The following is a 71,663-nucleotide window of genomic DNA, read 5'->3' as shown; positions in this document are numbered from 1 at the left end:
CCCACCTTCCTTCTCTATTTCTCTGCCTACCCTCTCTATCTCTCTATTCCTCTCCGTTCTTCTTGATTTTTTTTAAAATCTCAGCTTTTGCCTATCTCTCTATTCCTCTCCGTTCTTCTTCTTGATTTTTTTTAAAATCTCAGCTTTTGCCTTCATCACAGCCTTCATCAGAGCCTTCATCAGAGCTTACACCGTTCCACTCTCACTGTTGTTCACTCCGGCTCGACATCACTTCAGCTGCTGGGTTAGTTCATCACTTTGGCACTGGGTTAGTTTATCGGAAACTCGGAAACTGTTTCACTTTGGCACTGGGTTAGTTTATCGGCTGCTGGGTTAGTTCATCACTCCGGCTGGGTTAGTTCATCTTGCTTATTGGCAACTGTTTATTTAATAACTCATGTTAATAACTCCTGTTTATTTTGTGTTAATCACTTTGGCTGCTGTTTTTTTTCCTGTTTTTTGTTATCTATTGAAAGGCAGAGTTTAAGGCATCAAAGTGTTAATAACTCATCAAATTCTGTAGTCATCAAAGTGTTGTTCTTATCTGTATGTGAGATTTAGATCAAGCCCAACACTGTCTCCCCCACACCCTGTGTCTATATGGTGTGTGCAGATTAATAAACAGGAGAGGAATAGAGAGATAGAGAAATAAATCTGCTGCTGTTCATCTTGCTTTGTTTTTGTGTTATTATGGTGTGTGCAGATTAAAATCTGCTGTTCATCTGCTGCTGTTTATATGGTGTGTGCAGATTAATCACTTTGGCTGCTTTTCATCTTGCTCTGTTTTTGTGTTTTTGTGTTTAATAAAATCTGCTGTTTTTTTTGTGTTTTTATTATGTGCAGATTTTATTATGTGCAGATTCTATTGTGTGCAGATTTTATTATGTGCAGATTTTATTATTGTGTGTAGATTTTATTATGTGCAGATTTTATTTTATTATGGTGTGTGCAGATTTTAGTGTGTGCAGATTTTATTTTTGAGTTCTTATGGTGTGTGTTGATTTGAGTTATTATGGTGTGTGCAGATTTTATTTTATTATGGTGTCTGCCATCTTGAATGCTTATTGAGTGCACATCTTGAATGCTTAAAATCTTAAAATCTTGAATGCTGCCATCTTGAAGATTTTATACGGTTTAAAATTGTCTTCAATGGTTAAAATAAGATTTTATGCTTATTGAGTTATGCTTATGCTTATTAAGATTTTAGGCTGTGATGCTTATGCTTATTGAGTTATACATTTTCTTTGAAGATTATTGCTTAAAATCTTGAATGCTGCCATCTTGAAGATTTTATGGTGTGATGGCATAAAAACAAAGCATACATTTTCTTTCCTTCAGTTTACATCTTGAATGCTTATTGCTTATTGCAGATTTTATTTTGATTTTATGCTGTGATGGCATGAAATAGCCGTACTAGGTTGGAGTTATTGATTTTATGGTGCATGCTTATTGGCTGTGATGAAATCTGCAAACACCACAATAAACTCCTTTAGCAGTTTGTTCACTCAGCTAATGTGTTTCATACTTGAACTGATAGCCACTTATAGCTTATTTCTTCCTTTCCTTTCCTCTCCTATAGCTTTTGGACTAGAAGCAACATTAAGGAATCCTAATTCTTCCTAACTTCCTTATGTTGTTTTGTGAGCAGTATGTCACTTCAACTACAAAAAAAAAAAAAAAAAAAATGATTAAATTTTAAGTACTTCATTATGATGAAATTCTGGGTTTGATGAATCAAATTAAAAATTAATCAAAACACTTATGGTGGCCAGGTGGTACTTTACAAAAATCACCTGGCAGTGCCAGTTGTGCCCAAAACTCCTTGCATTCTTGGGCCAGGGGGCCAGGTGGTACTTTACATGTGCTGTTGAGCTTTTTTATGAGCTTTTTTATGTTCTTTTGTTGATTGGTAAGAAAACTGTCTTGATGAGCTTGATGAGCTTTTTTAAATACTGCTGGTTCTGTGAGTAAATTTCCAATTGAATAGAATGTAGTTTTGCAGTTCAAGGTCTGGATTAAGACCTTAAAATTTTGCTACCACAATAAACTCCTTTCTAGCAAAAGTATGGTGTACAAATCTATTAAATAGAAGGAATGTGAAGTATGAAATGCATTAGATTTCTTATGGTGTTAACTTGAATTTCTTTATCAAGACTTTAGCAGATTTCCAGCAGATTTCTTATGGTGTTAACTTGAATTTCTTTTGCAGCCTTCATTATTGATATTAACAGATTTCAAATCTATAATATTAATAGGCTGCAAAAATGTATCTCAATATTATTTCTTTCCAGCAGTTATTCTTTCCAGCAGAATTTCTTTTCTTTTCTTTTCTTTTACTTGAATTCAAACATAAAATAAGCTAAACTTCTTCTTGAATTTTTTAACTTCTGCACAGACCAATCTATAGATATATGGAAAAGTATTATTAACTTCTTCTTGAATTTTTTTTTTCCTCTCTCAGGTTTTGCCTTCATCAGAGCTCCTGTGGATCACTCTGACCACTCTTATCGTTGTTCACTCCGGCTGCTCGACATCCTACTCGGTTAGTTTAGAAAATATTCAACAGACCACTATACTTCTATAATTAGTTCTCTATACTGGTATAAGACAGTATATAATCCTTGAAGCTAAGCTTCTATATAATTCTTGAAGCATATTGATATTAACTACCCCTGTTTGGCTCCCATTTTTATCTTCGGTTTTTAATTTTAGTAAATTTTATATGCAAACATATATATAGGTTGCTAATATAACAGGTATGGATCCAAATTCATTAAATCTACATTTCAAGCTCCTACTTTATCATCCCACTTTGAACAAACTTCATTTCCTTCCACCATCAATCTACTTAGTGACAAGTAACAAAGGGTGTAATAGAGATTACATTTTCCCCTCCCCTTATCAGACTACATTTTCATGTCCTAAATACACTAGAAAATTGGCGTAGAAAATTGGCGTGGAAAAGCATTGAATTCAGTTTATAGACAAACTATAGAATAAGAATTTTTGATTCTCATTTTCTTCAAAAAGCACTGTAAGTAATAATAATAATAATAATAATAATAATAATAATAATAATTTGAATCATCAACTAAGAAAATATTAGGTGTATTATATAAAAAGATTCTGTATACAAATTGTGCATAAATTCAGTTTTAAAAAATTTGATTTGTTTGTTTACTTAATTTGATTTGTTTGTTTACTCCATAATGTTTTCCCTTTCTATGATCACACTCCACCTCCATATGGTATTTTTATATTTTGGACCCAAAACTACCAGTTCTTTAATATAAATTTAGCTCATGATAGTATCCAATGCTAAAATGGAGGGGGAAAAAAAACATCCACTCAAAACCATCCTAGGTCTCATAGCTAGCTATATTTAAGGAGATGCTTGAAATACAAGTAGCCAAAATTGGAAAGAATAAGCCTTCTTGATCAGCTTTATATGTTCAGTGCACGTAGAATTGGAACAGCAAAGGGCTTCAAATAAGAAATTAGAACCTGTTGTGTGCTCATTGTAATAGTGTTGACTGAAATCTTTCTCTCACATAGCAATTTTACACATAGATCTTACACAAAGATCTATTTGATTTTTTTTTTTTTAATCAGCTGTTGTTCATAGAAAATTGGCTAAACCTTTAAAGGTATCCTACTTCTTTAATATGTTGTTTGGCTTCCATTGGGAATTAAATTATTCAATTTGCTTTTAGTTTACGATTTATTTTAAAAAAAATTAATATTATCATTTGTAAATGTTTTACAATAATAGATAGATTAATCTGCAATAATAGATTTATCCAGTTTAATGTAATTTATAATCTAGATTAAAATGTAATTTATCCAATTTAATCTTAACATTATGTTTCTTAAATGGATTTAATTTTTTAAAAGGTTTTGAATTTGAATTAATACTTGATGGGTTTTATTTTTTAAATGGGTTGTGTGCTTTTGGATGATTTTCATTTCAAATAGCTTCGGGGAGTTGGTCTAACCAATTTGTTATGTTTACACTTGAAATTTGAATTACTCTACAAAATTTTCTGCATTTCAGGCCCTTAATACACTTGACAGTATCAAATGGAGAGTAAATAAAAGGGTTCTTGGTATCATAGACATAATATGTGCTAGCATTTTGATAGCAATTTGGTAGAATATCACATATTTCTACTTCTTTTCTTTTTTTCATTACCAAGATGAGTTGAATGCCTACATTATACTGATGTGCTTTAGTATATAGATTTAGTATACAATAACTTTAGTTTCTGTCAGTGTTTATAATTTTTTTTTACTTGCTCTTATATTTTGATTTGCAATATTGGTGAACATTATAAATCTTATATATTTATTTCTTAATTTGCATTAACATTAGGGAGAGTTGTTATTTTATTTGAGTTTTGTACAGCATGTAATACAAGCAAAAATGTTACAAGTTTTTTAAGAAAAATTAAATCTATATAATAAGGCAAGAGGGATTTTGAAAATGTCTTCAAATGTATGTGAGATACATTTTGATCCCATGGTTGAGATGAATCTTAGATATATATCAATGATTCAGATCAATCCTCTCAAATATTAGTTCCCGCCCAAAAACTCTTCTCTCTCCCATGTCTCTGAATGGTCGCCGACCTACCCCCCTCTGTCTCTCTCTCTCCCTCTCTCCTCATCCTTGATTTTAAACTCTGTTCATCATACTGTCACACAAACCTTCTCCATCTCTCTGTCCAGCTCTCTGGTTTCGGTTATGGACTGGAAAGTTTTGGTTGTGTAACCTCCAGCAAATGGGTTTCTAACTCTGTTTCTATCCCCAGCAAAGTTTTGATTTCTCTTGAATATATTATTTCTTTTGAATATGAAATGGGTTTTGATTTCTAATATATTATTTCTTTTGATTTCTATCTCCAGCAAATGAGTTTTGATCTCTTGAATATTATTTCTCTTTGTGTAACCTCCAGCAAAGGTTTTTGTGGATTGCCCATTGGGTTTAACCTCCAGCATTTGAAATGTTTTTGTGGATTCAAACATTGGGTTTAATTTGAAATGTTTAATCATATATAATTAATTTCAAACATTGGGTTTTTATGGAGGTTTTTGTGTAACAAAGCACTATGTGTTGCAACAAATTAATTAGTTTTGGTTTAACCCAATGTTTAATTATATATGCTTTTGTTTAATTATATATGATTCCAATGTTTGAAATGTTTAACCTCCAGCAAATTATATATAAATCAAAACCATGTCGTCTTTTGTTGCTTTGTAATTGATTTTTGTAAATTGAGTCGTCTTTTGTTGCTTTGTAATTAATTTTTGTGGATTTGATGGGTAGTTTGATCCTGTTTTCAATTTTTTGTACTCTTTCATGTGTGAATCTTGAGCAGCATTAAATTTTGCTTATTTCTTGAAGGTTGCCCAATTGCTTGGTTTGCATGAAGCATCTATTCTGCCTAAAAAAAGCAATTCAGGTGTGTATTTTTATTTATTTTTTATTTTGCTAATTATGATATATATAATTTGCTTATTTGTATATGTGTATATATGATTCCAATATGTATGTTTAATTTGAAATGGTTAATCTGAAATGTTTGCAGACACCCTCTGTAATCTGATGTTTGAAACATTGGGAAAACATTTCAAACATTTCAAACATTACCAGAACTTCAGATCTTGAGTCTAAGATCCAACGGGATATCAGGTCCTTTCCCTTCTGATTTTTCCAAACTTGGAAACTTGACTGGCCTCTATCTTCAATTCAGTAATTTCTTTGGCCCTTTGCCTTCGGATTTCTCGGCTTGGAAAAGTCTCTCAATCATCAATTTATCCAACAATGGTTTCACTGGTAGTATCCCTTCTTCAATTGCAAATTTAACTCACCTCAGACCAACTCGCTTTCTGGTGAACTCCCCGACTCGAATCTCCCTAGCCTGCAAGTGGTCGATCTATCCAACAATAATCTCACCGTTACTGTACCTCGATCTCTTCAAAGATTTCCAAGTTGGGCATTCTTAGGTAACAATCTTTCTGCTGGAAATTCATCCCCTCCTACACTTCCACCCAATGCTCAACCATCAAAGAAATCAACAAAACTTAGTGAACCTGCAATACTGGGAATCATAATTGGCGGTTGCGCTCTGAGATTTGTGGTACTTGCTTTCCTGATGATTGTCTGCCGCTCAAAGAAAGATGGTGAAAAAGGGGTCTCAGCCAAATCACAGAAGAAAGAAGTGTCTGCAAAGAAAGCAATTTTCAGGAGTCGAGATGGGAATGGAAAGCTTGATTATTATATCGAACATTGATTAGAAACATTGATTAGGACATTGATTAGTAATATATAGAACATTGATTAGAAATGAAATCCATATTCAAATTCTCAAATCAAAAGCAACCTAATGTAAACTTGAGTATATAAATCTGAGTGTTAGAAAGCCAACATCCCATTCTACAAAAACACTTTAAAGTTCAAATAGCGACATCACAAACTCAAACATGCTACCAGGCAAAAGAATAATCCAAACAGTAGAATACAATATAAATTTAATATACAGCTTCAGTGTTGCAGGTTAAGGCAACCTCGGAAAAATCACGATATAGACATATATCTGTATACAGCTAAAGAGATAGTAAGCCTCAGCTCCCAAAATAACAAACACTCACTTGCCCAGAAAAGCCAAACCCACAAACAATCACATCAAATTAATCACATCAGATTCATATACAGACAAAAAAAAAATAAAAAACACATATTCAAATTTGAAAGAGAACAAAAAAGAGTACCAATTTGGCTTATTGGATCACAAATAGGGGAAATTTTACAAACCACTGTAATGTAAACATAAAAAGGTAGCCCCAAATCAAAGCCATAATTTTCAATTTAAAACATAACTTTTCAATCCGCAAAAAAATGTTATATAAGCTAATTTTTTTTAGGTGTTTTAGAAAAAATAAGCTACACATTCCTAATTTTACACATCAAGTAATGCTCAATTTTGATCTCTTAAACCTATGCTCAACTGATGTTACACAGGTTTCTAATGTATAGAACATTGATTTGAAATGTTTGAAATGTTTGCCCAATGTTTCTAATCAATGTTCTATACATTTCAAATCACATTCCTAATCAATGTTTGCCCAATGTTTCTAATCAATGTTTGCCCAATGTTCACGGGCATACGCTATGTTTCTAATACATTTCACGGGCATACGCTATGTTTCTAATCAATGTTTGCCCAATGTTTCTAATCACATTCCTGTTTCTAATCAATGTTCTATACAGTTCAAATTGGAATCATATATAATTTGAAATGTTTGAAATGTTTGCCCAATGTTTGATTTTTCACTTGGTTTTGATTTATGAAATGAGTTTGATTATTATATATATAGTTTTGAACACACACCCTTTGTAATCTGATGGCTCTGTTAATTTAGTCCCCTGTGGCTCTTTATTGAAACACCCATTATTCATCTTCTTTATGTAAAAAATTGTGCATATCTGTTAACCTTAAGTTGTGTTCGTATTAATTTTGGTAAAGTTTCTTTTGAATCTGTTAAACCCATGTTCTATTTTATTTTTTTGGTGCAAACCCATGTTCTAATTTTGGTTTGATGAGAATGTTTCTGTTTTCTGTTATTGCTCACTTTTTCAAATTTTGTGAAAGTTAAACCCATGTTTTCAAATTGCTCACTTTTGTGAAAGTTAAACCCATGTTTTAAATTTTGTGAAAGTTAAACCCATTTTGTGAAGTTGTGTTCGTATTGCTCACTTTTTCAAATTTTGTTCTAATTCTTGATGCTATCAATAGGATATTTTTGGTTTAAAATTATATTTAAGATTGCCAATCTCAAATCGATTAACAGAAAGAGCTGTACAATCATGATATTTCTATGTCTATCTCTGTATTTATTTATTTTTATGTCATATGAACTTATGAAGGTTAAGTTGCATTTGTTGCATGCTAATTCTTATTTGGGCATAATCTGATCTCCACCGTCGCAACGCGTCGCCTCCGATCTCAACCCACTACGGCACCTCCGTCCTCCATCGCAGAGAAACTGTAAATCATCTATACCCATCTCTGATTTTTATATTTTTTGAATAAGGGAGAACAGTTTTTTTTTTCTCTTCTTCTTCCATTAATTTATTATTAGGTTGGATGCTCTGTATTGCTTTGGACAAATATTTGAACAAAATTCAAATATTGGATGCTCTGTATTACTTTGGACAAATATTGGGTTTGCTCACTCTGTATTATTCACTAAAAATGTCTTCTATTATTATTTTAATAATATTGGGTTCTTTTTTTATTTTTAATTTTACATTTTGTTTGAATGGCTGAGATTTTTTTATTTTTTATTTTTTGAATACGGGAGAACGGTTTTTTTTTTTTTTAATTTATTTGCATTGGCTTTACATGGATTATTCTTAGCTATATCACTTGGTTGCATCATGACTTTCAAAGTTGATAAAAAAAATATTTTTTCTTTGGTTTCCATGTCAAAGAATTTCCTGTTCGATTGGAGAATCCTCATGTTATATCAGCAAATCAGATATGGGCTAGAGTTGTACCAGCTGGTCCATCTGGTTACTCTTTCAACTCTTTATATCGGAGTCGTGATTCCATAGAATACAAGCTGGAGCTTGGTAATGCTATTGGTACGTAATTAGGTACTAATAATGATGGTTTTAGGTGTTGGGTATCACAAGTACTATCAGTGGGTCAATGATTTGCATACCATGCACAATGATAGTTACAGGGGGTGATAAATTCTTTGACCCCCCTTGGTTTAGCCAGAATGTGAGCTTTTTTAGATCTGATCCTGTTGAGCTTTTTTAGATCTGATCCTGTTTTCCTGACAGAGAGAAATTTGGGCTTTTCAGTGCACTTGATGAAGATGTCATTAACATTCTTAGCTAGGAAACTTGCAAATGAACCTTTGATTAAATTAGTCTTCTATTTGATATCAGAAGCCTCATTGCCATAATAACTACTTCATAAATTATTTGTTCCTTAAATTTGATGCTGCAATCAATTTTGCATTATTTAATAAATTATTTTGTATAAGCATTATTTGACAATTTTCCATTTTCCATTATTTTGCAGTCAATTTTCCATTTTTATAAGCATTATTTGAATTTTCCTATTTAAGTCATTTTATATTTGAATTTTACATTTTATATTTTCCCTTATTATATAAATTCAAAAACCCTCTTCACTTACTTGACAATATGTTAAACACGTTTTTTTATTTTATTTTACTGTTTTTGCTGAATTTTCTTTCTTTTGGGTCAAAAAATAAGTTTTTGTTAAAGTTTTCATTGCCTAAGTTGCAATACATTTGCATAAGTTTTTTCTTGAATGACCTTATCTTTTTTTTTTTCTTTGTTTTTGGGCCCATGATTTTATTATTGGTATTTATTGCAGAGGTGCAATTTTTTAATGGACCTATTTTGAATGAAGTAGCTTTCCATACATTTTGGTGATTTTTTTATTATAGAGCCAATGCAAATAATGCTTATATTGAATTTTGTCTGGGAACATTTTGTTTTGCTCTGATGTCTATTGTGTAGTGTTCTGCTTTGCTTAATTTGATGGAAGGGCTGTGATGGTGAGATAGTGGCAAATGGTTGTGTTCAAGAAATACTGTATGAAGTTCTGACACAGTTGATTCTTATGCTATGAATGAGAAGAATATACAAATGAAGCATATTTTTGTATGCATATTTTTGTACATGGTGCAGCTCATTTTTTGAATAGGAATGCAAAAAAAATATGTGAAAGACAGACCCCGCAAAGGACTGATGGCTACTTCTTCCTACCGACAAATTGTCTTTCAACACAATTTTTTTCTTCCTAAAGACAGACCCCACATGAATATATTAAATTTTAAGTTTTTTTTTTTGGTTAATTTTTCCTAAATTTTAATGATACCTACAATTATTCAAACAAAACTGGCTTATGTGTGGTGGCAGCATACATTGTTTCTAATATATTCATGTTTCCCATGATTAATTAAATGGAAATGAGCCGTAACTTGAATCCAATGGCTCGAATTGGCTCGAAAGAGGGGAGAGAAGAGAGGAGGAAGAAGTAGAGGAGAAAGAGGGAGAGAAGAGAGGAAGAAGAGAGGAGGAAGAACAGAGGAGAAAGAGGGAGAGAGGATCGTCGTTGCTCGCCTTGCCACCGCCACCGCCACCGCCACCGCCACCGCCGTTGCCTCGCTGCCACCGATAGTCGCAGCACCAGCGATCGCCGACTCTGCCTCGCCTCCGCCCCCCGGCCCCCGCTTCCAGCCCCAAATGTTGGGCCCCCTCCAGTCCCTCCTCCTCCTCCTCCCCCTCCAGTCCCTCCTCCTTCCTCCTTCCTCCTCCTCCCCTCCTCCTCCTCCTCCCTCCCCTGCTTCTGGTTTTGCTTCATCTCCATCTCAAAAACGAGGCCGTTTTTGAATTCGAGCCATTTCGAGCCGCTCGGTTTCGAGCTACCTATCACTGCCGTTAATTAAATGTTGAGGTTGCATTAAATTAATTAATTAATTGATATTATTTACACTGAACATTATAATTATATTTTAATCCCAACATTATTTACGTCGTGCCTACAGGCACGGGCATACGCTAGTATATATATATTTTGAGAAGCTTTAAAAAGAATGCACCGAACCGGTCTAAGGTGAAAGGGTCTTGCTAATAAGTGTTCTCGGGATGGGACGAAAAAACTAAGAAAAATAAAAAATAAAAAACATGAGGCACTCCTCACTTAATTTAATGTATTTTTAATAAAATCAATCAATGTGTTTGGTTTGAATTTTTTAAATTAAGTTTTTTGAAAACTAAATTTTTTAATTTTCGCATTTTTTTATTTTTAGTGAATACTTTTAAAATTTTGAACAATTTTTTTTTTATTTTTTAGATGCACCTTACTTAGATGTATCTAAAAAGTAAAAAATGTGTGAAAAAATATTTTAAAAAATTAATAAATACATAAAAATACAAAAAATGAACTGAATTCTTGCATTTTTTTGGTAGTTTTGGTATTTAGTGAATTTTTAAAAGATTTTTTTAATAATTTTTTTACTTTTAGGGTGTATTTTTATTAGGTGTGTCTAAAAAGTAAAAAAATTGCTTAAAATATTAGAAAAATTCAGTAAAAATAAAAAAACACGAAAAATAAGAAAGTAAAATTTTTTGAAAAGTATTTTTGAAAAAATAGAACCAAGCAAGCTGTTTCTTAACATTTTTAGTTATTTTCAAGGGTTTTTTTTTAACATAGTTGCAATGGTGAACAATGTCTTAGGAGCAACATTTAACATTTACCAACGTAAAATATTGTATGCAAGAATAATATTGAGAATTTTTTTGACCAGAGGTTGTTTGAAAATTAATTTTTTAAATTTATTATAAAAGATTAATTTTTTAAAATTTATTATAAAAAATGTATTAAAAAAAATTAATTTTTTTGTAATAACTTTTTAACTTTTGACTAAAAAAGTATGTAGTCAAAATAGGCTTGAATACTACTTAGCCTCCGTTTGGGAAGTGGGTTGGCTTTTTGATTTTTTGACTTTTTTGCCTATTTTAGCCTGGGCTAAAAAGTTTGGTTTGGGAAGGACTTTTTGATTTTTTGGCTTTTTTGACTTTTTTTGTGAGAGAAGAATGTAATAATTATGGGTTGGATGTGATATTTTGTTTTTTGTATTTTGTCTTTTGTGTCTAAAATAACCAAAAAAGTCCCGTTTAGCTCTTGCCAAACGGAGCCTTATAAAGAAACATAGAAATATAAAAAAAAATGACAATGATGAATAAATAAATAAAACAACACAAAAAGGTAGATAAAAAACTGATAACCATTGAGCCATGATTAAGATCTAACACAGGTTTATTTTAATAAGTGGATTAAACGCTAACTTTTATATCCTTTTTTATTTTCTTGTAAATTTTTTTAAAAAAATAATTAAAAAATCAAAAAAGTAATTTTTGATCTCCTTTCCAAAATATATTATTGTAGCTTTTCATGAATTTGAAGGGCAAATGAAGAAATTTAGGCAAATTAGAGGGAATTTGAGAAGGAAAAATGTTATAGGTCCCAAATTTTTTACCAAATAAATGACAAATGTCTCACATGGGTATGGGGTCTACAAATTTGCGGACCCCACATCCATGTAAGACATTTGATCATTTGTTTGGTAGAAAATTTAATATCCCTAACATTACTGTTGGCACTATAAAATATTATTATTATTATTAGTATTATTATTATTATTACTAGCGTATGCCCGTGCCTGAAGGCACGACGTAAATAATGTTGGGATTAAAATATAATTATAATGTTCAGTGTAAATAATATCAATTAATTAATTAATTTAATGCAACCTCAACATTTAATTAACGGCAGTGATAGGTAGCTCGAAACCGAGCGACTCGAAATGGCTCGAATTCAAAAACGGCCTCGTTTTTGAGATGGAGATGAAGCAAAACCAGAAGCAGGGGAGGGAGGAGGAGGAGGAGGGGAGGAGGAGGAAGGAGGAAGGAGGAGGGACTGGAGGGGGAGGAGGAGGAGGGACTGGAGGGGGCCCAACATTTGGGGCTGGAAGCGGGGGCCGGGGGGCGGAGGCGAGGCAGAGTCGGCGATCGCTGGTGCTGCGACTATCGGTGGCAGCGAGGCAACGGCGGTGGCGGTGGCGGTGGGGGTGGCAAGGCGAGCAACGACGATCCTCTCTCCCTCTTTCTCCTCTGTTCTTCCTCCTCTCTTCTTCCTCTCTTCTCTCCCTCTTTCTCCTCTACTTCTTCCTCCTCTCTTCTCTCCCCTCTTTCGAGCCAATTCGAGCCATTGGATTCAAGTTACGGCTCATTTCCATTTAATTAATCATGGGAAACATGAATATATTAGAAACAATGTATGCTGCCACCACACATAAGCCAGTTTTGTTTGAATAATTGTAGGTATCATTAAAATTTAGGAAAAATTAACCAAAAAAAAAACTTAAAATTTAATATATTCATGTGGGGTCTGTCTTTAGGAAGAAAAAAATTGTGTTGAAAGACAATTTGTCGGTAGGAAGAAGTAGCCATCAGTCCTTTGCGGGGTCTGTCTTTCACATATTTTTTTTGCATTCCTATTCAAAAAATGAGCTGCACCATGTACAAAAATATGCATACAAAAATATGCTTCATTTGTATATTCTTCTCATTCATAGCATAAGAATCAACTGTGTCAGAACTTCATACAGTATTTCTTGAACACAACCATTTGCCACTATCTCACCATCACAGCCCTTCCATCAAATTAAGCAAAGCAGAACACTACACAATAGACTTCAGAGCAAAACAAAATGTTCCCAGACAAAATTCAATATAAGCATTATTTGCATTGGCTCTATAATAAAAAAATCACCAAAATGTATGGAAAGCTACTTCATTCAAAATAGGTCCATTAAAAAATTGCACCTCTGCAATAAATACCAATAATAAAATCATGGGCCCAAAAACAAAGAAAAAAAAAAAGATAAGGTCATTCAAGAAAAAACTTATGCAAATGTATTGCAACTTAGGCAATGAAAACTTTAACAAAAACTTATTTTTTGACCCAAAAGAAAGAAAATTCAGCAAAAACAGTAAAATAAAATAAAAAAACGTGTTTAACATATTGTCAAGTAAGTGAAGAGGGTTTTTGAATTTATATAATAAGGGAAAATATAAAATGTAAAATTCAAATATAAAATGACTTAAATAGGAAAATTCAAATAATGCTTATAAAAATGGAAAATTGACTGCAAAATAATGGAAAATGGAAAATTGTCAAATAATGCTTATACAAAATAATTTATTAAATAATGCAAAATTGATTGCAGCATCAAATTTAAGGAACAAATAATTTATGAAGTAGTTATTATGGCAATGAGGCTTCTGATATCAAATAGAAGACTAATTTAATCAAAGGTTCATTTGCAAGTTTCCTAGCTAAGAATGTTAATGACATCTTCATCAAGTGCACTGAAAAGCCCAAATTTCTCTCTGTCAGGAAAACAGGATCAGATCTAAAAAAGCTCAACAGGATCAGATCTAAAAAAGCTCACATTCTGGCTAAACCAAGGGGGGTCAAAGAATTTATCACCCCCTGTAACTATCATTGTGCATGGTATGCAAATCATTGACCCACTGATAGTACTTGTGATACCCAACACCTAAAACCATCATTATTAGTACCTAATTACGTACCAATAGCATTACCAAGCTCCAGCTTGTATTCTATGGAATCACGACTCCGATATAAAGAGTTGAAAGAGTAACCAGATGGACCAGCTGGTACAACTCTAGCCCATATCTGATTTGCTGATATAACATGAGGATTCTCCAATCGAACAGGAAATTCTTTGACATGGAAACCAAAGAAAAAATATTTTTTTTATCAACTTTGAAAGTCATGATGCAACCAAGTGATATAGCTAAGAATAATCCATGTAAAGCCAATGCAAATAAATTAAAAAAAAAAAAACCGTTCTCCCGTATTCAAAAAATAAAAAATAAAAAAATCTCAGCCATTCAAACAAAATGTAAAATTAAAAATAAAAAAAGAACCCAATATTATTAAAATAATAATAGAAGACATTTTTAGTGAATAATACAGAGTGAGCAAACCCAATATTTGTCCAAAGTAATACAGAGCATCCAATATTTGAATTTTGTTCAAATATTTGTCCAAAGTAATACAGAGCATCCAACCTAATAATAAATTAATGGAAGAAGAAGAGAAAAAAAAAACTGTTCTCCCTTATTCAAAAAATATAAAAATCAGAGATGGGTATAGATGATTTACAGTTTCTCTGCGATGGAGGACGGAGGTGCCGTAGTGGGTTGAGATCGGAGGCGACGCGTTGCGACGGTGGAGATCAGATTATGCCCAAATAAGAATTAGCATGCAACAAATGCAACTTAACCTTCATAAGTTCATATGACATAAAAATAAATAAATACAGAGATAGACATAGAAATATCATGATTGTACAGCTCTTTCTGTTAATCGATTTGAGATTGGCAATCTTAAATATAATTTTAAACCAAAAATATCCTATTGATAGCATCAAGAATTAGAACAAAATTTGAAAAAGTGAGCAATACGAACACAACTTCACAAAATGGGTTTAACTTTCACAAAATTTAAAACATGGGTTTAACTTTCACAAAAGTGAGCAATTTGAAAACATGGGTTTAACTTTCACAAAATTTGAAAAAGTGAGCAATAACAGAAAACAGAAACATTCTCATCAAACCAAAATTAGAACATGGGTTTGCACCAAAAAAATAAAATAGAACATGGGTTTAACAGATTCAAAAGAAACTTTACCAAAATTAATACGAACACAACTTAAGGTTAACAGATATGCACAATTTTTTACATAAAGAAGATGAATAATGGGTGTTTCAATAAAGAGCCACAGGGGACTAAATTAACAGAGCCATCAGATTACAAAGGGTGTGTGTTCAAAACTATATATATAATAATCAAACTCATTTCATAAATCAAAACCAAGTGAAAAATCAAACATTGGGCAAACATTTCAAACATTTCAAATTATATATGATTCCAATTTGAAATGTATAGAACATTGATTAGAAACAGGAATGTGATTAGAAACATTGGGCAAACATTGATTAGAAACATAGCGTATGCCCGTGAAATGTATTAGAAACATAGCGTATGCCCGTGAACATTGGGCAAACATTGATTAGAAACATTGGGCAAACATTGATTAGGAATGTGATTTGAAATGTATAGAACATTGATTAGAAACATTGGGCAAACATTTCAAACATTTCAAATCAATGTTCTATACATTAGAAACCTGTGTAACATCAGTTGAGCATAGGTTTAAGAGATCAAAATTGAGCATTACTTGATGTGTAAAATTAGGAATGTGTAGCTTATTTTTTCTAAAACACCTAAAAAAAATTAGCTTATATAACATTTTTTTGCGGATTGAAAAGTTATGTTTTAAATTGAAAATTACGGCTTTGATTTGGGGCTACCTTTTTATGTTTACATTACAGTGGTTTGTAAAATTTCCCCTGTTTGTGATCCAATAAGCCAAATTGGTACTCTTTTTTGTTCTCTTTCAAATTTGAATATGTGTTTTTTATTTTTTTTTTGTCTGTATATGAATCTGATGTGATTAATTTGATGTGATTGTTTGTGGGTTTGGCTTTTCTGGGCAAGTGAGTGTTTGTTATTTTGGGAGCTGAGGCTTACTATCTCTTTAGCTGTGTACAGATATATGTCTATATCTTGATTTTTCCGAGGTTGCCTTAACCTGCAACACTGAAGCTGTATATTAAATTTATATTGTATTCTACTGTTTGGATTATTCTTTTGCCTGGTAGCATGTTTGAGTTTGTGATGTCACTATTTGAACTTTAAAGTGTTTTTGTAGAATGGGATGTTGGCTTTCTAACACTCAGATTTATATACTCAAGTTTACATTAGGCTGCTTTTGATTTGAGAATTTGAATATGGATTTCATTTCTCATCAATGTTCTATATATTACTAATCAATGTCCTAATCAATGTTTCTAATCAATGTTCGATATAATAATCAAGCTTTCCATTCCCATCTCGACTCCTGAAAATTGCTTTCTTTGCAGACACTTCTTTCTTCTGTGATTTGGCTGAGACCCCTTTTTCACCATCTTTCTTTGAGCGGCAGACAATCATCAGGAAAGCAAGTACCACAAATCTCAGAGCGCAACCGCCAATTATGATTCCCAGTATTGCAGGTTCACTAAGTTTTGTTGATTTCTTTGATGGTTGAGCATTGGGTGGAAGTGTAGGAGGGGATGAATTTCCAGCAGAAAGATTGTTACCTAAGAATGCCCAACTTGGAAATCTTTGAAGAGATCGAGGTACAGTAACGGTGAGATTATTGTTGGATAGATCGACCACTTGCAGGCTAGGGAGATTCAAGTCGGGGAGTTCACCAGAAAGCAAGTTGGTCTGAGGTGAGTTAAATTTGCAATTGAAGAAGGGATACTACCAGTGAAACCATTGTTGGATAAATTGATGATTGAGAGACTTTTCCAAGCCGAGAAATCTGAAGGCAAAGGGCCAAAGAAATTACTGAATTGAAGATAGAGGCCAGTCAAGTTTCCAAGTTTGGAAAAATCAGAAGGGAAAGGACCTGATATCCCGTTGGATCTTAGACTCAAGATCTAAAGTTCTGGTAATGTTTGAAATGTTTGAAATGTTTTCCCAATGTTTCAAACATCAGATTACATAGGGTGTCTGCAAACATTTCAGATTAACCATTTCAAATTAAACATACATATTGGAATCATATATACACATATACAAATAAGCAAATTATATATATCATAATTAGCAAAATAAAAAATAAATAAAAATACACACCTGAATTGCTTTTTTTAGGCAGAATAGATGCTTCATGCAAACCAAGCAATTGGGCAACCTTCAAGAAATAAGCAAAATTTAATGCTGCTCAAGATTCACACATGAAAGAGTACAAAAAATTGAAAACAGGATCAAACTACCCATCAAATCCACAAAAATTAATTACAAAGCAACAAAAGACGACTCAATTTACAAAAATCAATTACAAAGCAACAAAAGACGACATGGTTTTGATTTATATATAATTTGCTGGAGGTTAAACATTTCAAACATTGGAATCATATATAATTAAACAAAAGCATATATAATTAAACATTGGGTTAAACCAAAACTAATTAATTTGTTGCAACACACAGTGCTTTGTTACACAAAAACCTCCATAAAAACCCAATGTTTGAAATTAATTATATATGATTAAACATTTCAAATTAAACCCAATGTTTGAATCCACAAAAACATTTCAAATGCTGGAGGTTAAACCCAATGGGCAATCCACAAAAACCTTTGCTGGAGGTTACACAAAGAGAAATAATATTCAAGAGATCAAAACTCATTTGCTGGAGATAGAAATCAAAAGAAATAATATATTAGAAATCAAAACCCATTTCATATTCAAAAGAAATAATATATTCAAGAGAAATCAAAACTTTGCTGGAGATAGAAACAGAGTTAGAAACCCATTTGCTGGAGGTTACACAACCAAAACTTTCCAGTCCATAACCGAAACCAGAGAGCTGGACAGAGAGATGGAGAAGGTTTGTGTGACAGTATGATGAACAGAGTTTAAAATCAAGGATGAGGAGAGAGGGAGAGAGAGAGACAGAGGGGGGTAGGTCGGCGACCATTCAGAGACATGGGAGAGAGAAGAGTTTTTGGGCGGGAACTAATATTTGAGAGGATTGATCTGAATCATTGATATATATCTGAGATTCATCTCAACCATGGGATCAAAATGTATCTCACATACATTTTTATACATTTTCAAAAAGCTTTCTCCCTTATTATATAGATTTAATTTTTCTTAAAAAACTTGTAACATTTTTGCTTGTATTACATGTTGTACAAAACTCAAATAAAATAACAACTCTCCCTAATGTTAATGCAAATTAAGAAATAAATATATAAGATTTATAATGTTCACCAATATTGCAAATCAAAATATAAGAGCAAGTAAAAAAAAAATTATAAACACTGACAGAAACTAAAGTTATTGTATACTAAATCTATATACTAAAGCACATCAGTATAATGTAGGCATTCAACTCATCTTGGTAATGAAAAAAAGAAAAGAAGCATAAATATGTGATATTCTACCAAATTGCTATCAAAATGCTAGCACATATTATGTCTATGATACCAAGAACCCTTTTATTTACTCTCCATTTGATACTGTCAAGTGTATTAAGGGCCTGAAATGCAGAAAATTTTGTAGAGTAATTCCAATTTCAAGTGTAAACATAACAAATTGGTTAGACCAACTCCCCGAAGCTATTTGAAATGAAAATCATCCAAAAGCACACAACCCATTTAAAAAATAAAACCCATCAAGTATTAATTCAAATTCAAAACCTTTTAAAAAATTAAATCCATTTAAGAAACATAATGTTAAGATTAAATTGGATAAATTACATTTTAATCTAGATTATAAATTACATTAAACTGGATAAATCTATTATTGCAGATTAATCTATCTATTATTGTAAAACATTTACAAATGATAATATTAATTTTTTTTTAAATAAATCGTAAACTAAAAGCAAATTGAATAATTTAATTCCCAATGGAAGCCAAACAACATATTAAAGAAGTAGGATACCTTTAAAGGTTTAGCCAATTTTCTATGAACAACAGCTGATTAAAAAAAAATAAATCAAATAGATCTTTGTGTAAGATCTATGTGTAAAATTGCTATGTGAGAGAAAGATTTCAGTCAACACTATTACAATGAGCACACAACAGGTTCTAATTTCTTATTTGAAGCCCTTTGCTGTTCCAATTCTACGTGCACTGAACATATAAAGCTGATCAAGAAGGCTTATTCTTTCCAATTTTGGCTACTTGTATTTCAAGCATCTCCTTAAATATAGCTAGCTATGAGACCTAGGATGGTTTTGAGTGGATGTTTTTTTCCCCCCTCCATTTTAGCATTGGATACTATCATGAGCTAAATTTATATTAAAGAACTGGTAGTTTTGGGTCCAAAATATAAAAATACCATATGGAGGTGGAGTGTGATCATAGAAAGGGAAAACATTATGGAGTAAACAAATAAATCAAATTAAGTAAACAAACAAATCAAATTTTTTAAAACTGAATTTATGCACAATTTGTATACAGAATCTTTTTATATAATACACCTAATATTTTCTTAGTTGATGATTCAAATTATTATTATTATTATTATTATTATTATTATTATTATTATTATTATTATTATTATTATTATTATTACTTACAGTGCTTTTTGAAGAAAATGAGAATCAAAAATTCTTATTCTATAGTTTGTCTATAAACTGAATTCAATGCTTTTCCACGCCAATTTTCTACGCCAATTTTCTAGTGTATTTAGGACATGAAAATGTAGTCTGATAAGGGGAGGGGAAAATGTAATCTCTATTACACCCTTTGTTACTTGTCACTAAGTAGATTGATGGTGGAAGGAAACGAAGTTTGTTCAAAGTGGGATGATAAAGTAGGAGCTTGAAATGTAGATTTAATGAATTTGGATCCATACCTGTTATATTAGCAACCTATATATATGTTTGCATATAAAATTTACTAAAATTAAAAACCGAAGATAAAAATGGGAGCCAAACAGGGGTAGTTAATATCAATATGCTTCAAGAATTATATAGAAGCTTAGCTTCAAGGATTATATACTGTCTTATACCAGTATAGAGAACTAATTATAGAAGTATAGTGGTCTGTTGAATATTTTCTAAACTAACCGAGTAGGATGTCGAGCAGCCGGAGTGAACAACGATAAGAGTGGTCAGAGTGATCCACAGGAGCTCTGATGAAGGCAAAACCTGAGAGAGGAAAAAAAAAATTCAAGAAGAAGTTAATAATACTTTTCCATATATCTATAGATTGGTCTGTGCAGAAGTTAAAAAATTCAAGAAGAAGTTTAGCTTATTTTATGTTTGAATTCAAGTAAAAGAAAAGAAAAGAAAAGAAAAGAAAAGAAATTCTGCTGGAAAGAATAACTGCTGGAAAGAAATAATATTGAGATACATTTTTGCAGCCTATTAATATTATAGATTTGAAATCTGTTAATATCAATAATGAAGGCTGCAAAAGAAATTCAAGTTAACACCATAAGAAATCTGCTGGAAATCTGCTAAAGTCTTGATAAAGAAATTCAAGTTAACACCATAAGAAATCTAATGCATTTCATACTTCACATTCCTTCTATTTAATAGATTTGTACACCATACTTTTGCTAGAAAGGAGTTTATTGTGGTAGCAAAATTTTAAGGTCTTAATCCAGACCTTGAACTGCAAAACTACATTCTATTCAATTGGAAATTTACTCACAGAACCAGCAGTATTCAAAAAAGCTCATCAAGCTCATCAAGACAGTTTTCTTACCAATCAACAAAAGAACATAAAAAAGCTCATAAAAAAGCTCAACAGCACATGTAAAGTACCACCTGGCCCCCTGGCCCAAGAATGCAATGAGTTTTGGGCACAACTGGCACTGCCAGGTGATTTTTGTAAAGTACCACCTGGCCACCATAAGTGTTTTGATTAATTTTTAATTTGATTCATTAAACCCAGAATTTCATCATAATGAAGTACTTAAAATTTAATCATTTTTTTTTTTTTTTTTTTTTTTGTAGTTGAAGTGACATACTGCTCACAAAACAACATAAGGAAGTTAGGAAGAATTAGGATTCCTTAATGTTGCTTCTAGTCCAAAAGCTATAGAAGAGGAAAGGAAAGGAAGAAATAAGCTATAAGTGGCTATCAGTTCAAGTATGAAACACATTAGCTGAGTGAACAAACTGCTAAAGGAGTTTATTGTGGTGTTTGCAGATTTCATCACAGCCAATAAGCATGCACCATAAAATCAATAACTCCAACCTAGTACGGCTATTTCATGCCATCACAGCATAAAATCAAAATAAAATCTGCAATAAGCAATAAGCATTCAAGATGTAAACTGAAGGAAAGAAAATGTATGCTTTGTTTTTATGCCATCACACCATAAAATCTTCAAGATGGCAGCATTCAAGATTTTAAGCAATAATCTTCAAAGAAAATGTATAACTCAATAAGCATAAGCATCACAGCCTAAAATCTTAATAAGCATAAGCATAACTCAATAAGCATAAAATCTTATTTTAACCATTGAAGACAATTTTAAACCGTATAAAATCTTCAAGATGGCAGCATTCAAGATTTTAAGATTTTAAGCATTCAAGATGTGCACTCAATAAGCATTCAAGATGGCAGACACCATAATAAAATAAAATCTGCACACACCATAATAACTCAAATCAACACACACCATAAGAACTCAAAAATAAAATCTGCACACACTAAAATCTGCACACACCATAATAAAATAAAATCTGCACATAATAAAATCTACACACAATAATAAAATCTGCACATAATAAAATCTGCACACAATAGAATCTGCACATAATAAAATCTGCACATAATAAAAACACAAAAAAAACAGCAGATTTTATTAAACACAAAAACACAAAAACAGAGCAAGATGAAAAGCAGCCAAAGTGATTAATCTGCACACACCATATAAACAGCAGCAGATGAACAGCAGATTTTAATCTGCACACACCATAATAACACAAAAACAGAGCAAGATGAACAGCAGCAGATTTATTTCTCTATCTCTCTATTCCTCTCCTGTTTATTAATCTGCACACACCATACAGACACAGGGTGTGGGGGAGACAGTGTTGGGCTTGATCTAAATCTCACATACAGATAAGAACAACACTTTGATGACTACAGAATTTGATGAGTTATTAACACTTTGATGCCTTAAACTCTGCCTTTCAATAGATAACAAAAAACAGGAAAAAAAACAGCAGCCAAAGTGATTAACACAAAATAAACAGGAGTTATTAACATGAGTTATTAAATAAACAGTTGCCAATAAGCAAGATGAACTAACCCAGCCGGAGTGATGAACTAACCCAGCAGCCGATAAACTAACCCAGTGCCAAAGTGAAACAGTTTCCGAGTTTCCGATAAACTAACCCAGTGCCAAAGTGATGAACTAACCCAGCAGCTGAAGTGATGTCGAGCCGGAGTGAACAACAGTGAGAGTGGAACGGTGTAAGCTCTGATGAAGGCTCTGATGAAGGCTGTGATGAAGGCAAAAGCTGAGATTTTAAAAAAAATCAAGAAGAAGAACGGAGAGGAATAGAGAGATAGGCAAAAGCTGAGATTTTAAAAAAAATCAAGAAGAACGGAGAGGAATAGAGAGATAGAGAGGACAGGCAGAGAAATAGAGAAGGAAGGTGAGTAGACAGAGGGTAGATAGGGAGGCAAATCAGGAAGACAGAGGTTAGATACAGAGGTTAGATACTGAGAGAGAAGAGTGGAGAAACAGGCATGTTGGGCGGGAAACAGAAATGTGGAGAAACAGAAATGTGTAGAATTGATCTCAGCCATTGGATAGATATTACAATTGATCTCAGCCATGGGATCAAAATGTATCTCACATACATTTGAAGACATTTTCAAAATCCCTCTTGCCATATTATATAGATACTTCCAAGCTTATAGATAATCTATAAGCAAAAATTATATATTCTAACATAAAATTTTAAAATTTTAAAAAAAAATGCTGAAAAGTCCACTCTAGCAATTGTCTAAGGCATTACGTCCAATGAATATTTTTTGTTGGTGAGAGATCTATCATTTGTAAAATAGTTTGGTAAGAAATCTTTTTATTTATTTTGAAAGACATTTTGTTTTCAATTTTACCCCTTAATTTATATGTTGGTTTTTTTTGACTATCTGTTCAAATTTTTTTGACTATCTATTTAAATTTATATCTGTTTGTTCAAATTTTTTGACAGCCTGTTGAATTTTTTTCCCTATTTGTTGAAATATTTTTTTATCTGTTAAATTTTTTTAATTTATCTGTTGAAATTATCTACTTAAAAATCTATCTATTAAAATTTACCAAACTTTTTTTTTCTTATCCGCTGAAATTTACATAGCACATTTCGATGATCTGTTGAAATTATTTGTTCAAAAAATTTATTTGTTAAAATTTACTAAACTTATTTTTTCTTTTATTTGTTCAAATTTACAGATCTATTAGAATTTTTTCCCAAACCTGCTTTCTCTCGTACCTCTTGAACTAAGACTCCCCTTATGCACAAATACATGATCTGTTGAAAATGTTAACTAAAATGTTGTATTTGTTCAGTTTCAATCAAACAAATGGCATTCCATCTAGATCTTACCATCATAACATTAATAAAACAACTAAAATAAAATAAAAACTAATGAATAACACCACCACCAGCAGCAGATACATTCAAATCACAAACACATGTTTTCATAGCATATTTACACACATTACAGATCTAGATGGAAATTCACGCAATACTCCAAGATCCATCAAAACAACCAAAGATCCATCACCAAGAAAATAGCGAGAAATTAATCGACGAACATCTCGCAAAGAGACAATACATATGTATGTATAGGTGTATATCATGAAGAAGCTTACAAGAATCCATGTGTAGTATTGTATTCAAAGAGACTTTGTAATCATATAGAGAGATAGAGAATGGGGGATTAGAACTTAAGATTTGGAAATCGATCTCCATGGAAATCGTTATCGAGATTTTCTGTCCAAAATTGCAGAGTTCGAAAATGAGAATGGTGTTTAAAAGAGAAAGAGGCGGCGGCGGAAGAGGAGGGAGATCGGCGTTGTTCTCGGGTCCAGAGCCCCTCAAATCCGTAATCTATTTGAGAGACCTTAGATCTCAGAGGATGAAGAAGATCCTCTGCATTACCGATTAAATTCTTCTATATTTTCGTTAAAATTCAAGAGAAATGAGTTTTAATAATACCTAACAAGTCCTATGGAGATTACACTGGCTGTGAGAATGATGGAGGACGCGTTGGCGCCAAAGAGGCTAGTGGCGATGGCGAAAAGGATAGTTAGGCCATTAGAGATGCAGCTGATAATGTCACGGATGATCTCAGCAATAGTGAAGTGCTTACACCATAGTGGCGAAGAGGTTCTCTCTCTCGAGGTCTTCCACCGTGGCGGCATTGAGGCTTATTTTGGGAAGTGGGTTAAAAGTCATTTTTTAGCTTTTAACTCACTTTCATCTCTTACAAAAAAATCAAAAAAAATTATGAAATTAACTTTTAATCATTTTTTCAAAACACCCCTAAGCGGCGAAGGCCAAGTCTAAGAGTTTAGAGAGAGAAAGAATTAGGATTTAAATAGAAAGAGAGAAAAAAAGAATTGAGGGATTTTAATCATATATATATGGATAATTTGGACATTTTGTACCATAATGTCATGGGTAAAGCTTCACAGCGCATGTACATTTCATCAAACAAATTTTAATTTTAGATTTACGGACCGACCAAAAAAAAAATTATAAACAAATATTTTTTGTTAAAGGCAAGGAAAAGGCCAAGGGAGTGGCATATTGGTAATTATATATAAAAGGCAAGGCTAAATAAAGGAAAAAGTCGTCAAAATTTGAAACAAGTGGCCGTTTGAACGTCAGAAAGACATCGAAGTTTAAACCACCACCCAACATCCAACATCATCATCTTCAATTACTCTCTAACTCCACCACCCCCACTCATTCAAATCACTTCATTCACTCCTCAGCTCTCCCTCCATAGACAGACACAGAAAACTCAAAAAATTCAGTAGAGAGAGAGAGAGAGAGAGAGAGATGACAGCCATGGTGATGGTGACAAAGGGTGGTGGTGAAAGTGTTGGATGTGGTGGTGGGAAGGGAACCAAAGAAGCTGAAGATCAGCAAAACAATAATCTCTCTCTCGTTGCATTCCTCTTAGCAGCTCTCAGAAAATCCATGGTCTCTTGCCGAATCGATCGCAATGATGAATCCATCTCCACCGTCCACCACATGGAAATCGGATGGCCAACAGATGTCCAGCACGTAACCCACGTCACTTTCGATCGATTCGATGGGTTTCGTGGTCTTCCTGTTGAGTTCGAAGTCGAGATACCCGGCAGAGTACCCAGTGCTAGGTTTTTTTTTTTCCTTCTTCTTCTTTTATTTTCCCTAAATTTTCTCTTTTAATAAGTCTCTTAAATTTCAAAAATCTTGATTCGAATCTAAACAAATTTAATTTTTTTTAAAAGAAAAAAAAAAATCGTTCTTGCGATTTGATTACGATTTTCATAGCAAAAGATTAAACATTAAGCTTCAAAGATTTGAAATTGAACCCAAGTTTTTGAAGTCAACGTTTTTTCCCCAAGAAATTCTGTGCTCTTTTGATGATGACAGCATGAGAGGAGACCTGTGTTTGACAAAAATTGAGACCAAAAGTGAAAAGATATATAGAAATCTTGAATATTCTTGGGCAGTGTTTGAATCTTGGATTTGAGGATGGATCTTTCAAGGGAAAAGTGGCAAGTTCCTATTTTTGTCACCTTTACTTTCTTTTTTCCTTTCCCTTCACAAATACTTGCTTAAATCGACGATTCAAACATAGTCTTAGTGCAGAATTCTTTAGCGAGGTGGATTAGCACCATGTTTGTGCATGTCTTTTTTCTCTTTTTTTGTTCACAAGTTTAAGCTTAGGGACTGGAGGAGAGGTATGGAGGATTGTAGTCTGGGGACTATTTAGGATGTGTTTTTTGAAGAACAAAAATTGAAAACAGAAAACAGAAACACAATCAAATGGCTATAAAATTCTCATTTGAAGGTTATATTTTCCTCAAAACATAGTGATCAAATAGTTTTTTTCCAGATTATGAGCAAACTGACATATTTTTGGCATTGTGTGAACAACATGGGAAAAAAAGAGAAGTTAATGTATGAGAGAGAGAAAGAGACTGTGCTTGACAAAAAATGAGATTAAAAGTGAAAATATAGAGAGATTTTAAAGCACACTAACTTATCATTTGAAGTTCATATTTTGTATTGTGAGATTTGTTTGCTAACTTGTGTAGTATCCAATTTTGCAGTGCTAGTGTTTTCGGTGTCTCAGCAGAATCGATGCAGTGTTGTCATGATTCAAGAGGCAATAGTGTCCCTACAATTCTCTTACTAATGCAAGAGAGGCTATACTCACAAGGAGGTCTAAATGTATAACTAACAGAGTGCAGAATGTTGTTGTGGTTCATTCTTTGACCTTGAATTGCTTCCTAACTATGTTTGTCTGGATGGTTTTTTGCAGGCAGAAGGAATTTTCCGAATAAACCCGGAAAACAGTCAAGAGGAGGAAGTGAGAAGCCAGCTGAACAGAGGCATCGTGCCCGATAACATTGATGTTCATTGTTTGTCAGGGCTTATCAAAGCCTGGTTTCGAGAACTTCCTTCTGGTGTGTTAGATGGGCTTTCCCCTGAAGAAGTTTTGCAATGCAATGCAGAGGAGGACTCGGTTGAGCTTGTGAAGCAGCTACAACCAACCGAATCAGCATTGCTTAACTGGGCAATTGATCTCATGGCTGACGTTGTTGAACAAGAGGAATCCAACAAAATGAATGCTAGAAATATTGCCATGGTTTTTGCTCCAAACATGACTCAGGTAAATGAATCTGCCACAAAAGTGTTATTTGTTGGAAAATAATAGTTTTTCGGCAACTTTAATTCGAAATTAAATCGGGATCCAACCGTCGGTTGAGGTGGGTCTGAGTAGTTATCACACAAGCTTCGGTTTGCTTCCTTTTCCTAGTTTTATTTTATTATGAATTTCTGTAAATTCTAGTATGTTCTTGTTCTGAAATTCAAAGTGGCTATTCAATATGAATCTATTTATTTTATTTAAGTACACAATTTATACAACATTATTTCCTTCTCCAATTGACTTTGTTTGAAAGCCATCTCAGCTATTTCTGCATTAATCATGTTATTTTTCATGTTGTTTTCTTTTTCTAATCAGATGTCTGATCCATTGACGGCTCTAATGCATGCTGTTCAAATAATGAACTTGCTTAAGACATTGATCATGAAAACACTAAGAGAACGTGAAGAGGCTGCTGCAACAGAAGGAGGATACTCACCAATTTCGTCTCATTCTTCCAATCAGGAATCTGATGGGGAAATTGATAGCCACCGAGAGATGGATACCAGCTGCGAATTAAGAAGGCCGATGTCAGAATGTGATGACAACGCCCATTACAACAACAGCAGTGAAGATGAGGCTGATATCGAGTCTTTGAGAGAGGTAGAAGAGTGTTTCTTGACACAATTGGATGCGAAAATCATGAAAGAGTCAGTGGGAGATTTGCAAAGACCGCATGTGAGTCCTAGAAGTGGCTCTACATCTTATAGGGAGACTGGTGTTTCATTTTCTGATAGCAAAGTCGGAGGTTCTGGTTTGACCACAAGTGATGGGGAAGACTCTGCAGATACAAGTCTGGTTGTTGTTGCTTTGAAATTTCAATCAAAAAGATGGATGAACACCATTGATGTGGATATGGAAGAGAAATTGGTGGAGTCTGATTTACCAACGTTTTTGCTTGGTGTTCAGTAAATCTGTCATGCTGGATCTCCATTTTATTAGTGATTTGGATTAGAATGTTGTTTGCATATTTTGGGTTTTCCTCCATTAGCCATAGTTGCTTCTGTAAATTGAAAAGTGTTTTCGAATGTTGCGCATAACTGTCAAAGAAGGGATGCCAGTTGTTCGCTAGTTGATTGTGAGTCATTGTCGCTTGAGGCTGACTTTATGCTTGTTGTATGTGATTCACTAGCAAAGGATGTTTAACTCTTGGCAATTTTAGATTAGAATGCCTGTGTTCTCTCTCTCTCTCTCTCTCTGACAATTTTAGGAATATTCATACTAAAACTTGTATGTCTCCAGCTCATGTCAATTATCTGTCACAGAAGATGCAAAATTTCTGTTGAAGAGATGCAAATGCTCCATTGAACAATCCCTGAGAGGGAAACATAATGAAATTGGCTAACCTGTGACTGAGTAGCACAAGATGAACATGTTGTAGTCCTAGAAGACCCTACAGAATCAGTTAGCGTTTTGGTCATAGCAGATTTGAGTTTGCTATGAGCGCGATTAACCCTCCATTTTGTATCGACCTATTTTAATTTCTGTATGTTTGTTTCAAACTTTCCTTCGTATCCAAATAAATAAATAAATTATCTATAAGCATCTCCGATGTTAGTAGGTATTTCACCTATTAAAACATTACTATGAAGTATACATTTTATTTTGCTTATCAACTTTTTCATCTTTCTACTCCAACGATCTTTTTTGTTTTAGCTATTCATCTAAATATTATTGGCTTTATAGAATGTCACATCAGTAACAAAGACAGAGAGAAATGATCATAACGTTTAAATACATTTTGTCTAATCTTTGAATGTTAGATACATGTAATTAGTGAATGTGAATTGAGACAAAAATATCTAATGATATGCCTAGTGCATTGGAGTTGCAAAAAGAGTCCTACTAAGAGCATCTCCAACAGTGGACCAAATTTTTCATCAAATTTGAGTAAAAAAAAAGTCAATTTTCTCAATCTGATATGGCTTGCTCCAACCGTGCATCAAAAGGGAAGGGGTCGACCGGTAAGGCTAATTTTTTATTTTTTTTACCTGTTTGAACCTTTTTGACCGGATTGAACCTACCTATTTGGAAGGGAACCGGTTGACCGGTTGCCCCGTCCAACGATCCAGAACAGTGAAATACTGAAATACAGAAGCTTGTCCTCAGTTTGATGAAATGTTTGTTCCATTCTCATTTTGATATCAAATTGGTAAAACCATTGGAGCTTGAAAAAATCACTTTTTCATCAAATTTCAAATCTAATGCATGGTTTGATGCACCGTTGGAGATGGCCTAAGCATTTTGACTAACAAACATTATACACCCTGAGAGTTGAAAATGTTTTAACAAATTATATTAGAGAGGCTTATTCAATGAATTCTTGTTATTGGTTCGGTTGTAAGATATAGCAATTGACACAAGGATAGTATTGTTAAAGAGTTAATTACGGAGGCCTCAACTATGACCAAATTTGACTTTACATCTTGATTTTAAAATTATACATCTGAACTTCTTAACTATAAAAAACAATATAAATGCACCTATTTGGAAGAGCAATTATTTAGTACTATCAAGGTTATTTTAGATTTCACCAGACAATGCTACGTGATATTTTTACCCCTACCCAACAATATTTTGATTATGTAATTTTATAATTTTATTTTAGCCTCCGTTTGGGAAGTGGGTTGGCTTTTTGGCTTTTTAACTTTTTTGGCTATTTTAGCCTGGGCTAAAAAGCTTGGTTTGGAAAGGACTTTTTGACTTTTTGACTTTTTTGACTTTTTTTGTGAGAGAAGAGTGTAATGATTTATGGGTTGGATGTGATGTTTTGTTTTTTGTAACTAAAATAGCCTATTTTGTCTTTTGTGACTAAAATAGCCAAAAAAACCCACTTTAGTTCTTCCCAAATTCAAATATACAATTTTGAAGCTAAGGAAGGTAAATCACTATTTAAAAATAATTGAGAGAGCATCAATGTAATTAACCCTGTTGTTAAATATGGATTTGTATTCCCCAAATTTGTGTTCCTCTAATTTATTTTTATTAAGTAACCAAAATTTGTGTTCATTACAACTATTTCCAAACTTTGTTTTTTATTTTTTTTTTGGGACTCCTGTTGGCACAAAGGAGAAAGAGATTCTAGTTTGGTCAAAATCAATAGGGAATATCCCATCATGAAAATGCAAGTAATTGCTTTGAAGATGCAAATAAGATTTTTAAACAAGTTGCACCCATCAAGCTATTCAATGTTTTCTATGAATGGAATCTGTCTATGTCAATGTTAACACTGTGTTTGGATTTAAAACTTAAAATATAAACATAATCACTTTTTTTAGTTTGAATTTTCTCAAAATACCTTTTAAAAAATTATACTTTCTTATTTTTTGTATATTTTTTTTTTACTTTTACTAAATTTTGTTAATATTTTAAGCATTTTTTAAAAAAATTTAAACATACTTAACATAAATACACTTAAAAAGTATAATTTTTATAAAAAAAAATCTTCAAAAAATTCATTGAATACCAAAAATACAAAAAAAAAAAAAAATGAAAATTCAATACATATTTTGTATTTTTGTGTATTTATTAATTTTTTAAAAATATTTTTTCACAAATATTTTAATTTTTAGGCACATTTAAGTAAGATACATCTAAAAAAGTAAAAAAAAATGCTTAAATTTAAAAAATATTCACTAAAAACAAAAAAATACAAAAAATAAAAAACTCAATTTTTAAAAAACTTAATTCAAAAAACTCAAGCCAAACACACTGAATAGTAATATTCTTCAAAAAAAAAAAAAATAGTAGTCTTAGTAAAATCTTTTTTGGAGTCGGTCATTGTCAATAACACCTAACATGTGCATTTACATGGAGAAAAGTTGAAACTAAGGAACCAAATGGTTGAGAGAGGAACGGAACAAAAATTTATACATCACTCTTAATACAAACATCTTCAAGAACATATAACTTACAAAGTCATATATTCACAATTGAAAAAATTAAGAATAAAGTGGACTTGATTCACACTTTTTCATACACAACATGCTTTGAAAAAAAAAAATTAAAAAAAAACAGCAACAACAACGAAAACAAGAACAAGAAGACATTCTAAAATCACTGGATTAGCTTAGTGATCAGAACTCTTATTTCTCAAGTAGGTCCCAGCCACCAATATACCAAAAAAAGAAAGAAACAAGACCTACTTTCTAAGATGCCAAGCAAGCCTCCCAGAAAAGCCTGCTCTTTTCCATCTCATTCATCAATTCCATGGCTGAATCAACACAAACCCTCAATTTCTTGTGCTCCCTTGCTTTTGCAGTGCTGCTCATCACCACTTCATCATCATCTTCATCATCACCACCATCAGTCCAATCTTGATCAATATCTTCCTCCTCTTCACCACCATGATCAGCAACATGATAAACTTCATCATGGGTATGCCCTAGGTCATCAAACTTGCCAAGCTCACAGTTCAACAAGTCATCACAGCTGCATGAGAGTGCATCATCTTCCGCTGCATCCATCAGCTCCGCATCCACTGCAACTATATTTAGCTCAGAAATGGTCTCTGAATCACCTGTGGCCTCAAAGAGCATCATAGAAGATAAATCAACAAATTCTTTCTTCTCATCCATCTTCCTACACAGGAGGATGAGAAGAATTGGTTATTTGGGATAGAAGTGAACTTTCCTATGCATATAGTTGCCCATATTGATTATTGTTGTACAAAATATAATGATGATTAATTAAAGAAGAAAAGGAGTGATGTGGGCTGCCACCTTTTGTGGTGGGCTAACTTGACAAATCTGAAGCCATCTTATCTTCTAGAAGGAATTACAATCATAACCATTAGAAAAACCTTGATTAAGAGTAAGTACCACTATCAAGTTAATTATTTTTATTTTTTCAAAATAAATAGTCAATCGTAAAAAATTCAACCCCATAAAACTATCAAGCCAACTATAGTAGCATTTTTTATTGGCTAGTGAAACATTAATAAAAGATTACTTCATATTTAAGAGTTGTTGTATTAGTTAATAAAGAAAAATTTAAAATTAAAAAATAAAGGAAATATTCAAAGTGAATAGAGAGATTGCTCAGAATGTATTTAAAAAATGACTATTTAAAAATAGAAAAGTACCTTTCTAACTAAAATTTGACTAAAAATTTAGTTATTTTAATGAGAAGCTCTTTGTCAAAGAGAAGAATGCAATATATTTTAAGTTTTCTTAGAACTCACAATTCTACCAAAAAAAAGGAGTCAAAATAATTCGACAATTTTTCACCTTTGATTAGCACATTCAACTTTGTAATAAATTTTAGACCACCAACAATTTCAAAATTTTATTCAAATTTTAATGATCTATCATAATGTACGTTGCTCATCCTTGATTAACATCAAAGCATTAGAAAAATAATAATATTGCAGATTATCTAAAAGAGACTTGGTCATATTCATACTCCATTATATTAATGAGATTTGGTCTTCTAGAATACAACTGCAAATGCCACATCATCCATTATATTTAACTCTGGAAGGGTGGTCATACTCACACTCCTATTTCTATTAGATGCACTTTATTTATTTATTTTTTATTTGTAAAGGTCTTCATATTTTTGGTAATTACTTTAATTGCCCCTCTTATCCAAAAAAAGTCCAATAACAAATTATCACAACAATACAACAAATCCACACATCCACAACTTCACAAGAAACACTGCTGAACAAATACAAAACAACAAATATAATGTGACTTACAATAACACATACAAATCCAAAAATTACACACAAAAAACTTTCAAACAAACACAAAAAGAGAAAAACTTAGTCCCCCAAAGCCGTAGAAAGATAAATTTTAATTTACATAGTTTGATTAATTTCACAAGTCATATATTTGTTTCCAAAATTCGTTGTCTAAATTGAAAATGTGGAGCTCAAAGGGTTGATGTTATGAAATCCAATTGTTGCAATAATTAAACAGACAACCAGCCAGCCAGCCGAACAAAACTGAAAACTTGACCAATACAGTACATGCACTTGCCCTGATTTATGTTTGATTCAAATTTTTGCATACGATCCATTTCTCTAACGTAATAATCTGAAAGCACATTTGGTGTGTGTTTGAATGTGTCGTGAACTTGATAAATTGAGCAGCAAAAAGAATAGAGAACCCCCCATGCATATCACCATCAAACCCATTCAGCTAAAAATTGAAACGCAAGGTGCAATAAGTCCAGACTATATACCTCTGTAAAAAGCTGACTTTTGCAGCAACATGAAGTGTCTGCACTCATTCATCATCTCACCACCAAGACTTGTGCCTGTACTGTTATAGCAATCAACGCAAGCCAACCAACAAAATGTCAACACCCTGATTGTAGCAAAAACTATAGGTGCAAAAATAATTAGATACTGATAGTTATGGAAACAATGCACCATCAGAAGTTACCTCCTGCCTGAGATCAGTGACAGCTCGTGCGGTATGGGGGTTGCTTTTGTTGCTTGGGCGGGGAGGGGATGCTCACATCAAAGGCATAAATCAAATAACGCAAGCAAAATGATCTTCTACAAAGAAACCGACCGAGGAATAATATCTTAACTTTAAGCATCTCTTTTGAGACCTCATCAATAAGGAATTACCTGTTGCATTTGATTCCATTACAATGAAACAATCTGTTGGCCATCCATAAAAGCATGTCATCAGAAATAGTATTAAAAATAGAGGGCAAATTAACGGTGCAGTTAGCAGGTCCCTCCAAATTGCCAAGAATTCACCGATTCACCTCAACTTATCTATCTATATGTTTATAATATTGCTGTGGTTGTGACACCTGGATTACTTTGCTTTTGATTTTTTTCTTCCTCTCTCGGTCTCTCTCTCCATAATCAATTTCATTTCTCATTGTGTAAGACAGTAAGTAATTAGTGAAAGAATTACTTCTCTTCAGAATTTCACTTCAAAATGCAATGTATCTAAACTTAATAGAAACTATTGAGGGACAAATAACTATTTCTTAGCTTATTCAACAATTAGCTAAATTTTTTATATTTAAATGCATCTTCATTTCTCATTGTGTAAGACAGGAAGTAATTAGTGAAAGAATTACTTCTCTTCAGAACTTCACTTCAAAATGCAATGTATCTAAACTTAATAGAAACTATTGAGGGACAAACAACTATTTCTTAGCTTATTCAACAATTAGCTAAATTTTTTATATTTAAATGCATCTTCATTTCTCAATGTGTAAGACAGTAAGTCATTAGTGAAAGAATTACTTCTCTTCAGAACTTCACTTCAAAATGCAATGTATCTAAACTTAATAGAAACTATTGAGGGACAAACAACTATTTCTTAGCTTCTTCAACAATTAGCTAAATTTTTTATATTTAAATGCATATTCATCTTTACTGTCTCCTTAACTTCCTTCAACTATTAATTTATTTATTATTACACAACTTAGTGTAATTTTATAATACTTCATTAACAAAACATTATAAATACAATACCCAAAATTGCCTCATTTTCATTGAAATCAACCATTGTTAAGCCAACCTAACAAAACCTAAATCCCTGAGAGATATAAAGATGTAATACACAACTAAAGCAATTTGAAATAACCCAAATTATAATGAACCTGAGGTACCTGATCACAAGTTGATCACCTGTATGGAATCTTATATTTTTCTCTTTTTCCCTTTACTTTCAGATAAGTACAATCTGTATGGCTTTCATGACCTGAAAATTCCAGCAGAAAAAATTTCTTAATCAGGTGAATATAAACATGAATTCCAAAATTGGTGTTTGACACTGTTCAAAATGACAGGTGTGTCAAGATGAGTCCTACACCAATTTGGACACTCAAAAAAAAAAAAATTTAAAAAAATATATATATATATATATATATATAAAAAAATCCACCTCTATCAACCAAAAAAATCTGCAGAAAATGAGTGCACTTTTTTTATGTCACCAAACATGTCACAGAAGTTACTAATTTTTTAGTAATTTACTCATCATGATTCTCCTCCACATACGCAAACTTGAATATGGATATGTATACACGTGAGTGTGTGCGCACACGTCTCCAACATCACAGTACGATAAAGAAATCAAGCCTTGTACCATACCTGAGTCCTGGGAGCTCCCTTTTCCTACAGCCATGGTCATGTTCACATGCCACGATAATTTGTAAGTATGGTCAACTGGGACAGTAAATAACATTGAGGATATCAAACCTTGTCCATTAGGAGTCCCCTGTCTGACAGATTAATGCTCTTCTTCATTCTTCCAATAATGGTTATGGTGTCAACATCCTAAAAATAAACAAACAGAAGGGAAGATCAACATCAAAGGAATATTCAAAGTAAGACCAATTTCTTATGCTATCCAATTAACCCATGATAACAAGGACAAAAAAGGTTAGACACAGCAAAGAGCCAAACCAAAAGGAAAAAATTGAAATTCCCTCTTTTCTTGGACAACCAGAAGCAACTATGCTGAATGGGTGACGTTGAACAACCAAAATAGGAATGGAGCAAAAAAGACATGAAGAAAGGATGTCAGACATCAAGATGCACATGACATACAAAATACCTGAGATTCCCTGCACAGGGAAATGCATCTTCAACAGAAACATGTCGAACAATCACTTGACTTGAGTTTGTGGTTCAAAACATCTGTTTTAGGACATGGCATTGACAGGAAGAATGCTTCAGTGCAACCCCAAATCTACTAACTTCAGAGGCATGCACAAGTGTCTGGGAAACAATGACTTACACAGAGGGAAGAAAGACAATGACACAAGCACTCTGAGCTGATACAACGCACAGGGAGAACACACGTGATGCTTCCAGAGTTTATCCAGCACAAAATAATTATACTTCCAAAAAAAAAAATTCAATAAAAGTGAAAGAAACAAGTAGCAAAAAAGTATTGTGGTCATTGAAGAGTGGGAAAAAAGAAACAAGAGTTTAGACAAGACAAACAATGGTTTGTCATGGATGTTTTTAAAGAATTATACCACTAACAAATGTTCTTGAGGGAAAAATCAATAAAATAATAATCAATGTCTAATGAAATTAATGTTATACAAAATTACACAATACATTGGCACAGAATTAACCAATAACTACAATTTTCAGGGACATCAATCCCATGAGTCAACTACAAGTAGGATGGAGTAATGAATTGAACCATCAACTGCCTTAAACCCACCCCGTAATAGCAGATACTGCAGTAATTCCCACATCAAGTTGCATGTGACCATCGTGTTAGGGTTCTTGCTTTCTTCCATTGCTTACCTTTGAATCAATAAGGATTAGTCTGTTTGTTGTCTCTTTTAAGTTGTACCTTCAACTTTTTACCACCTAACTGGCAGCCATTCATCATATCAATTGCAGATTGAGCAGCTGCTACTGAGTCATAACTCACAAATCCTGCCAACTGAATCTTATTAGATGCAGAACAATACTTATTACGGATTCAAAGCTAACGATGAAGATATTCTTACCAAAACATTTGCTAACACCAGTTGCTTTGTCAACAAATACCTTAGCACTCAAGACCCTACCAAATGGTTGAAAAGCATTTGCGAGTTCTTGATCGCCAAATTCTTGAGGGATGTGGTATATGAATAAATTAGCTCCAGGTGGACCTAGAATCAGAGCAAATTCTTATAAAAACATGATGTAACAACCACATAACTTAATAATAAAAAAAGGGCAGGGAAGGGGAAAAAAATATCAATAAAAAGTTTCAACAACCTTCAACTTGACCCCCAAAACTTCCACTGACACTTGAAGATGCTGCAGACTGACTGTTTACTGGGGCAGGTGATACAGAAGCAGAACCACTCAAAGGCCTGTTACTCATCATTCCCCCAGGATATGCCATAGGATACTGAAGCCCTGGTACTCCCGGATACGCAGAGCCCACGTAACTCGCTGGTGGTATAGCATAATTTCTTGTGGCCATACCAGGGACAAGATCAGGTATGACTCCACGCAATGCATTTCCTTGGTTTACTGGCGGAACTACATTATGGAAAGCAGGTTGATTCTGCACTGATGGAAGCCGATACTGCATAAGTCCATAAGTTCCAGGAGTCTACAAAAACAACTATATTTTAGTAGAATTGTAGCTTTAATAATGAGAAAGAGGAACCCCATGAAGAAAACAAATTAAAAACTCAGGCTAAGGATTTAAAAGAAGAGGAAAGGATGCTATACTGTTGGAATATTTTATAGTATACCACAGTGCTGTGTTTCAATAAAGAATGCTATACTATTGGAACATTTTATAACATACAAACTGTTGTGCTTGAACATATTAGCTTATGCATTGCATGACATTAAATAATTTGAAATTTAAATCATGAGATGACAGAACCTGATAACCATATCCACTATAGGAGGGAATGTAACCCATTGTTAAGGATCCAAATAAAGATGGATGCTGCGCAGAGTTAGTATTTGGCACATTAGAAGCCTGAGGTTGAGCTTTCTGAGCCCTCCGAGCTTGCCTTTCTTTCTCCGTGTCTGCCCATTTGACAACTAAAGGAACACTAGAACCCTGATACAGAAAAGAAAACAATATTTCATTTCACAAAAGCAATTGATCCATTTAAACTCATGGCCTTCAATAATACGCATTCTAAAAAAATATAGACAATTAGGGCAGCAGAAGGCAAAATTCAAAGGGCTTAAGCATTTGACACTAATCACCAACATGAATCCTTGGACGTGGCATTGGTATACATGAACCCTCACAATAAGTAGAATAGAAATATTTTGCATTAGGCATAATCATAACTACATTTTAAGAAACCATATCAGGATTATATTAAACCTATTCCTGCAAAATGATTCCGATTTGAAAGCATTTTACAACGACCTGGTAGTTACATTTTTTTTTTTAAAGTATGAATTGCTAAGTTCATATCTTGGCCAATCCATTCAAGGTACACATGCTAGAAATACCTCTGGGAAGCGTGTTTGATAATTGCAGGAAGCTAAACTAAATGCAAGTGATTCTATGAGATACAACATATATTCAATCTAAAATCTTCCTAAACTGCCTGTAATATTAGAGATAAAAAATAAAAAGCTTAGCAATGTGCTGACAATTAACTATAAAAAAATCAAATCAAATCAAATCAAAAAGGGAAAAAGAAAACAGTCTCGAACTATTATATACAAACTTTTTACAGCCAACACCACAAAATGGGTCAGAACTCGAAAATTGTTTCATCAACCAAGGTCTGGGTTTGCATGTGATTAATGAAGCACAAGTCATCAGAAGAATAAAATTCCTAACATATACAAGGCAAAATTGTTTTCATATTAATCATGCAACTTTTAAGATGAAACTCACTTCACTACAATCACAATCAACAATAAAGATAGTGTTGAGATATATATTATAGTATTGAGTATCAACACCAACATGTTTTAAGATGAAAACTTGTCCATTGAAAGAAAAATAAACAAAAACCTCCATTTTATGCTTCCCGTTGAGGGCCTCTATGGCTGCAAGAGCTTGTTCCTTTGTCTCATACTTAAGAAAAGAACAGCCTGCGATAATTGAGATAAGTAGCACAAGCAAGAAAATTATCAAGATGAGGTCAGATTTTAGTGGTTTGTAAGAATTAAAGCAAAAAAAGAAGTCAGGAGCAGAAGATGTGCCTTTGCTTGTTTGCTGAGAACCTCTCAGTATTTGCAAGTCTTTAACAGTTCCATATTCAGAAAACAATGCATAAAGCTCAGCATCAGAAACATTCTTTGGAAGCATACCAACAAAAAGTTTGTGTTCTGGATCACAGAACAAAAAAGTATTAATAAATTAAATGAAACAATAACGTATGATAGGGAAAAAGGCAAGTAAAATCAGTAAAAGATGGAGAATGAGAACTGGCACCAGCACGATTTAAGAGAACCATCTTAAGGACGAAACATAAGTAATAAAACAATGAAATTATATTACACCTAGCCTTTCCAACTCGCCATCTGCATACTTCACTTGCAACGGACTAGATGCCTGAATTGGACATAAAAGAACAGGATGGCTTTGAATCAGAAAGAGGACAACGTGTGCCAGACCGAAACAGAAGCATAGAAGACACATAAAAAGCTATGTAGTTATCCGCTACAAATGATTTTAAAGCTTAAGTATTTCCAAACACTATGTAAATTTTCAAGTATACATACTTATAGTCTTATAGTGCATTATGAGGTTCGGATAAGATTTGAACCATGACATCTGCTAATTTTATGCTCGCAATTAACACAAATATGCTATGACAAACAAAAAATAATATGCATATCATAGGAAACTGTTAATTCCTTTCCTTTTTCCACAGCCTTCTGATTTGCAGACTCCAAATGATAATATTATTCTTTTGCATATTACCAATAGTTTTGGTGGTTGCCATAAAAAACTGGACATATTCTCCAAAACCCTAAAGAGCTGGTTTATTCTATACACGCCTTTCCCAAGTCTTCACTTGAAGTTCATGGCCTCACTACCAGGGTTGTTAATAGGGCTGAGCCACAATTTAAGTAATGAATATCTATATTATGGCACTGAAAATTAGTCCATACAGTTGGCAGTTTCAACATGGTCAGTTTATAAATTGACATGTCAGTCAACAAAGAAAAAAGTCTGACTACATGGAGTGATATTTTCCAATACACCTATAATTTAATGCAAAATATGTAATGACTGTTACATTTGTCAAACCCAAGGACATTTCTCATACAACCACTCACATCACCAACAGTTTCAGTCCAAAATCTGGAATTACATCCTCCTCAGTGTCTGAAAAACTCTTTAACCATGAGTTCATAAGACTACATCAAAGCCATCGAGGAAGAATATTCCTCAGCAAGAAAAAAACTCTAAAAGGATAAGGCATCCACAGTCAGAAAGAATTACACATGTCAAGACATAAGTCTCTGAAAAAAGAGGGAGGAATAAATAAATAAATAAATAAATAAATAAATTTGGAAATCTAATACCAGGAAACATGTTCCTGGGCAAGAACAAGTCTCAAAAGCTTGGTGATAAAATAATTTGGGAAGCATTAGCAAGTGGATAGGAAATACTTCCTAATTGTTTAAGGCTATTCATAAAATCAGAAATTTATATTATTTAATGATAAATAACCATGGGAGGCTTAATATTGTGAAGTAATAGAATTACTAACTAAGTTTTATTCATAATTTTGACTATGCATGTGTGACTTTTCTTGTATGACCAATGACGATAGAGTTTTTCCAACTAAATATACATCATATCTACTAAGTTGAAAAGAATCACCAAATGTCTTTTTCTATAACTGATAAATTATCATTAATAATGATATCGACATAATATATTTACTTGAGTATGGGCATATAAGTCTATAAAAAAATTATTTTTAAAATGTTGTTAAGTAAAAGAATTATCAATATTCTACCATACAATGAAGTTTTTTTTTTTTTGGGTGGATAATCATACAATGAAGTTGATTCTTATCATAGGGGTCATAAAGCTATATAGCATTAATTATAAGAAGGTTAACTACATTTTTATCTAATACCAGTTACGAAATTAATGTGGAACACATTTCACGTGATTCTTTTTCTTCCCCTTCCTTTTTCCTTTAACAACTCCAAGGTTCTTTTATTAAAATTACTGGGGGGAATGTTTCAAATAGTAATTCTTTTTCTTCCTGTTCCTTTCACTTTCCTGCAATAACTCCAAAAAGGTTCTTTTATTCTTCCCCTGAAGTTCCATTAGCAATTCCACTCACCGTCCTGTTTCCAAAAATATTTCCCTCTTTAAATTTTCCAATTAGTTATTGCAATATTAATTTGGATTCAATTTTTTTAATGCATATTCCCCCACTCAACTTTTTCTTATACATCCATTGCTTGTCCACTTTCAAAGCAACCCAAGTAAACTGCATGATATACATTTGAGTTATGAAGTACGAACACAGACACAGACACAGACACGGTGATTTTAAAAAAATGGAGACACAGACATGACAGGGGATGCAAATTTTTTTTATTTTTTATTTTATACATTTTTGCTATGTAGATTACTAATTAAAAAAAACTAACACTAATTCAATATATATATAAATCACTACATTTAAACAAATTAATAGATCATCTATATTTGGACACGAGTATTCCCGGCATGTCCCTGCCATGTCCCCACCGTATCCCTTGCAAAAAAAAATTAATAATAAAATTAAAGGGACACGCACGGCATGCCCCCGTGTCCGAGACTGTTATGGCACCTATTTTGAAGTGTATGTGTTTCATAGCATTTGAGGACAATGCCACATGTGTTGGAAATGGTAGAAAAATTCTGGGTAAAACCAGAATTTTTTCTCAAGTTTGGTCTATTTTTTAGGTGGGCCCCGAGCGTCGATTTACTCGGGTCAAAGTGGTAACGCGTTCTATGCCGCGTTGTGATTCACGTGGTATATTTGGTTGCTCAAAACCATTACCGAGTGAATGGGAAATTGAAGCCAAAGTGTGCTCCATGGAAATGGAGTTTTGGTGGAAATTCTTTAAGGTTGTAAATTGGCTTGTCCCACATTGATTTGGTGGGAAGTTTTGAAAGGGATTATAAGGCTTGGGTTAGATACTTGGGGTGTGCCCCAAGGGGTACCCAAGTGTTTTAGAGGGAGAGGTTATGGGCTAGACCCATTGGACCCAAAAATCACCACACGCGCGCGCCGCCGTCCGTCCAGCCGGTCGGGCTGGCCTGGGCGCGGGTGTGTAGTTGGGTTGGGCTTGTTCGGCCCAATACTAATCTTTTTGGGCCAAAAACATTTGAATTTAGTTTTATTTTTGGTAAAATAAAATTCAGAATTCAAATTAAACTGATTTGGATTTTCTGTACATCCAAACAGAGCCCTTCCCGTTTAAACTAGTTTGGAATTAGTGCACACCCAAACAGGGCCCTTCCCGTTTTTTGCCATCTGTTTGAATTATTAACAGATTCAAATCTGTTTGAATTCAAAACCAACAGGTTTCATACCTGTTCAATTTAAAACCAAGAGCCACCTTTACATCTATAAATAGGATCACCCTCATTTGATTTTTTTTTCATTCAGAAATTTCGTATTTCACCTCTGCTTATTCTATTCTTCATTTTGTTGCATTTTATTTCTGAAAGAAAGAGTGTAAACACTTAGTGTGTTCGTAAGGCAAACAATTTGTAGTGCTGCTATTGTTTGTGGTAGATCATTTCATCCTGGGAGATAGACGTCCAAATTCTGAAAGCACCGTGGAGAGGACGAATCTGTCTTAAGGACTCAGTGTCAAACACTGGACTTGATCAGAAAATAATTCGGAGAAATTAAATCAAGTAAGTTATTTAATTTATTTTCAGTGTTTTTTTTTTTTATTAAAATCAGATTTAAATTTTGTTTTTGTAACAAAATAAAACCTGTTATTTATTTATGTACTTTTTATTTCGAGTTTGATTTTTGTAATCAAACAAATTTCTCTCATTTTCTTTATTTTTTTAAATTCTAATTGTTGTTGTGTACACAATAGAATTAAATCTTTTAAATACAGTGAAGATTGTCCAACAATCTTAAGACAGATTCCTTTTTTGGTATCTTCATTGTATTTAATTTTCTGTGTTTTCAAAGTAATATTCTGGTTGGAAAAACAAATAGTGATTTATGCTATTTGACAGATAGTAGTAATATACTGTCTCTTTTCTTTGACAACTAGTAGTAATATACTGGTGTCATTAACAATTGCAGAATATTATTTGGTATTACAGAAAATTATTGTGATATTTTATTTTTCTAGTTTTAGTAACAAGGAAAATAAAATTATTTTGTTGTTATAATTTATTTTCTGGTTTTAGTAACTAGAAAATTAATTTGTGTTTTAATTTTTTCTGATTTTTGTAATCAGAGATTATGGCTACTACAACTGAAACTGCATCTGGCAGTGGTACTCCTATTGTTACACCTACATCGGTCCCTATCCAGAACCATGCTCATGTACCAATCAATCATGGAGAAAAACCGAAAAAATTTAACGGTACCGAGTTTAAGAGATGGCAGCAGAAGATGCTGTTCTATCTTACGACTCTTAATTTGGCCCGGTTTCTCCATGAAGAGGCTCCAGCACTTAAAGAGGGTGAAAGTGATCGGCAAGTTGTTGCCGCTGTAGATGCTTGGAAACATTCAGATTTCCTATGCAGAAACTACATCCTAAATGGCCTTGACTATTGCTGTATAATGTATACAGTCCTCTGAAAACAGCAAAAGAATTGTGGGATTCTTTGGAGAAGAAATACAAGACAGAAGATGCCGGCACGAAGAAATTTGTCGTCGGTAAATTTCTAGATTTTGTTATGGTTGACTCCCAAACGGTAATATCTCAAGTTCAAAGTTTTCAAATAATTTTGCATGATATTCATTCAGAAGGTATGTCTCTTAGCGAGTCATTCCAAGTCGCTGCTTTAGTGGAAAAGTTACCACCAGCTTGGAAAGATTTCAAAAATTATTTAAAACATAAACGCAAAGAGATGACTATGGATGAATTGATTGTAAGACTAAGAATTGAGAAAGATAACCGAAAGGCTGAAAAGAGGAATGGGAAAAACCCCATTGAGTCGAAGGCAAATGTGGTTGAACAAGTTCATAAACCACATAACAAAAAGAGAAAGTTTAATGGAGATGGTCCTAAACAAGGCGATAGTAGCAAGAAGTTCAAAGGAAAATGCTATAACTGTGGCAAAACTGGACATCGAGCTTTTGACTGCCGCCGCCCTAAGAAGAATCATGGAAGTACAAGTAAGAAGACCACCAATCAGGCCAATGTAACAGAATTGGATTACATCTCTGACGGAGTGAATGACATCAACCTTTCTGCTGTGGTGTCTGAGGCTAACTTGGTTGGAAATCCCAAAGAGTGGTGGGTTGACACTGGAGCAACTCGTCACATATGTGCGGACAAGAAAATGTTCACTACCTACAATGAGGCTACAAATGGTGAACAACTTTTCATGGAAAATTCTTCTACTTCTACTGTGGCTGGTCAAGAAAAAGTTATCTTGAAGATGACATCAGGGAAATAACTGACCCTCAACAACGTACTGCATGCACCTGACATCCGGAAGAATTTAGTTTCTGGTTCTTTGTTAAGTAAAAATGGTTTTAGGCTTGTCTTTGAGTCTGATAAATTTGTATTAACAAAGAGTGGTATGTATGTTGGTAAGGGATACATGAGGGATGGTCTCTTTAAGTTGAATGTAATGACAGTTGTACCAAAAATTGCTATGAATAAGAAAAACATATCTTTTGTTTATATTCTTGAGTCAAATTTATGGCATGGTAGATTAGGACATGTGAATTTTGATGCTTTGCGTAGATTAATTGGTTTAGATTATATACCAAAGTTTGAAATTAATTCTAATCATAAATGTGAAATTTGTGTAGAAGCGAAACTAACTAAGGCTCCATTTAAATCGGTTGAAAGGAAAACCGAACCTCTAGAATTAATTCATACTGATGTGTATGTGATCTAAAATTTATTCAAACTAGAGGAGGCAAAAAGTATTTCTTAACTTTTATCGATGATTGCACAAGATATTGTTATGTTTATTTACTTAGAAGTAAAGACGAAGCCTTAGAAATGTTTAAACTCTACAAAACAGAAGTTGAAAATCAACTTGGTAAAACCATTAAAATCGTTAGAAGTGATAAGGGTGGTGAATATGATGCACCATTAAATGAATTTTGTGCACAACATGGCATTATTCACCAAACTACAGCCCCTTATTCTCCACAGCAAAATGGAATTGCTGAAAAGAAGAATAGAACCCTAAAAGAAATGATGAATGCCATGTTACTAAGTTCAGGCTTACCACAGAACTTGTGGGGGGAAGCAATATTGTCTGCTAATTATGTTCTTAATAGAATACCCCACAAAAAAACCAAAAGCATTCCTTATGAATTGTGGAAAGGTCGATCACCTTCCTATAAATACTTAAAAGTGTGGGGGTATTTGGCAAAAGTTGAAGTACCTGTTCCTAAAAAGACTAAGATTGGACCAAAAACAGTAGATTGTGTGTTTATTAGTTATGCTCAGAATAGTAGTGCATATCGGTTTCTGACTTATAAATCAGAAATACCTGATATAAATGTGAACACTATTATAGAGTCAAGGAATGCTGTGTTTTTTGAACATGTCTTTCCTTATAAGAAAGGACAGGAATTAAATTCACAGAAAAGAACCTATGATTGTACGCAAAGTCAACAGACTAATGACAATCAAACACAAGAGACTAGTAATGGTCTCAACCAACAGGATTTAACTGATGAACCAAGACGAAGTAAGAGAGCAAGAACATCAAAATCCTTTGGTCCAGATTTTCTGACATACTTGTTAGAAAATGAACCTCAAAACTTTAAGGCAGCAATGACAGATCCTGAAGCACCTTTGTGGAAAGAGGCTGTTAATAATGAAATTGAATCCATTATGCAAAATCATACTTGGGAATTGGTGGATCTTGCACCAGGTTCTAAACCTCTTGGATATAAATGGATATTCAAGAGAAAAATGAAAGCAGATGGTTCAATTGACAAGTATAAAGCAAGACTTGTAGTTAAAGGTTACAGACAAAAGGAAGGTCTGGATTATTTTGACACATATTCCCCTGTGACAAGAATAACATCCATTCGCATGCTTATTGCTATAGCAGCGTTGTTTAATTTAGAAATACATCAAATGGATGTTAAGACAGCTTTCTTAAACAGTGATCTAAATGAAGAGATCTATATGGAACAACCCGAAGGGTTTGTAGTATCAGGGCAAGAAAAGAAAGTATGTCGACTTGTAAAATCCCTTTATGGATTAAAACAAGCACCTAAGCAATGGCATGAAAAATTTGATCATGCAATGCTTACTAATAGGTTTAAGATAAACGAATGTGACAAATGCGTCTATGTTAAAAACATTGACCAAGGATATGTCATAGTTTGTCTTTATGTGGATGACATGCTTATCATTGGAAGCAGTCAAAACATGATCAAATCAACTAAGCAGATGCTTAACAAAAGATTTGATATGAAAGATATGGGGGTCGCAGATGTTATATTAGGAATGAAAATTACTAAAACATCTGACGGATATACATTATCTCAATCTCATTATATTGAGAAAATTCTTGATAAATTTATCAAGGATGATTTGAATTTAGCTAGAACACCTGTAGACATCAGTCTTTATTTATCGAAAAATAAAAGTGATGCAGTGTCTCAGTTAAAATACTCCCAAATCATTGGAAGCCTAATGTACCTAATGAATTGTACTCGTCCTGATATAACTTATGCTATTAGTAAATTGAATAGGTACACTAGTAACCCTGCAGAAGACCATTGGAAAACGATCATTCGAGTTCTTAGATATCTAAGATTTACTCGTGATCATGGTTTGAACTTTACTCGATATCCAGCAGTACTCGAAGGTTATTGTGATGCCAATTGGATATCGGATACTAAAGATTCAAAATCCACTAGTGGATATGTCTTTACTCTAGGAGGCGCTGCTGTTTCTTGGAAGTCCACGAAACAAACTTGCATCGCACGATCCACAATGGAATCCGAGTTCATTGCTTTAGACAAAGCAAGTGAAGAAGCAGAATGGCTTCGTCACTTCTTAGAAGACATTCTAATGTGGCCAAAACCTGTGCCAGCTATTTGCATTCATTGTGATAGTCAATCTGCAATAGGCAGGGCACAGAATCACATGTATAACGGTAAGTCACGACATATTCGTCGTCGACATAATACCGTAAGGCAATTGTTGTCAAACGGAATAATCTCAATAGATTATATAAAATCTAAAGAGAATATTGCGGATCCGTTAACAAAAGGTTTGACAAAAGAGCTAGTATATAGTTCATCGAAGGGGATGGGATTAAAACCTATTACATAAGAGTCGTCATAATGGTAACCCTACTTATATGACTGGAGATCCCAAGAACTAAGTTCAAAGGGACAACTAAGTTATGTATGGCTCACCAGAAATCACTATGGGATTAAAAAAATTCCCTACCCATTCTTATGGTGAGAGTGATATCTGCAACATATGTTGTCTGCAGGGGTATAAGGATAAGCTTTGCTTTTAATGATTACTTATATCTTGATTAAGGCATAAAATCAAGATGAGTATAAGGAGATACTCACAATAAGAATCACCTATATGAGTGTTGAACTGGGGCCGGTTCTATGAGAATGAAGAGGCTAAATTCTCTAGAAACACTTATGAAAACCAGGCGCGTTCAAGGCCAAAATGAACACAACAGTGAGAACCACGATGTGTTAGAAGATATTTTGTGTGAAATCTATTGTCTTGGCTTACACAAATAGCTGAACAATTCAAGGCATCGCGTCCATTGGTTAGCCAGTAAATCCGATAGGTTATCACTAGGGAAGGTTCAAGGCCGAAAACTACCTATCCTGATGCAAGATATTTTCGACTTATACTCTTTCGTTAAGTCTGCATATTGTTGCATTTCCGTTGTCATCAAATTCCATTCATGTGGGGGATTGTTGGAAATGGTAGAAAAATTCTGGGTAAAACCAGAATTTTTTCTCAAGTTTGGTCTATTTTTTAGGTGGACCCCGAGCGTCGATTTACTCAGGTCAAAGTGGTAACGCGTTCTATGCCGCGTTGTGATTCACGTGGTATATTTGGTTGCTCAAAACCATTACCGAGTGAATAGGAAATTGAAGCCAAAGTGTGCTCCATGGAAATGGAGTTTTGGTGGAAATTCCTTAAGGTTGTAAATTGGCTTGTCCCACATTGATTTGGTGGGAAGTTTTGAAAGGGTTTATAAGGCTTGGGTTAGATACTTGGGGTGTGCCCCAAGGGGTACCCAAGTGTTTTAAAGGGAGAGGTTATGGGCTAGACCCGTTGGACCCAAAAATCACCACACGCGCGCGCCGCCGTCCGTCTGGCCGGTCGGGCGGGCTGGGCGCGGGTGTGTGGTTGGGTTGGGCTTGTTCGGCCCAATACTAATCTTTTTGGGCCAAAAGCATTTGAATTTAATTTTATTTTTAGTAAAATAAAATCCAAAATTCAAATTAAACTGATTTGGATTTTCTGTACATCCAAACAGAGCCCTTTCCGTTTTCAAACAGAAATAAACTAGTTTGGAATTAGTGCACACCCAAACAGGGCCCTTCCCGTTTTTTGCCATCTGTTTGAATTATTAACAGATTCAAATCTGTTTGAATTCAAAACCAACAGGTTTCATACCTGTTCAATTTAAAACCAAGAGCCACCTTTACATCTATAAATAGGATCACCCTCATTTGATTTTTTTTTCATTCAGAAATTTCGTATTTCACCTCTGTTTATTCTATTCTTCATTTTGTTATATTTTATTTCTGAAAGAAAGAGTGTAAACACTTAGTGTGTTCGTAAGGCAAACAATTTGTAGTGCTGCTATTGTTTGTGGTAGATCATTTCATCCTGAGAGATAGACGTCCAAATTCTGAAAGCACCGTAGAAAGGACGAATCTGTCTTAAGAACACAGTGTCAAACACTGGACTTGATCAAAAAATAATTCGGAGAAATTAAATCAAGTAAGTTATTTAATTTATTTTCAGTGTTGTTTTTTTTTTATTAAAATCAGATTTAAATTTTGTTTTTGTAACAAAATAAAATCTGTTATTTATTTATGTACTTTTTATTTCGAGTTTGATTTTTGTAATCAAACAAATTTTTCTCCTTTTCTTTATTTCTTTAAATTCTAATTGTTGTTGTGTACACAATAGAATTAAATTTTTTAAATACAATGAAGATTGTCCAACAACATGTCTATGGAGAATCTGAGTACAAAATTTGTGTATTTTATTTAGTTCTTTCCTGGCATATCAGTTGATTTATCTCAGCTCAACCACATGTTTAGTAGTCTAGTAAAATAAAAAAGTAAAGCCCTCAACTCCACTGCCTGCTTCAAACACACTCAGGAGGCCAAATCACTAGAGTCAACATCATTGAGGCTCCGTTTGTTTACTCATTTTTCATTCTTTGGTTCAACAAAAAATAAGGAAAATATTTTTTAAGGAAAATATTTGTGCATCATTTTCTAAAAAATGGCTTACCTTTAAAAATTTCATAAATCAATTTTTATAAAATTGACACTTACTCACTACATTTTCAACACATTTATCCTTTTCAAATAAATATTTTAACTCACTAAAAGTCATAAATGACACTTTATTGAATCAAAATTTCTCTTTTAGGCAATAAAATATTTTTATTTCAAGTATCAACTAAACACTGAAAAACGAAAATAAAAACATTTTTTCTACTTAAATCAATTTACAAATTTTTTTTATTTTTTATTTTTTATGTCGAAACAAACAGAGCCTTATTGTTTTTTTCTTTTTTGGTAAGTCAACTGAAGTTCATATCATACAATGCTGCATCTCAGTTTGTAGAATTTTAATTTTTTTTTTAGTCAGCAACACACTTAAGCAAGAAATAATAAGTTCATGGAAGAAGTCCTTAGTTATGGCATACAAGCTATTTCTGTAGCCGAAAATTGCAAACTATGAGAAATCAGTAATTGTCCAAATCAGTAAATTACACTATAAGACATAATGTCCACAAACATTAGACAAATTCTTCAAAGTTATTCAATTAATGCATTCAAAAACTACATTAACACCAATGGATAGAGATCAGAACAATACTAACCCCAGGAAGAGTTCTCTTATTGTGATACGCATTCACCGCTTTGTCGGCTTCTTCCCTCGACGGACATTTAACGAAACAACACCCTGCAAACAACCAAAAGCCAAGAACAGACACCAAATTAGGGCTTAAAACATCACCATAAACACTCGAACCAGGCAAATCTTGAATAACACTCGAGAATGAACTCGAATCGCGCATTGCGATCCAGAACGAACAAATATTTGAAAAATGCGGGAAGAGAAACAAAATGTGAAATTTGAAGAGAGAGGCTTTGAGAGTGAGAGTGCGAACCTCGTGAAGCTCGCGTAGTCTTGTCTTTGATGATGTTGACTTCGTCTACTAGAGCGAACTCTTTGAACATTGCGAGAAGTTGCTCTTCGGTCATTTGCTTCGGAACTTGACCTACGAACAACTTCACGCTCTCTTCGCTGTGTTTTATCCCTTCCGCCATTAATGCCGACTCTCTCTCTCTCTCTCTCTCTCCCTCTCTCTCTTCGCTTCGAGTCTTTGCCAACTCTGTAGCTGCGTGTCTTGATCTCTTCTCTCTCTCTCTCTCTTCGCTTCTTCTTCTAGTCTTCGCTCATTAGGGCCTGTTTGGGGAAAACACGCCTTTCTAATTTCCAGATGGCAAAGTTGGTTCGTTATATAATTTTTAATATAATTAAAATATTTCAAAATACCACCAGTTGTGTATATATATACGAAAGTGCCATTGCATTTGACAATAACTGGAAAGCCATTGGTTGGTTGGGTTGCTTTCTATAATTTTTGCCAATTGATGACCAACAGCAAGGCTAAAACAAACTTTAGGTCTCAGGTCTCTTTAACCACTACTTTTTGTCATAATTATAAATATGTCACTAACATGCCAGTTTGTAGAAACAACACCAAATGAGCCATTAAATGCAACTTTTTGCTTTAAAATTTCACCCCAAAAAAGTGCTAGAGTAATGCCACAATTAAATTTGATGATTAGACTTTAAGATTATGTGTATTTTGGTGGCATGATTTTAGATTGGATTAATAATCTAAAAAAATACATAATTTGATGTTTGATTAAGAAAAAAATTATTAACGGAATAGAATTACCAAATGAATAGGCAAAAAATAATAAAAAAATCTCAATGAAAAATAATTTAAATTTGACATTTTTTTCTTGTGACATTTGAGCACTTGTTAGCAATTCTTAAAAAAAAATTAAAATTATTAATGAGTGTTAATAAATTCAAATTTTATTTTTTAAATATTTTTATGACACTCTATAAAAAAAAATTAGACATTTTCACTAAATTTAAAATATTTTTTATTCTAACCCTTTGCTAATAATATACTTTTTTAGGCTTCTTTTGGGAAGACAAAAAAAAAAAAAAAGTCACTTATTAGTATATTGGTTTATTTGAGTTATATCACATCTCTATTTTTTATACGTTTTTTCATAATAAGTCAATAAAAAAAACATCACTTCCTATAGTAGGCCACATTTTGAATCATATAATAAAGTGTTGGTATGGGAACAATAATGCTAAAAATTCATATTTTGTATCTACAAATGCATCTATCGTCTTGTGACAATGTGATTGGTCTCATATAATTGAGTGTATAATCAATAAAAAAAATAGTAATCAGTTTGTTTGGTTGTGGTTTCCATAAAACACTTTCCAGAAAAAAAATTTACTTTTTATTTTTCATATTTTTTTCTTTTCAATGATTTTTTTAATATTTTCAGTAATTTTTAAAATTTTTAGACACACCTAACATAAATATGCTTAAAAAATATAATATTTGTGAAAAAAAATTTAAAAATTTACTAAACACCAAAAAATACAACCAAAAAAAAAACAAAAAATTCAATACATTTTTTTGTATATTTGTGTATTTATTAATTTTTAAAATATTTTTTAAAAATATTTTACTATTTAGATATATCTAAGTAATGTACATTTTAAAAAGTAAAAAAAAAAATTACTTAAAATTTTAAAATTATTCACTAAAAATAAAAAAAAATACGAAAAATAAAATTGTTAATTTTTAAAAATTTGAATTCAAAAAGCTGAAACTAAATACATTAAATACTTCTTAAATCATATCATTATAAATTAAATTGTGAAAAAAATTTGAAACATTTATGTTGTGTTTGGTTAGATAATTTGAAAAATGATTTGAAAAGAGAAATAAAACAAAAACAAAAAAGTAAAACATCAATAAAATACACTTATATTTTATCTAATTTTATATTTTTTGTTTTCTTAAATCCTTATTTAAATTTCCCGACCAAACAAACGTTAAACATTTTCGGAAAGGGTACAATGGGTCAAACGCAGTGGAAATGGCGAAATCGTAGTTTAGAGTGAAAAGCGAGGTGAGGAAATAAGGGCGCCAGACTGTCCCGCCAAGGCTCCTCCAATGAAATTGTTTCTAATTTCAGCAAAGAAAAGGAAATTCCAAATGGCATCGATCCCAACGCCAACAGTGAATCTAACGTAAAAATACTACTGTCATACTGAGTACTACATGGAATCTTATTTAATAAATGCACTAAATACGAAAAAAAAAAAAAAAAAAAAATTTGGTAACAAATTATCAAATTTTACGCTCGTTGGATGTTTACTCATACTAAGGTTATTTTTCTTACTTTTAAGAATTAGCATATTGTCGTACTATGCACGGGTGTAAAAAATTAATTACAAATTAAATAATATCAAAGTTGTTGTTTGAAATATATAGGAAACAAATTTGAATTGAATTTTTTTTTAATTATATTCACAAGGATGAAGGTAAAATGTAAGAACAAATTAAAGCTAAGAGATAAATGTCTTGTAAAAATATACAAAAAAAGTATTTTTTTTATTTAAAAAAATTATCCACATGTTAGTGTACCATATCCACGGTCACTATTTAGCTTAGGTAACTTAGATCTTAATCCAAATGCACCTTATATTTCTTAAATTTTGTTTAATGTTTGGCATAACCTATGTAACGGTTATAAAATTTTAGATTATTAACTTAAAATAAGTTGTAAATTTATTTGGTGCAATGTAATTTTTGATAATTTATATAACATTTTTATTATGTAAATATCCATAATGTCTCAAAAGTTATTACTAAGACGAAAGATATAAGACTCTTATATTCATATGTATTCAAGGATTTCAAATAATTTTTTTAAAAAAAAATACAAATTGTAATTTAAAACCTTGTATTTTAAGCCAAATAAGCTATAAAAATATCAAATAAATTATAATTTAAAATTACAACTAAATAATCTTAGTCACACAATAAAACGAAATATAATAAGTACAACATTATTAAGAAAAAAAAAGTACCAACTATAAAATTTGAAAAATTAAAAGCAAACCTTACAAAAAAATTTAAAATTTGAAATCATGGAAACTACAAAACCTAAATGCATAAATAATATTATAACCACATGCAAAAAAGAATAAATTTACCATGAAAATTTATTACTGGCTATGTTACAGATAAGTATGCACGTCTTCTCAATAGCCTCTGTCATCCGTATTTACATTTGATGAACATAGATTTTAAACTATTGAACCGCGACCGAAAATATTATAAATTTATTTTAAAATAATGCACTTAGATTAAATAAGTATGCAATAAATTTAAAAAAAAATAACATAATTGTTAGATGCATAATACAAATAAGAATGCGGGAGATTAAATATTAGAAATTGATCTTAAAAAAAAATAAAAAAAAATAAAAAATAAAAAACATAAACTTACCATGAAATTTTTTATCAATAAAATTATTCACAATTGCTCCCATCACCAATAGTTACATTTGATGAACATCGTCTCTATTTTGACTTGAATCCAATGAGTGCAAGAGCAAAAATTTATGAAATATGTGAATTACTTCCCATAATTTGTAATACATACTTTTTAAATTGATTTGTTATTTCTTTTTAAAAGTCATAAATTATAAGAAAATTATAGGTAGCATTTGGCTTGTATTTAAAATTATGATTTAAGTATGGAGTTATATTTTGAGTTTGTGAGTTTTGAAATTATGATTTGAAAAGATAAAATTTGTTTGGTTATTAGTTTTGAAAAAAGTTTTGAATTGAATTTCGAGTCAAGTGTGAAATTTTTGAAATGAGTGTTGAGTTTGTGAAAAGTTATTTGATTATGAGTTTTTTAAAACTTAATTCAAAAACTTATAACTCATAACCAAACACACAACTTAAAACTCTATTGAAAATTCTATTCAAAACTCATAACCAAACTCTTTTTAAAATTCAATTCAATTTTTTTAAAAAAAATTGAAAATATTTTTTATTTAAAATATAAAAAAGAAAATATTATTTGTTAACAAAAATATTCAACTAGTGTTTTAAAACTACTTTTGATTGTATATTTGATTGGAATTTTTTTAAAAATTGTTTTGCTTAAAAATATCTTTATTTTTTAAAAATTACTGGAAATTTTTATTTCAATTTTTTTGGTTAATTTTAAATAAATGTCTAAATAATTTGTCATTTTGGTCTTAAAAAAATATTTTATATATTTAAAAAATATGAAAAACAAATATACTTTTTTTTTTAGATAACAAAAAAAAAATATTCCGGTGAACTGGGCGGACATTCGAAGTATGGTTGAGCAAGAAATCAAAATAATCCGTAATCCGATCCGATAGGATTGGATTGGTTTTTTTAATTCGTGGTTTGGTTCTGGATTAGAAATTTAAAAATCCGCAAGTCATGGATCGGTTTTGGATTGAACCTCACGATTCTCGATTAGAACTGATCCGAGCCGTATATATTTAGTCTTTACTTATACCATATACCCTCCCACATTATATGATTTCTGGTTTCATATAAAAGGAAAACACTAACCTTAACGCCGCTCAACTCACTCAACCTCACACTCTTATCTCTCTCGCTCTCGATACTCTTTTTCTCTGCCTCTTCTCTTCCTCAGGCACTCTCCAATCATCATGCATCTTCGATCATCCATCTTAGATCTTCAACCTCACACGCCGCTCACTTACTCACTGCCTCTCACACTCACATCTCTTTCTCTCGATACTCTCTATCTCTTCTCTTTCTCAGACACTCTTAGATCCTCCATCTCTGATCACCATCCATCTCCGATCATCCATCTAAGATCTTCAACCTCACACGCCACTCATTCACTGCCTCTCACACCCTTATCTCTCTCTTTCTCTTATTTCTCAGACACTCTCAGATCCTCAATCTCTGATCATCATCCTTCTTAGATCATCCATCTCAGATCGGTAGTTGTAGCTCTCTCTCTCTATATATATATATGTGTATATATTATATTTTGTTTTTGGGGGAATCATGTTCTGTTTTTTTATTTTTCTAGCCTCAAATTTGTCACATTTTGATGAATAAATCTATTTGAGCTCTCTTTCTTTCTCTTGGTGAGCTATTTCTCTCTATTGATCTGTAAAAAATCTCTGTTGATTGTTGATCATTGTGTGTGTATCTCAAATTATTATTCATCTCTGTTGATCATTGTTCATCTCAGGTTATTTTTCTGTTTTTATATGGGTGTGTGTATAGATCTGTGAAAAAATCTCTGTTGATTGTTGATCATTGTTTATCTCATATTATTTTTTCTGTTTTTATATGGGTGTGTGTATAGATCCGCTTTTATCTTTCGATTTTTATCTATTTTTAAGTAAGAGATACCTATACCATTGTTTATTAATTAATCTGTATCATTGTTAATCAATCTATTTGTAAGTAAAATTTTTTATCAATCCATCTGTAAGTAATCAATCTATCTGTAAGTAATCAATTTGCCATACTTGTATCATTGCTAATCAATCTATCTATAAGTAATTTTTTTGTTATATAGGACATATCTGTTTTGTTATTTAATTATGGGAATCCGTGGTCCTAATCCGATCAAATCCGTGTTTAAACAGATTGGTTCGAATTGGTTCCAAGATTTAAATGGATTGAATTGGTTCTAATTTTTCAGGAACCGTAGATAACGGATTGGCCCTGGTTTTATCCCAATCCGGACCAATCCAAACCATGCTCACCCCTAGTCCGGAGGATGTTCGGGGAGACAACTGGGGTAGACTCAAAAATTTAAAAACTGTTTAGGTGGATGTCCGGGTGGACGGTCGAGTATATCAAAAATTCAAAAACTCTTTAGTTTACCAAACTAGTTTTCAAAATGTGTTTTGAAATTGATTTAGAATCATGATTTGAAAACTATAATCAAACAGAGAGTTGATTATTAGTGTGGAATTCTGGTTTGAGAATTAAGAATTAAACCAAACACAGCCATATTGTTTTTAATGGTTAGATGGCATATTTTTGAATTCTGAAACGAGTTAATATACTTTCTTTTTAAATTTCATAAATCGTTACATAGTTATATCATTAGATTGTTGAAATAAATCAGTATACTTTTATTTTAAATCATTAGGTTGTTGAAAAAAAGTTACCTAATAGAAGGGTTTTTTTTTTTTTTTTAAATGATAATTTTAGGAATAAATAAAAAATAATCAAGAAATTTAGTATGCAGGTTTGGAAATAAAATAAAAATAATAATAATTTTGATTTGTTTTAAAATTTAATTTTAAATCTTACCATATTGAATTTTGAAAGGCGCATCATTATAAAATTTAAAATAGATTTCTATATTAGTCATAACATACATAACGTGACCATATGAAAGGTTTTTATAAATTTTAGATTCTATTGAATTGTTTATCATTTTTATGGCACATAATTTTAAATCTTGAAATGAAAAAATATATATATTTAAAAATCATGAATTATGGAATAATTATATTTTTTTTATGATCATAATTAGATTTTAGTGAATTGCTTTCATATTAGTAGCGCACAAATTTAAATTTTAAAATAATTGTGCATACTTTTTTTTAGAAGTTGTAATTTATAGAATAATTAGAGTTTAATTGTTGTGGTTAAATTAGAGTTAACCAGTAGACTTTTTTCAAAAATAAAAAATAATAAAATTTTAGTGAATTGCTTTCATATATAGTGGCACACAAATTTAAATTTTGAAATAGTTGGACATACTTGCATTTTAAAAGTCGTAATTTATGGAATAATTAAGACTTTATTGTTATGATTAAATGAGAATTTAACCAATAGATATTTTTTTATTATTTAAAAATTTAAAAATCATAAAATTTAGTTTGAGAGTTTAGAGCTCCCACAAGACTTATCATTAAAAACTCCATTTTCCTTAATATATATATATATATATAGATTAGCTATTTTAGTTATTTATTTTATTTTTATATATAAAAAGAACATAAAAATATAGAGAGAATACTTAATTTTTTATAATGATTTTTTTTTTAAAAACTATTTTAGGTAGTTTCTAAAACAACTCTAAAAGTGTCCATGAGTACTAATGCTGGAAGGAAAAAAAATTACATTAGAAAAAGAAAAAAAAAATGGCGAGGAATCTCTCGATTCCAATTTTTTTTTTTTTTACATAAAATGACAAGTTAAAAATTTATATTTTATCATAGACAAAGTTTAAAATATGATAAAAATGCATTTAATTAAAATTCTACTGCTAGAAACAAAGTAAAATCCATATATTAAACTACATATAAATCATTTAAGTTAACATTGAAATAAACATGGTACCAAAAGTGGGGGAGAAAAAAAAAAAAAAAAAAGAAGAAGAAAAGAGAAACCATCATGGGGGGAGAGAGAGAGAGAGGCAGCACTCAGACATGAGATGATGAAGGTAAATGGTGGGTCATGGTCACTACTAGTAGTAGATCTAAGATTAACAATGAGAGATATGATCAGTGGCTGAGCACTAGACAGAGAGAGAATGAAAGAGCTATAGAATAGAGAGATGAGAGATTATGGATTAAAATGTTCAACTTATCATTTCACAATAAAAATTTAAAGGAAAGTACATTAGGTATCAAAATCTTTTGATTTCTCAAAACATGTAACTTATTTAAGGGACTTTAGTAAAAAAAAAAAACATTTTTTTTTTTATTTATTTTTTATTTTTTATGAAATTTAAGTGTTTTGATATGGATAAAAAGTATCGTGTGATATTCTCTTAATTTGGCCTTTATTATTTGACCTTGAAATGAAGGTCGTTTCTAAAACATTTTTTCATCACAATGTACTCTTAACAGCACCATCGTACTTTGAATTTTCATATTTAGACTGGGGATCCAAGCTGTCTCTATATTGTCTCACTTGTGATTTGGGAAAAAAATAAAAATTCACCGACAGAGAAATAATTCGAATAAAAAAAAGATTAATAGATTTTGTGAAAATAAAGAATTTAAAAAACCCACAATGCAGAAGGCCATTTTACTGCACACTGCCCATCCTGAACATTCTTTAACCACTACATGAAAGTACTCCCTTGTCTATCTGCCACCCTTTTAGGAGTTGGAGCTTGGTTGAAGGCAACTCTATGAAGTCAAATGAAAGTTCAAAGTTGGTTGTAGGTTGTACCTAAACCTTTTCCATCAGAAAAGTACAAGTCAAACTAAAAACAAAAACAGCAAGCTTTCCAATTGATACAAGTCCACTTGAGCAATAGCTAACCAAAACATCAATTCAGAACAGCAAGAATATGATCAATCTTTGCCCCAAACTGAGTAAACGGATGAATCTTTCCAAATGTAATAATCAATATAATAATACAAGAAAAACTAAACACAACAGCTGAAAATCTTGGCGATACAACTAGATCCTACAACAATGGGGTATGTAGAGTACAAAACATACATTATTACAACAACTCCAACAAATAAATGGACCTTTTTCTCGTGGCAGGTCACTTGCCTAAACCCAACTCAGTTTTGGTTCCTTAATGGAACAGTAAATAAATGAAATCACAAAAAAATGAAAATAAAAAAAATTATTCAAAAATTGAGGCTTGATGGCGGTTTGGCAACTGTTCTGCATGTGAAAAAGCACTACTTGGAAAATGTGAGACAATGTCACTTACTAGATTGCCTTCAATCCAGCAAGGTCCCGCAGCTTCTCACAGAGTATAAATGTGATCATAGTCTGTGGACCCAATCTTGCAAAGATTGCAGTTCCCCTGGAAAAGTTTCAACGTTAACAACCAGAAATGTTGATGAACAAAACTACAAAAAATTGAAACAATATGTCAGTTCATCAAAACCCTAGTTTTTTATCTAAGGATGCTATGATGTTGCCTGGATATACAAATCTCACCCTTTGTAAAGGCCCCTGGGACCTTCTTGGCGCAGAACCTGGAATAATACATAATACAAGCACGTTAGGCAAGCCAGGCAAGCTGAACCTTATGCAGAAGTTTAAGATATAAACATTGCATTAGGCAGTCAAATTCACAAAATTCTGTCAACTTCCCCTTGAAAGCACAACATCAAGAATTAAGGTTACATTTGGTGCACAGGAAAGGAATGAGGTGAGAATGGAATGAGATGTGAGGTGGAATGGAATGGAATGGAATGCTTTCAGTCCAAGAAATTGTGGGAATTGAACCATAACCTTCATTTGGTGTATCAAACATGAAAAATGGGATGAGAAGCTTGAACACTAGCTCCATTTTGTTGGACAGTAGTTTACTATCTCTCCTAAAACCAATTGGTATTAGAGAGGACTTCGCTTATGTTTTCCATGGCATTCTACATTTCTCCCATAGGCCTCTTTTTAGACTGGTTATAGGGAACGACATTGTGAATCCTACAATTCCCCCCTCGCGAGGAGGCTCCTGTGACTTGAACCTATGACAACCTGACTTTGATACCTCTTGTCGAACCATAGTTCCAATTGGTACTAGGGAGAGTTTCACTTATGTCTTTTACGGAATTTGACATCATGCCAGTAAGCATGTTTTTAGAGAAATCCTAGGAAGCTCATTGTGTACCCAGCCCATTCTTACCCATTCCCACATACCAAATGCACCCTAATCCTCTATCTGGTTCACTAGAATGAGATTGAATGAAATGAAATGGTCATTCCTTAAGCTTTCCTATGGAATGATCATTCCCTTATACTTGTGAATGATGATTCTATTTACAATGTATTTTTCATTATTTTTTAGTCAACCAAACATAGGAATGAATATTTTGATGGAATGATTATTCTATTCCAGTGAACCAAACACTACCTAAGCGAATAATGATATTGGTAACTGAAGTAGTCATAATGAGGCCAAAAAAAAAGCAAAAAACTATGACAAGAGTATGTTGAGCACAATAACTAGACAGAAGAAATGTCATTACCTGGTACACACAATGAAATCCATTTTTGTAGGTTCCAACTGTTTTAGATTCTCGTTGCAACATGAGACGGGTTTTAATCATGTCGACGGGTGCAGTAATGAGGGTGCTCACTGTGCCTGCTATTGTACTTGAGCTTCAGTAAGTTTAAACCAGTGTTAGAAAGTGGAAGAAAGTATTTGCATTATATTTTAATTAAAACAGACATTAAGGCATCTTTATATTTTGTACACGTGAAACTAGTGTGATTCAAATCCCAGACAAAATGGTGACTCAACATGGAAACTTAAGGCCTTGTTTGGAAACATACTATTTTAGTAACTTTTTAGCTTTTTACAAAAAAAATGCGTAGAAAAGTAGAGAGAGTGATGTGACAACTTATAGTGACTTTTTGTCTTTTTGGCTAAAATACTTAGTTCCCAAGTTTGATAGAAGATATGTACACATATAAGTAATCTTTTAGATACTTTATCTGAAGAACTACTAATGTACACAAAATTCAACACAATTATTTTGCTCAACTATGAAAGAATGTTATTCACACTAATGATGTTTTCACATTCTGGATGTGCCTATCTATGTTTTGATCAGGGTTAGGCAGCTGGCCCAATGGGCTAAAACCTGCAGATACCATGTTCTCAACCATTTAGGGCATGTTTGGATCTAGATTTTGGGGAGGGATTTGGAAAGGAAAAGGAAAAGGGAGGGGAAATGTGAATAAAATTATCATAGATCCAAAACACAACCTTAGGGTTTTGCTTTAACGGCACTTGTTTCGAGAAAACAAAAACTCAATAAAATTCAATGTGCAGTACTTAATAGATAATAAGGAGAAGTGGAACAGCTAGAAGCCATACATGAGATGTAGATAAAATCCTTCTTCAAGAGGAGTCCACCTTATCAAAACCTGCAACAGAGGAATAGATGAAAAAATATTAGAAAAATAAATAAAATATAGCAGATACAAAGAAAAGCAAAATGGGAAGCCTAAACCCATTTTAGACTACAAATTAAATAAGAGCTAAACTAATCAGAAACTTTGGAAATTACGTCGTGGGTATTCAAAGTGAAAAATAGCATGCTTAGAACTTGACCCGCTTGGATTCATCATATGTTGCAAGCTGCGATGCAGTCAAAGAAGCAGCCCTGGCCATAGCAGGGCCAACCCCCTTCCAGAGAGCCGTTATTCCCTCTTCTGAAGCAATTTTTCTCATTTCCCCTATTGCTCCTCTTCTCAAGTTTGGATTCATCTGCAACCGCACCTGAAAAAAGAAGAGCGTTAAGTAAGACAAAGTCTAAAATGTTTAGAAAAGCTTTTGAATCGAAATACCTTCAGAACTTCCACAGGGTTGGTCAGCGCAGTTGCAAAGGCACCAGAGAATGCTCCTGACGCAATCTTAACCAAAACATTGGTGGACTCAAAAGCCAATTCACAGACATACTTTGTTGGTGCATACAAGCCTAATCGAAGACCCCCATAAAGAACTGACCTCGTTAATGCAGGTGTCAATCCCAAGTACAAGAACCTAGGCCCTTCACTTTTCAATACTGTAACAAAAAGGCGTCCCTGTGTACATTCACATATGGTAAAACTTGATGTTAGTTGTTGTAATAAACCAGATTTTTTTGATAGTCAAAATCTGTTAAACCAGATAGTCAGGATAATCACAATGTTCAACTTCATACCATTCCAATTAAGGGACCTTTCTGTCCAACAAGTTGCATTTGCAACCTAACTTTGAGAACATCTGCATTCCACACCAAAACAGATCACAAATCCTAGTTCAAGACAAAACCATCATGTCTTTCCTTCACAAATTTGTTTTGCAAACACCCGTTTAATATTTTTTTAAATATTTTAATTGCAGAACAAATTCACTTAAATAACATCTAAAACACATTTGTTACTTTTAATGTATGTTGCTTCTCCATAAATCAAATTTCTATCCATCAACCCCATCCGCCTTCACATTTAAATCATAAAGACAATTGCTTAAAACACTTGACAGGTGACACCATAGCAAAATAAGAGATTCGATTCTATGAAATCCGATCTAAACTTCTGAACTCATTCACAAAAGTAAACGCGACATGCATTTAACTTGAACGCAGTGCTGCACGCTGCACCTCAAATTCATTTCTATCCACTGGATGAGGATGTGTCAGGTATAATGGTACATAAAAGTACATAAAACTTAAGGTTAAAGGTAATCAAAAATCATATTTTACGCGCTTCCTATGAGCAGTACTAACAAATTAACACTGAGCAATCATTAGTTCAAATTTATATATACATGCAATTCAAGAACAACCCATGTTTGAATCAAATCAACAACTTAAACTGGAATAAAACTTAAAACCTCAAAAAAAAAATAAAAAATAAAAGAGGGAAGAACCTAAAGGGTGAGTGATGGCAGTGGCAGCAGCAACAGACATTCCACTAGTACCGAAGTGATAAACAACATCGGATGCCGATAACCCCCATTTCCGATTCTCACGATTGACTTTCACAGATCCTGATTTAGACGATTCATGGCATAAATTTAATTATAAAAAAGAAACAAAGAGAGAGAATATCCATCACGATGTATATACAAACAGATCATAAAAATATAAAAATCAACAAACCCATATTTTTATTTGATTTATTTTAGGTGTTCAATTGAAGCAAATATGAAATGGAGATAATATGACGAATAAGAAAACGAGAGCTAAGATCATCAAAAGATAAATAAGAGCGAAGATCAGCTGATTCATTTGACGGAACCAAAAAAAGAAAAGAAAAGAAAAGATGAGAGATGGAGAGAGAACCTGAAGGCGAAGCTTTGCGGGACGCAGAATTGGAATCCATACTTGTCTGTTTGCTTTTTCTCTGTGAATCGTTGAATTTATTAACGGTTTATTTATTAGAATTTAGAAGAGAAGAATGGGGAATAGATAACTTGAGTTAATGCTTGTTTTGAAAAGTCGTTAAAAGATGTTTATTTATTTATTTATTTATTTTATTTTAAATATATATATAAAAAAAAGTAAAAATGTGATATGACTCATTATTTTGAAAAGATGGGTAAAAATTATTTTTTAATTTTTAACTTATTTTAGGTCATATTATTATCTTTCATATTTTTTATATATTTTTTTCAAAAAAAACTAAAAAAAATTAAAAAATTAACTTTTAACTATTTTTTCAAAACAATCCAAGATAAATTAAAAGTCAAAAAATAACATTTTCCTATCTATCCAAAAGATGTACAACAAACTCCCGCAAACGTGGGGGTGGAGCCACAAAATTGCTTTGTTTGGTTGGTTGCTGTTTCAGGAATTTTTTTTAGATGAATTTTTATTTAATATTTTACTAGTTAATTTAGTTATTTTTTTAGATATATTAAAATTAAATGTATTTAAAAAGTAGAAGAAAAAAAAACCCTATAATATGAAGAAGAAAAAATTCACTACAAACAAATCAAATTCAGACAAAAAAATACACATATTTTTATTTGAATTTTTGTTTATTTTTAGTTATTTTTTTAAAACTTTTTACATGCACCTTAATTAGGTGTATCTAAAAAGTATACAAATTTGATTAAAATATCCAAAAAAATTTACTAAAAATAAATAAGAACTCATCTAAAATTATGACAAATAAGTTTATTTTTAAAATTATGTTTGTTATTTACTTTTTATGGGTCAATAGATATATTTATCAGATTAATCTAACTCAATAATTAAGTCATAAACCAATTTAAATTTTTGAATTTTATATTAGTAAAAATATGTTATCTTATTTGATAAAGATTTTTTTGATGAAATAAACTAACTTAATTTTTTTTATTTGCTTTAGAAATAAATTGGCTTCTTAAATATTTGTTGTGTAGTAAATAATTAAATGAAATTTGAATTTAATGGCTTAAAAATTAAATAAATTGACATATAAACCAATGCCCAAAGAGACAAGTGAGGCTTGTGCCCAAATGAGCTGTTTTTTTAACAAAATTGTAAACTCAGCCACATTCATTTCTGGCAGTCACTCTAATCTAGAGAGGGGTGCATCGGTTGTGAGTTGGATATAACATGCCCTGTTGTGGGTTTTGGTTGGGCTCATGAACAATCTAAACCGCTCATTTTATAAATTCTGTAAAACAAGTCATTCATCTAAAAAATCAAACATTGGAAGTCCCATAATCAAGTCGTATTTATCTTTAAAAAACTAGACATTGAACTTCAGACCGACCAGCTCACTATTCTTTCACACGCTGATTTCTATCAGAGCTCTTACCAAGCTAAATTGCAAGCTAAGCAGTGATCATTTTACAATCCAATTCAGCTTAATATCTACCACAAGATATGGTGACAAATTTCAACTCCTTTCATGACAAAAGAGGCAAGGCTCGCGTGCATCACACATGGCAGCCATCTAGTAACCATATAAGAACGAGGTTCAGCATCACAGCTGGGCTGTATGAAGCACCTGTGCTCCTGAAGTGTACCCAATCAAATATCATGCTAAACTAGTTTCATCCATGGATGGTGCACATTCGGCACCAAATTTCTGGCATTGTCATGACTATCCCATCACAACCGACAACTTTCTACTGTGAAATTCAACAGTCGCTAACAGAGAAATTTGCACCACCAGCTAATTCAGATCTCACTAGTGAGATTAAGATAAATCTAATAGAATCTACAAACATCATTTTAGTTTTATCCTTACTAGAGTTTCTTCCCCACTCTCAGAAAGTATTCCAAGAAAAGGTAAAACAGACTAAAACACAAATTGAACCAGAAAAAAATACCTAATGTACAACATTGACAGAAACTTGGCTTACCCACTAAAAGTTCCCAGGTGGAGCCCATACACCTCAAAGATCATAACCTTAAAATGCATGAAGCAGATAACAAAGGAATGAAAGCAAACATCGTCTCAACGGTACAACACAGAAGGGGCTGCAAAGGAATATCGAGATGAAACTGATGTATTCGTAAATTCGGGTTCACCCCCCAAGTGCTGGTATTTCTGATTGTAGTCTGATAGAGAATGTGCAGCATATGATGATGAATATAATCTTTCTGTATCATTGGGAACCACTCTTCCTCGGTAGCTTCTGGTGCCACTCTCCATGTATGTGAAGTCATTCCCACGGGGCTCTTCTGTTGTCAGAGAATAATAAGATTCTGAAGGAGCTGTCACTGTCCTTGGCAGCGGAAGATACCGATCTGCCATTGAGCTACTGCCATAGTTATATGGATAATATGGATCGTTTGGATAGCTGTCTAAAGCAGTAGAAGCAGTTTCTTTGGGAGGAGGAGTCACTGCAGCAGGTGCTTCTCGCCTAAGGCCATAAGCTCGATATTCCTTTTCACTAAGAAAAAGCGGATCATTATAAGCAACTTCCTTCCTTCTTGCATCTTGAAAAAGCGGATCGTGATGCGCAACTTCATTCCTTCTTGCATCTTCACTTACAGAAACAGGGTTCCTCTGAAGTTGCTCTTTTTCTCCGTCAGTTTTGTATGCATCGAAAGTCCATGAAATAGGAGCTGTAGGAATTGTCAGCATATGCCTTTCCCGTCGAAGACCATAACTTCGATATTCTTTCTCAGTGAGAAAAAGTGGATCAGGAGAAGCCACATCACCACCAGGTGAGATGGGGTGCCTAGGAAGCTGGTTCGTTTGATTTCTGTAAAATTGTTGAAAGTGAGCTTCCTCGCCCACTGTAGGTGCTGCTAGTGAGGGACGAATCTGCAGTTCTTTCACAGAAGATTGTGCATTTGAATGCAACAATGGGGCTGGCCGGAACAGATCTGTCAGTTTCTTTACCTGAAAGCAGTAATACATGACATCATCAAAGCCAAATTAATATATATATATATTAAATAACATTTTCTTGTGGTCTTTTCAGTCTTTTTCAAGAGCAAATAGAGCTCGCCTGCTGGACGGTTAACTCAGTCTTAAACTTGAGTGTTTTCTCATTGTAGTTCTCCTTGATTGCCTTCCTAAATATATCCTCGGGAAGTGGAAGGCAGTCCTTGTGAACCTTGAAGCGGACCTTCAGAATGACCATTTGTCAAGAACAAACAAGAAGGGTTATTCAAGAATTTGAGCTGAGAGTAAAATAAACAATAGAAGGTGAATCTAGGACAAGAGGTTGACCTGAACAGGGAAGGCCCCACCAAAAGCAGCTGGTTCAAGTTTCATGCCACCAGTAGAAGATGCCTTGTATATTCCATACAAAAGCTTGAGATCAAAATCATACAGGAAAAGCTTCAGCCCAGGTTGGATGCGCATCACAAGCTCCTGCTTGTTGGTTGGGACGCCCATGACAAGATACTGAAAACAGTCAGGTTTGGTTTTTGAGTTACACATGAAAATAACTCCACCAAGATCTTCATCAGCCTTTTCATTCAACCGGCTTCTTTCTTCAAGCTTTTCATTGGTAATTTTCTTCTTTCTGTTATCATGAACTAAATTGATATTCCTTCTGCCATCTTTTTCACTATCAAAGCTTTCTCGTGTTCCTCCTCCTGTAGTTTTCTTTTGATCCTTGTTTCTGGCTTGAACTTGTGAAGTAATTTTTGTTTCCTTTGTCTGTGCAGAGTTCTGGTTTACAGGCTTCTTCACAATTTTAGGTTTGGGCTTCAAAGACTTTGGAGTATTCTCGTCAGAGAGTATCACTTTTGGGATAGATTCAGCATCATTAATTTTTGTTTCCTTTGTCAGTGCAGAGTACTGATTTGCAGATTTCTTCACAATTTTACGTTCAGGCTTTAGAGACTTTGGAGTTTTCTTGTCAGAGAGCATCACTTTCGGGATAGATTCAGCAGCATTGATTTTTGTGTCCTTCGTCAGTGCAGAGTTCTGATTTACAGATTTCTTCACAATCTTAGGTTCGGGCTTAAGAGATTTTGGAGTTTTCTTGTCAGAGAGCGCCACTTTTGGGATAGATTCAGAAGCATTATTAGTTTTTTTCTTGTTTTTCACTGATGCCATGGTCTTCCCTGCCAGCCAATTAATATTCCAACATCATATGTAATACATTGAACATGCGAATTTTATGTGATTGAATTTGATATTGCATACTATACGAGTATTTTCACAAATCAAGCAGATATAGATAAAAGCCAGATCATAGGAAAATAAGGAAATAAGAAGTCATGCCAACCAGAGAAAAGAAAGGAGAAAAGATTGTTCATCCCAATCTTCTTATTCTGAAGAGTTTGCAACATCATGACAAGCAATGCCAAAACAAATATGCAGCTAACTTCTCCATTCTCTAAAAGATAAATTCTTAAATTAGGTTTACAGAACTTGTTAAAAGTATGATAGATTACAAAAGCATATTAGATTAAAGTTCAAAAACATTTTTATAGTAAAAAAAGTAGTCTTTTGGCCTACCACAAGAGAGTTGTCCATATCTTGGTGTGCATGATTTCATGTACATTGCAATCTTTTTCTCTGTACAATAAGAAGTCATTCTTGCTTTCATTACCACAATATAATAGTTTCAACCCAAGAACAAGGCTAACAGGATGTATGTGGGGGCCATGGATTCCCAAAGCTCCCAAAAATACTAGACCTTTACATTAATTTTTCCGTAAGCCCTCTAAACAAATTTTAAGTGGCCCCCCTCAGGGTTATCTGGATAAAAGATCCAAAACAGTCCACTGAAAATCTCCTAGTATGATGACGCAATGTGTGCATGTTTGCATGTAACTTGCAATCATTTCATCTCTATAAAGTCCTAAAGTCGTTCTTGCTTTTCATGAATCCAACATGCAAGAAAAAAAATGAACTACAACTAATCATGGATGTTAGCCTCATGCTGGAGATAGGCACAAGACAACTTTTGTCAAGCTAATAATAAAGGTTTGTAGAAAATCCCTATTAATTACATAAAATTTTGATGATTGAAAGGCGACACAGATGACTGTTATGGGCTTGTTTGGTGCAACTTATTGTAAGCTAAAAGTTGATAATCATAAAGAAAAACCAAAAGCACCCCTCCCCATCTTCCATAATCAAATTTTTTTTTCTCCTTTTTTCCTAGTTTATTTAAACTATTTTGCCTAATAAGCTATAAGTAGAAGTTGCACCAAACAGTCTGACACAGACTCTTAAAATAAGAAAAGCTATAAGCAAGTCATATAAGTTGCACCAAACAGCCCCTAAGTATGATACTTGAAAGCCTACTTCAAAAATTTCCCCACTTATCGATAGTTGTTATATACATATCTAATAGAAAATCTCCAGGAATACTCTCTAATTGAAATTAGAGTAGAAATAACATACATAAAGATTCATAACTATTAACCTTGGCCAAAGATTCCAAAAACCATGTAAATAGATAAACTAGGGAATAAACTTGTTTTGAAAGGCTTCGGACTGTAAAGACTAGTTTGGTATGCGTAAGTTGACCAGGATACCTTACATAACAAAAAATGACTAGGGAAAAAGAACTCACAATTTAAAGGCAATAATCATTTTGGCATAATATAATCTTTTAATTCCATATACAAATATCATCATCAGGGAGCTATATTTAACAGTGTCCAACAATCAATGGTGTCTTCCAAGAAAACAAATGGGTCAGCAGCAGGACATTGTTTGACTGGAGTAAAGGGCTTAGTCATGGTAAGTTCTACTACCCAAAAAATTATGCAGTGTCAGCATCAAGAGAACATAATCAACCAAATCATACATAGCATATTTAATGTAACTGAGAACAGGTATAAATGCTATAATCTTATTGCTAGTGGCCAATTTATTCTGAAATGTTTCACTCTTCAAAAGCCCTGAGTAAATAATTTCACAATGAAGGGAATCTATAATCAAACTAATCCATGACTTCACCAAACTCCTGACCACAAAGAAAATGACTTCCATCAAATCAAGGCCCTAGCTCCTGACCTTTTATTTTTTAATTTTTATTCTTTTTACTAATGGAAAGTAAAAGACATGCACACACCCACCCCTATGTCCCTATTGAACTCGAACCGTTCACCTCCCATCCACAGATTGTTTATGGATTTAACAGCTTGAGACTAACATCCTCATTGGAAGTATCAAAACCTACATGATTTCTCCCTTAAGAATCTCTGTAACATAAAATCTACACAAGAACAATTCTATAGGTTAGCTTATATCACAGTTCATGCAAGCGGGTTCAAAATTCTCACAAATTTGGGTCTCATAAAAAAACTAAAGAAACATTTTTCATAGATGACTTCACTTAATTTCATTCACATCAGCAGATCCAATGGAATGGAAGATTCAAGCCTCAGTTTCTTTTCTTTTCTTTTTTTTTTTTTTTTTGGTTGTTGCGGGTGGGAGGTAAGGGGGTTGGGTTGGCAAAGAGTGGAGGTATAGGATTGCTCTCAACAGGGTTCCAGTTCTGCAAAGATGAATGTTCAAGAAGATTATTGAGATAATCAGTCATTTATGTGTGAGAGCATAATGCATAAGGAAGAATACAGCTCAACATTTCCACGTCACAAAGATTATGGAGATAATCACTCGTTTTTGTGTGGCATAATAATGCATGAGCAATACATCTCAAACTACTAGGGGTAAAAGCTCTTTCACGTGTTCATTTAGGCTGAATATATGATATTATCCACCAATGGAGAACAAATAAATTCAGCGAAACAGTTATTTAACACGACTGTTATCCTGATTTCAGATATAATTTGGGACAAAGAGTTGTGGATCCATAAAAAAGGAGTTTGGATAACAGCGTCATTTATTTTCTAAACAGAGAAATCAATCTGCACTCTTTATTTTTTGAAGGAAGCTGGCGAGATGGGACAAATTAGACCATTGAGGCTTTGGAATCCAAACCTAACAAAGACAATTGTCAGGTGGCATGTAATTCCTAATAAAATTCAACAATTCTCTTCTAAACGATCTTTTATTTTTTTTTTTAAATGAGAAATTAACAGACAGCTGGAGCTTTCTAGACATCACATTGACAGTGCAAATAAAAGAAACACAAGAAGAGCTAATAACCTACAAAGTCATCACGTTCATTGGTAATAGCTCTCTTCTACACTAAAAAAGTCAGTAAATTTGCTTGAATTTTTTCAAAGAAATGAGATAGCATGCGCTTGTGGAGAGAGAACAGAAATAAGATTGGCAATAAAGACACAACAAAGAGAGAATAAAAGAATGTCCACAGATATTATTATGTGTGGGATTATACTACACAACATCAATAAATGAATGTTTAATACACAGAAGCAGAATCTCATTTTTCCATTGGAAAAATTATCTCTTTCCCATTTGATCTTTAAGCTACCAATTCTCAATTCGCTACTCAATTAATTCTCTATCTACATTTTTTATTTTGAAGAAGATAGTCACGACACCAGCAACTCTTTTTAAGCTTTATCTCATTGAATTCTGGTAGACTACATTTCAGCAGAATTGATGAAGCTATCCAATCAAAATCAAAATCAAAATCAAAATCAAAATCAAATTCCTCTCTCATTATACATATATATATACACAGAGAAACATGTATGTAACAATTTTCAATCGAATCAAACAGGGATCTTTATTTCCCCAAATCACATCACACAACATGCCAATTGAAGGAGAGAAAATGCTTATTATAAAAAATAAAAAATAAATAAAAAAAAAGAAGAAAAAAGAAAAGAAGCGAAAAACCCTAAAAACAATTTAGTATGAGATTACGAAACTCTTGGAATACTAATAAACTGACCTGAAAGCCGATGAAGATAGAACAAGTGAAGCCCACCACCACCAAAGCCAATCCAAAGAGATTTGATTTGAGAGACTGTGATTATGGCGGAAAATAGAAAAAGAAATACACGATGACTAGCTAGCGAAGACCTGAGTTCGGAGGACCTAATTTATAGTAACCTAATTAGGATGAGCCTTTCCTCTTACCTTTTTGGTGGACGACTCGACACAAGCAAATCCAACTAATACGGCACCGTTTAGGAGTTAAATGATGTTATAAATTTCATTATGCAAAAGCAAATATACATTTAGGCTGTGTTTAATTTTAAATTTGTTTTTTTTTTTAAGAATAATAATAGATAACAAAAAACAAAAAAATGACATCAGTTTTCTTTTTATTTTTTTACATGATATTTTGGTTGCATTTCTTTTATGTTGAGATCTTAATATGACAGAACTTAGGGTCTATAGGACCTACAATGGAATCCTATTTAGATGATCCAAACTGTTCATTTTGTAGGGTTCTCATAAATATTATTCATAAAAAAATTAGTTTGATTCAACGACCCCGCTAAGTAGCTCGAATGTTGTGGCTCGAGAGTGGCCCGAATGCTGTTTTCTATCCTCTGCGGGCGTTTCTCCCTTTGTCTCCTTGCTCTGTTTCATGAAAGATTCCTTCATCAGCAAAATATGAAAAACGTTGATAACAAAATAAATCAATGGAGAACTCTGCGTGTTTAGTATCAACAACCCTTTGTCTCCTTTCTCTTTCTATCCTCTACTGTTTAGAGCTAACAAAATAAATCAATGGAGAGAGATGAACAAATTTGTTGATCAACAGTTAACAAAATAAATCAACAAAATAAATATATTTGTTCTTCTAA

General features: G+C 32.8%; 5 protein-coding genes across 14 annotated transcripts; 1 reads left to right on the top strand and 4 right to left on the bottom strand.

Annotated features, from left to right (window-relative positions):
* The first annotated feature begins 25,099 nt into the window (after positions 1-25,099).
* On the top strand, positions 25,100-28,356 carry LOC114269476 (Rho GTPase activating protein with PAK-box/P21-Rho-binding domain-containing protein). Its single transcript, XM_028210796.2, has 4 exons — positions 25,100-25,629; positions 26,572-26,692; positions 26,784-27,134; positions 27,489-28,356. Exons 1-4 carry the CDS (start codon positions 25,310-25,312, stop codon positions 28,080-28,082), a joined length of 1,386 nt encoding a protein of 461 aa, XP_028066597.1. The 5' UTR covers positions 25,100-25,309; the 3' UTR covers positions 28,083-28,356.
* A 2,657-nt stretch (positions 28,357-31,013) lies between these two features.
* LOC114269474 (uncharacterized) lies at positions 31,014-35,427 on the bottom strand. 4 transcript variants are annotated; one of them, XM_082906315.1, is made up of 4 exons: positions 34,758-35,427; positions 33,563-33,786; positions 33,360-33,439; positions 31,014-31,650 (listed from the first exon to the last, which is right to left on the bottom strand). In XM_082906315.1, the coding sequence occupies exons 3-4, from the start codon at positions 33,412-33,414 to the stop codon at positions 31,319-31,321; spliced, it is 387 nt and encodes a 128-aa protein (XP_082762441.1). In that variant the 5' UTR covers positions 33,415-33,439; positions 33,563-33,786; positions 34,758-35,427; the 3' UTR covers positions 31,014-31,318. The 4 variants fall into 4 exon arrangements, with proteins under 4 accessions (XP_082762441.1, XP_082762442.1, XP_082762440.1 ...); XM_082906316.1 differs by lacking the exon at positions 34,758-35,427 and having other exon boundaries at positions 33,563-34,069; XM_082906314.1 differs by lacking the exon at positions 34,758-35,427 and having other exon boundaries at positions 33,360-33,434; positions 33,563-33,681.
* On the bottom strand, positions 34,794-50,478 carry LOC114269473 (RNA-binding protein BRN1). 6 transcript variants are annotated; one of them, XR_014350968.1, is made up of 13 exons: positions 50,141-50,464; positions 49,850-49,932; positions 39,097-39,148; positions 38,797-38,922; positions 38,606-38,685; positions 37,502-37,684; positions 36,877-37,219; positions 36,624-36,767; positions 36,415-36,549; positions 35,891-35,993; positions 35,708-35,790; positions 35,242-35,427; positions 34,820-34,849 (listed from the first exon to the last, which is right to left on the bottom strand). XR_014350968.1 is itself a non-coding variant. In XM_082906312.1 (9 exons), the coding sequence occupies exons 1-9, from the start codon at positions 50,298-50,300 to the stop codon at positions 36,422-36,424; spliced, it is 1,299 nt and encodes a 432-aa protein (XP_082762438.1). In that variant the 5' UTR covers positions 50,301-50,478; the 3' UTR covers positions 36,084-36,421. The 6 variants fall into 6 exon arrangements, 2 of the variants coding, with proteins under 2 accessions (XP_082762438.1, XP_082762439.1); XR_014350971.1 differs by having other exon boundaries at positions 36,877-37,171; XR_014350969.1 differs by lacking the exons at positions 35,708-35,790; positions 35,891-35,993 and having other exon boundaries at positions 34,794-34,849; positions 36,329-36,549.
* Positions 50,479-58,463: 7,985 nt separating this feature from the next.
* On the bottom strand, positions 58,464-63,044 carry LOC114284630 (Mitochondrial substrate carrier family protein). Of its 2 annotated transcripts, none has more exons than XM_028227578.2 (9): positions 62,895-63,044; positions 62,480-62,599; positions 61,770-61,831; positions 61,414-61,650; positions 61,178-61,345; positions 60,941-60,990; positions 60,087-60,219; positions 59,053-59,090; positions 58,464-58,915 (listed from the first exon to the last, which is right to left on the bottom strand). In XM_028227578.2, exons 1-9 carry the CDS (start codon positions 62,932-62,934, stop codon positions 58,819-58,821), a joined length of 945 nt encoding a protein of 314 aa, XP_028083379.1. In that variant the 5' UTR covers positions 62,935-63,044; the 3' UTR covers positions 58,464-58,818. The 2 variants fall into 2 exon arrangements, with proteins under 2 accessions (XP_028083379.1, XP_028083378.1); XM_028227577.2 differs by having other exon boundaries at positions 58,464-58,961; positions 62,895-63,039.
* Positions 63,045-64,706: 1,662 nt separating this feature from the next.
* LOC114284629 (uncharacterized) lies at positions 64,707-71,019 on the bottom strand. Its single transcript, XM_028227576.2, has 4 exons — positions 70,799-71,019; positions 66,232-67,076; positions 66,008-66,127; positions 64,707-65,898 (listed from the first exon to the last, which is right to left on the bottom strand). Exons 2-4 carry the CDS (start codon positions 67,066-67,068, stop codon positions 65,005-65,007), a joined length of 1,851 nt encoding a protein of 616 aa, XP_028083377.2. The 5' UTR covers positions 67,069-67,076; positions 70,799-71,019; the 3' UTR covers positions 64,707-65,004.
* Positions 71,020-71,663: the final 644 nt, after the last annotated feature.

The sequence above is a fragment of the Camellia sinensis genome, chromosome 14 (genome assembly GCF_055761805.1).
Source record: "Camellia sinensis isolate YWXY chromosome 14, ASM5576180v1, whole genome shotgun sequence".
Classification (NCBI taxonomy): domain Eukaryota; kingdom Viridiplantae; phylum Streptophyta; class Magnoliopsida; order Ericales; family Theaceae; genus Camellia; species Camellia sinensis.
The sequence above is the reverse complement of the archived record's forward strand: the minus strand, read 5'-3'. Positions and strand labels throughout refer to the sequence as shown.

Bases quoted from the DNA above. Each gene is read 5' to 3' on its own strand.
- LOC114269473 (XM_082906312.1), bottom strand. From the start codon at position 50,300: ATGGCGGAAGGGATAAAACACAGCGAAGAGAGCGTGAAGTTGTTCGTA. The intron at 39,149-49,849 runs GTTAGTATTGTT...TGTCCAATTCAG, and splicing joins ATAAGAGAACTCTTCCTGGG to GCATCTAGTCCGTTGCAAGT. The intron at 36,768-36,876 runs GTTGTTGAAACT...CTCTGATTCTAG, and splicing joins TTTTGGGGGTCAAGTTGAAG to GTCCACCTGGAGCTAATTTA.
- LOC114269476 (XM_028210796.2), top strand. From the start codon at position 25,310: ATGACAGCCATGGTGATGGTGACAAAGGGTGGTGGTGAAAGTGTTGGA. The intron at 26,693-26,783 runs GTATAACTAACA...GGTTTTTTGCAG, and splicing joins ACTCACAAGGAGGTCTAAAT to GCAGAAGGAATTTTCCGAAT. The intron at 27,135-27,488 runs GTAAATGAATCT...TTTTCTAATCAG, and splicing joins TTGCTCCAAACATGACTCAG to ATGTCTGATCCATTGACGGC.
- LOC114269474 (XM_028210795.2), bottom strand. From the start codon at position 33,414: ATGATGAATGAGTGCAGACACTTCATGTTGCTGCAAAAGTCAGCTTTT. The intron at 31,690-33,359 runs GTATATAGTCTG...TTGAGGCCACAG, and splicing joins AAAGTCAGCTTTTTACAGAG to GTGATTCAGAGACCATTTCT.
- LOC114284630 (XM_028227577.2), bottom strand. From the start codon at position 62,934: ATGGATTCCAATTCTGCGTCCCGCAAAGCTTCGCCTTCAG. The intron at 61,832-62,479 runs GTTCTTCCCTCT...TGTGGAATGCAG, and splicing joins TGCCATCACTCACCCTTTAG to ATGTTCTCAAAGTTAGGTTG. The intron at 60,220-60,940 runs GTATGGCTTCTA...AACTTACTGAAG, and splicing joins GGATTTTATCTACATCTCAT to CTCAAGTACAATAGCAGGCA.
- LOC114284629 (XM_028227576.2), bottom strand. From the start codon at position 67,068: ATGGCATCAGTGAAAAACAAGAAAAAAACTAATAATGCTTCTGAATCT. The intron at 66,128-66,231 runs GTCAACCTCTTG...GTCATTCTGAAG, and splicing joins GTGGGGCCTTCCCTGTTCAG to GTCCGCTTCAAGGTTCACAA. The intron at 65,899-66,007 runs GCGAGCTCTATT...TACTGCTTTCAG, and splicing joins CTGAGTTAACCGTCCAGCAG to GTAAAGAAACTGACAGATCT.